This window comes from Anneissia japonica, unplaced genomic scaffold, assembly GCF_011630105.1.
Source record: "Anneissia japonica isolate Jap-2015-1 unplaced genomic scaffold, ASM1163010v1 scaffold585_len4108843_cov191, whole genome shotgun sequence".
NCBI classification, from domain to species: Eukaryota; Metazoa; Echinodermata; class Crinoidea; order Comatulida; family Comatulidae; genus Anneissia; species Anneissia japonica.
The window spans coordinates 2,990,931-3,056,639 of record NW_022716829.1 but is presented as its reverse complement, the minus strand read 5'-3'; the positions used below and the strand labels follow the sequence as shown (position 1 = coordinate 3,056,639).

Sequence of the window (65,709 nt, the reverse complement as noted above, 5' to 3'; positions counted from 1 at the left end):
CGCCCACTGAAAAATATTGCTTCTTAGATTCCCGAATACACGTTAACCGTGACAGATATGTTAAAGTATATCTCTTGAACGCAGTATTTTATGTGTTTTGATGAACGTCAATAAAGGGAAGTTGAGAAAGCATTAACCCATTTTCTTGAGCATAAGCATGGCCTATTTTTTTTTAGCTTCGAAGTTTTCGAATGGGGCCACTGAGGGAAAAACTTTTTGTGTGGGGGGGGGGGGCGTGCGCCCATTCTATTTTTCCGCACGCCTCTGCCCAACCATGGTACGGTGGGGCTGGGGTTTTATCTTACCCTATGTGAAAGTTGTTCCCTGGCCCCTTCTATTTCGAATACACCGCTATAAAAGAAAATGGAAGTACACAATAATGTCGGCCCGCCGCTGGTCTCAAAAATTGGAACTCTCCCCCCCCCCCCCCACCACCACCTCACTACCCACCAGCTTAAAAAGGTTGAATACTCGGGTAATACATTATAGGCCTATTTAAGTACTTTGCGGATCCCACTCGGCAAATTTCTGGAGCCATTATCACCGCGCGTTGTTGGGCAGTGCACAGGCGCGTGCCGTCCACGCGACCTTGTTCCAAAATTATTAATACGCATGTGCAATACCGTTACATACTTTAAGCCAATCAGAAGGCGTTATTCGAAAATTTAACATCCCACAAAAAAAGTCGGTGATATCCGCGTGACGGCACGCTAGAAGTTACGCAGGAAGCGCAGACAGTACTGAGAAGGGTCGAAGAACCGCGAGAAAAATAAAATACCGTCGGATTTGTTGGTGGGTGATCCACCGTTTTGTTTTTTTTTTTGGATTTCCTTTATAATGGAAAACAATAAATCCGGTGAAGATACAGGCTCTCCTGTAAATGAACAAGTGCAGATCACATCTTCTAATGTGAATTTGGTAGCTCTTAATGGAAATTCGACGAAGCCCAATCTACTACCAGCAAATCATCACGATGATTCTTCTGGCATTACCAACGTCAACGCCGCGTCCGAGGGAGAGGTTGGTTCAAAAGCACACAGCAATGATGTCACGAATAGGCCTAGAGATTCTAAAGTAGATCCGATATGTGTTAGGCCTAGTCAAAGTGAAGTCTCAACGGAGTTAGATGGGGCAAACGACACTAAAGAACAATTGGTTCAACAAGAGGGATACATTGCAATGTCTGAAAATGGAGAGCACTGTCTATTTATTCCAGCGGAACAAGTTGAGGAGGAAATTACAGACACAGCAGCTGATGGAACAGTTTTGTTGCAGCAAAATGATGGTAGGCAACTTCTCATTATGAAGCAAGAGGATGAAAATAACATTGATGTTGATAATGTAACAGATGAACAACAGATGAATCGTCAATTTACAAATCAGCAACATCAAAAACATGAACTTGAAGAAATGCCAACATTATCATCGATCCAAAGACAAAATGAGACACCAGTCCTTCATGAAGGAAACCCAATGCTGATGATGAACTTTCACAATGCACCACAGTCAGTTATTCCTGAGCAAACCTCCCAAATAGGCCTACCTTTCCATCACCAATATAATTATAATTATAGACAAAGTCCTGTAATACAGAAATGTTCACCAAGAGCCAATCCACAAATGAGTACAATATCTCAACCATACCCTACCCAGGTCAGAGCCACATATGTTCCTCCAAGTATGATGTATGCACCTCGAGACCATTACAACATTGGGTCATCAATGCCAAATTGTACCAACTTGCCACCAGTTTCTTCGTTGAGACCAGTTATTGAAAATCAGACATTGAATCCTATGAACAATCTTCAGCAGGCACCCAGCACTGGTGGTGGTATTGCTGGTAGTGGAGATTCCTCAGTAATGAATTGTTCACCTTCAAAAGATATGCTAAACTCAGGGTTCAACTACAGCCATCAGTATCTGATGAAAGCACCTTTGATGAAGTCAATTTCACCTCTAAAGCCAGGTTAGGCAAATTTATTTTACATTGCGTCAGTACTGAAAGTACTACTACGGTATATAATGGTTATAGTACTACTAGTAGTAGCACTGTATACTTTTCACTCAGTGATATCTAGTATTAAAAATTACTATTAAAATATGGTAAAGTATATTTATACAAAAATAAATGGAATACCCATGTTATGACTTATCGATTGGCTTAGACTGTTTAGCATAATTATTTTAACAATAAATATCTTCTTCCACCATAGATATGATGATTCAACTAGACAGACAGAGGCCTAACACAAAAAACCAAGTCATGAGACCGTTGTACCGTATGGATGGGCGGCCATCACAGGGCCTTGTACAGCAAGTTTTAGAAGTATTTAAGATGTCTAGTAAGACAGAAATGCAGCCATATGAAGTCTACTATGAATTAGAGTAATAAAAACTTTGTATTTTAGCTTATAAAATCTATTAAGCATTATAAGTTACATAATTTCATCTGGTTTCTAATATATGTAAATGGAATAATTCTTTTAAGTAAACCAAGAAAATATGTATTGTTTGATGAAAATACATAGACAACATGCAACATTACATATTTTGTGGTTTAATCAAAGAATTGTTCCATTACTACTATATAATTATGACATTCTTTTTCTGTACCAGAAGGCAATGCTTATAGTGCTAACCGTTAGCACCTTCATGAGAACGCCCGATCGGATACCGATAACGGTTAGCAAGCGCTATCGGTTAGCAAGTTGAGCGCGTTTTTATCATCAACTAATCACACGTACGCGTTTACAATTTCCAGTTTCTTATTGGCCAGTGATTCGATCATCATATTTGTGGTATCCAAATCAGGATTTTCACGTATGGACGCACGGCAGCTAACGGTTAGCAGGATCCGGATCCTGCTAACCATTAGCAGCCGTGTGAGAACATAGCCTTAGTCTTTAAGCAAGAAGGTACGAAAAACATTACCATTGATTCAAAAATTGCCTTAGGTCTGCAAGTCTCCAAGTGCTAATGGTTCCTTCGGATCACTATTTTCCCCAACTGTTACCATCAAAACTTTACACTAATTTCTGATTAATCTATGTTTAACTTTTCTTTAGTTAATATTTAAGAGTATTATTGCAAATACTGTAGATAATTCTGTTTAAATTTGTTCTCTCACAGACAACTATACCCACTGTATACAACCTATAGTGGCCAGAAGAAAAAAAGTTGGATGGTAAGAAATATATGGAGTGGAGTATTAGTAGTAATAGTAGGAATTCTTTGGTGGGGTTAGAAAATTTGGGGATTGAAATTGTTTATGCTCCTTCCCCCACACTGCACCCCTACTTCCTCATCACAAATCCTGGATAAGGCCCTGTGGACAACTTAGACAAGAAAGTCAATTGAGTAATGTGTGTTTGAAATTTTTTAGTTATCATCCAAATTAGTTCTGCAATGTGGCTTATAAAAATGTAAACAGAACATTGAGTTTTTATTGGAGTAAGAATTTTGTTCATAATGTATATAAACTTTGGTTATACAATTGGCATTCATTTTAATTGTGTTAATCCTGTATTATTATTATTAATTATTATTAATGAGTGGTAATGTTTGGGATGCACAGTAAAAATTTAAAACATTTTCCAGTATGCACTAAATGTATTTAGGCAAAAAGATAACACTAAACAATAATGTTACTGATAAGAAAGTATAATACATATTTCAAATATTTAAATACATGCCATAATGTTGGGATTCCATATTTCAACATTATTTATGCCATCATCAGGGATTCCTAATGATGAGATAGAGAAAAAAATATTATGAGATAATTAATGTTGAAATATTGAATCCCAACACGACGGCATGTACAGTATGTATTATTTTCTTATCCAAGATAATCAGTGGACCTTCTAGTAATGTTACTGATTACAGAAATTTCCTTCTATTATAGAGTTCAGTTAGACATGCACTTACGCATCCAGCTTTCAAGTCACGAAGAGCCGATGATCGAAATGCAGGAGAAAGTCACCGTAAAGGATGTTTCTGGTCCATTAATGAAGAATATGATCCATATGCTCCAATGCCAAAAAGGCGGCGTAAAATGCAACGTACCTTGAAAACAAATTACAACCAGCCATTGCAGTACATGATGATGCCAATGGTGATGCCAAATGAGCAAATGATGGCACCACAGACCACAAGTGCTTTTAATCCAGTGATGTCAGGTAATGTGATGCCAGCTTATATTATGTCACCAAACAAGGGCGGCCCGCCACACATGTTTATGAGTGGGAATAACAGTGGTCAGTCTACAGCCTTGAATATGCAGCCACAGCCTATGATGGTTACCCCATTTTCTAATGTCAGCAGTAACATGGTAAACTTTGGACAACTTGGTAACAACTATCCAAATCAGATTGCACATTCACCTAACATGTACATGGAGCAGATGAAAGATGCGGAAAATCCATTGAAGACCCATCATATCCCAGCATCAAGTACGCAGGTTACTCAACAACAGATTTATCCATTCATTCATCATGACAACAATCAGAAAATGACGCCATTAAAACCTGAACAACCAGAGGTGATAGCGCAGCCAACAGATATGAACCCAACAGGTGTCAACCCAGTAGGTGTGAATCTAGCAGGTGTCAATCCCAAAGGTGTCCATCTAACAGGTGTTAACCCAACAGGTATCAATGTAACAGGTGTTAACCCAGTAGGTGTCAACTCAACGGGTATCAACCTGACAGGTGTAAATCAAAGCTGTGAAGAAGTTCATGTTGGCAATGAGAATCGGTTGAGACAAGGTACCAAATGTAACCCCACGTCACAAAATCCACCTGATGATATTACAGAACCACCAGGTAAAAATATTAATTCCATCAACCAACAAACCACCTTCCATCCACCTAAGTCACAAATTGAGGATCACAAGGATGCCACTTACCACCAAGAGCCTTCAAGCAACACAAAACTGGAGCAGACTAAAGCTGATGAAAACCAACAGAGCAGCTTGCCAGTGTTAACAAGAATGATTCATGTAAGGATAGATGCGATTATCTCTGTGCACTCTCATTGAACTGTGTCTGTAAAGATCTTCCACCAAAATACTACCAAAAATCCTTTGAAACCTCAACAAGTTGTGCTGTTCAGAATTTGGTTCTGTGATTTACTGATATATTACCGAAATGTCAAGAAATCCCATAGTTCTGCACTGGGGAATTGCACACATCTACACCGGGAATGGCCATTAAAATACAAATTTTGGAAACTGGGAGTATTTATACCCTTTTCACACTTAATTTCCAACAACTAGATTAGCAGTTCCCGATTATTTCTTCAAAAACCCCTTTTTTAGTGTCCTATAATATATATTTGTTGGCTACAGCATGATGTTTATTACCCTAACAGATTTTTTAAAATGTTTTATAAGAATTCATTACTAACAATCAACTTGCTTGTTTTCTGCAGACATAGCAAAAGACCCAGAAGCCCATCAACAACTATGTCATATGGTGCTAAATTCTGTGACTGGTGATGAACAATCCGACTGCAAAGCTTTCCCGGAGGCAAGTGAATATATGGGAGATGCATCTACTCCGAATGATGAGAATAGTAAATCAGACTGCAACTACCAACTGAGCAATCAGCAGTGGCAAGGCAATTCTACACATTCAAGTGATATCGCTGCTATGTAGGTTTAGTTGTCCAGATTTTCGAATTTTCTTTGGCAAAATACTGTTTGTATGCCCATATATAGCATGGATCCTATATATGGTCATATGATGTCATCATGACCATATTTAGGCATGTGTCATGTTTTTGTCCAATAAAATTTGAAAGTCTGGACAGGGTTTAAGATTAAAAATTTGTACATACAGAAAATTTGCATTTTCATACAAATGATTTATGCTTTGTTGATTAAAAATACCTTTAATTACTAAAATCCATTCATTAAAAATTAAATAAAACTTTTAAAAAATTTAAAAAAAAAACAACAAATTGATTAAAAAAATATGAAACAGCCATTTTTTATGAGTAGGCTTGTGTGTTTAAAACTTAAAATGTTTGAAATGTTACAACTGTTTACAGATGTTAGAATAATTTGTGGCCAAAGATGTATATGCCCAAACAATATTCTTTTTGTATATAATACATTTTAAAAGATGTTTTAAAGTTATCAGTTATTACACTAGTACAATTTTTTATACTAAAATGTTTTATTTTTAATGATACGACAGAAATAATATGATTGATATTTATTCTTGAAACTTTTTCGATTTGATAACATTAAATAATTGGTTTACCTATTTTATACTAAAATATTATTTTTTAAGTATAAAGAATAATTTACAGGTACCTCTATTTTACTGATAATCAACTAATGATGCTAAAAATACCATACTTCAATAACTAAGCACAAAAGATTAATTCAAATTTTCAACATTCTTGTTTTAATACTGGAAGTCTCTGGAGAACATTTGCTATACATGGGTTCACACACTGCTCATTATTACTACAACATATTGGGAACATAAGTCAAAACTTAAAAACAAACAATATTAGTAGCTTTTTTTTTATGAACATCAATGTCTGTTAGCTAGATTTATATGCAATGGATAAAAAACTAAATACTAATTTTTATAAGCAGGTACTGTTACCCGACCAAATGATCTTACAGAAATATTTGATAATTTCATTGTAATGGTGTTTATTTTATGAAAACATAGTTGATATGTACATAGGAACATCACATCTGAAGTGATATAAATCGATTGAATGAACATTATCTATAATTAAATCATTTATGAAATATTTTTTATGTTTAAACTACTTTTCTTGTCTTGGCAAAATACAATATCAAACTGATACCAAATTAATGCATTCAAACAGCAAGAAAAATTAGAAAATTGAATGTTAAGAAACAGATGAGGTACTATTATTAGAACCCCATTATATTTTGTGTTCTTAAGAAACAACGCCAATTTATATAGTGTTGAGAAATTGAGTTGACATCTGTGAAAAAGTATCCAAAATTCCTGTCACAACATTTTGGCACATAGGATTTTAGATACTTCAGAATGAAGTAATGATGTGATGTAACGATGATGATGAAGATTCTGATGATGACGAAGATTACAGTGATAATGATGATTACAAAATGATGATGATTACCATAAACAAATATCTGAACATTGTTAATCGCATAATTAATTAATACTGATGAGGAGGATGATTTAAAAATGCAATTGCCTTACATAATCTTTTTACAGGCTTATAAATCCTTATTCATTAAATATATGATACATAACACAGAAAATTATTAAATGAGTTATTTCTGAATTTTATGTGAGGCCCACAAAATACTTCCTATACCTAAAATATAACTAAGTTCGCTTGTTATGTTATTAATGGCATGTAGTCAATTTGACACAAATTTTACGATTAACAGCTAGCTAACTACAGTATTTTTTTATTTATATAAACGCTGACCCAACAAATAACTGTAATCTGAATACAACAATGGAATATAAATTTGGACGTTACACCACAAGACTGAACAATGCATAAATATAAAATTAATGGATAAATATGATACAATGTAGTCAAAAATGTGTGCTTAGTCACAGTTCCAAATATAAACAGTTAAATAACTTCAAAACACTGATTGTCTAGCTAAACAATCATGGTGGATATCTACCTACAATGGCATGTACATATATATTTCATTAAACTGGTTTCACTTACAAATAATTACAGTACTTTACTAAGCCCTCAAAATGTATGAAATCCTCAGCCTATTAAACAAAGTGGGTTCAACAAACATTAGTTTATTTCACATATTAATTCTTCTATAAGTTTTCTCAAATTCATATCTAGCATATGGCTTGTATTTTTTTTGTATTGGTACTACATTTCCACTTTCACATTAAAACAAAATTTAACATATGAATAAAGAGGAATAAACTTTAAAATATTAAAAATTTCAAGCCTTGAAATATTTCTAAATTTTACAATTCCAAATGTCGAAGTATTTAAAACCTTTGAACATTTCTAACCTTTAAATATTTTAAATCTTTACAGACTCTCAAACATTTAAAATCACATGACATACTTGCAACTATTATTAAAATTTTACTTTGCATCATAATGTTAAAATTTGGTTTTTTAAATGCTTTTTATTATTACCAATTATATTTACATTTGCCCTATATATCGTGTATGCACTAAGCGTGGGTTACGTGACAATAAATCCTTTGCAGCAGGAAATAATTTAGCAAAGAAAAAAAAAATGAAACACAAAACTAATACAATAAAAATATAATGTACTGAAAAATTATTAAAATACTGTACAGCTATATTTACAAGTTTTTCATATACTTTGTAATGGCTCTGCTTTTAAATTAATTTATGCAAGATAACAATATGAACTAGTGCAGTCACTCCATAGAGTGTATACCTCTGCCCTGTGCCTGGATACCACCAGCAATAAGAAGGTATGATGGGCAAAACTGCAACATACCCTCAAGAAAATACTGGAATCAAATTTTATGATCCATTCATAAGTTTTTGTGTAATCTTGCTAACACACGGACAGAGAGCAGTCAATACATAACCTCCCGTGGTGGAGGTAATAATAATTAAAACATGATTTTGAGAGAAATATTTGGGTTTTTTTTAATTTATAAAAAATGATAACTTAAGAAATCACATCTTTGTTATTTGCATCAAAAAAATATTGTTTTGCACCTCACAATAAATACTCACATTAAGTAAGCGCAGAGGATTCTGCTTAGGACCAAATCCTGATTTCTCAATTTCTTTTTTGTTAGTCATCTTTGATTTAATTGGACTGTCCAAGTAAATTATTTTATAAGGTTTTGAAAATTTTTCAAACATTAATAAAAACATACAATCATTACAGATAGTATTTCATAATGGTAAATGTTATCTATATAGCAAGTTGTATATGATAAATATTTGTAATAACAAAATAATAATTAAAATATGAGGCTGTCCCTTCAAAATTAAATAGATAAAGATTATTATTTATTTATATTTGTTTATTTGTACTTCTCATACAAAAATCTTTTAAGTTTTATTAAAATTTGCCATCAATACAATTAAAAAACATATCCTGTACTGTATGCCTACTTTTATATTGTAATATACTTGATTGTTACATCTTATCGTCTCATTTTTACACAGCATGATATAGCAAAGCTGTAATAAATATTGCAGCCCAGTTTTTAAGCATTTTTCCACTTAATGATTCTTTAAAGCATTATTTCATAGAGAATGCCATACATTTCTCCATGAAAAACCAATCCATGGAGAATCAGCATCCTGACAGTTTTATGCATATGCCATATATGTAAAATTCAGCTATATAACATTTGCTCATCTATGAAGAAATGCCATTTCATTAGGCCTATTGTTGCTTTCTGCCTGTTCATTTGCATAGTAAAGTTTCACTTGTTCTTAAAGCAATAAACACACAGATAAACATGGTAGGAAAATGGCTTCAATTTTCTTACTTCTTTTAGAAATTATTTGTTTATATACAGAATATATCACAATTAAAATTAGGAGTAATTGTCAGCCTCATTATCTTATCATTGACATCAACTTGTGGCAATATCTTGCTGATACATTCTTTTATACATTCATCATTATATATTATTGTAATATGTACTGCCATAAATAGTCTTTGGCAAATTTAAATATGCTTTGCAAACAACAATCCTCTCCCAATTATATACTCCTCATACAGTGTATATATTCCTTGCATTACCGCATCTTACCCTTATACCTATCTACACATTTTATTTGCTGAAGTTCCCCTCTTTTGCCTTCAGTATATTGCGCTACTAGATAAGATATATATCGCTTTAATTGTTTTGCAGTTCCTCGCTGCTCCTGCAACTCGGTTGCAGAGAAGCTGTACCAACGGCAGCCGAAATATCCCTTTAAAGTTAATGGTACATACACTGCTGTTCCAGTGCATAACACAATTTCCATCACGCAAATTCAGAGTGCTTCACAAATCATTTTATCATTTCCTTTGCAAACCGAAAAACAGCACCATCTAAATCAATAATAATTCTTGCTGACTTTAAATATGACTCCTTGAGTTTGCCAGGTCCTTCCATCTTTCACCAAAGTGACAACAGCACATAGGTCCATTAGGCTCACAGAGAAATCAGTATTCTGGCATTGTCTTTCAAATTCCAAACTTTACAAACTTAAAGCCAAAGGTATTTACAAGGAGGTACTTAAAAGATGATGGTAAAGAATAGCTTACAATAAAAATAGAATCTGTGATCACTCTTCGTATGTACAGATGGGTATAAATTCTGAAAAATAAATAATCAGATATTTTACGATCAATTTGGATACTAACCACAGCAAATATTAAAATAGGAAAATGAAGGAGATAGGCAGAAAGAGAGGGAGAAGAAGGGAGGAACAAAGCTAGGAATGCAAATAGGAAGAGGGGCAGAAAAAATGGAAAATTGAGAAAGTTGAACAAAAAAGAATAAAATAATTATTGAAGGAGGCAGTGAAGGCAGAAGGAAAGAAGGAAGGGCAAGGATGAGGAAAATAAGGGAGAAGAAAGGCATGGAAGAAGAGGATGAAGAAATGACTGGTGGAAAAGAGGGAAGGTAAGAGGGAGGAACATGAAAAATCTGTTGGTTTGTCGTATACTGTACCTGTATTCACTATCTTCTTCCCGGGAAACATCCTTTAATCGGTAAGCCATCAAGACCCTAGATAAAAGGTAATAATTAATGGCATTAACTAAGTAGCCAACCAATCAAAATGCAGTTTTAATTGATCACTCATTGTGTAAGCCTACATTCTCAAGCCTATCTAGCAATAATTTGCATAGTTATAGCTGTGATAAGGCATTCTTACCACAGGACAAGGAGCATCTAAGCCTGGAACGCCAGCATTTCCTTTCGCTCCTTTCATGCCCTTCTTACCCCTTCGACCTTTATCTCCCTGTGAATAAGGAAAGAAAATGTTTATTGTGAAACTTGTTAGTGTTTTGAGATAGCTACTGAATTTAATGTTCCTTTTAATTAACAACAATGACAACATTAAATTAGAAGTAATGAATGGTCTGAAAACAGATAACAAAGGTTTCAGGAAAGCTGGCATAAAACTTAAAATTAGTTAATTTTAATAAACGAAAAATATAGTACATAACAGCAGTAAATGTTCCAATAAATGGGAAAAAGTATGCATGTATGTAGAATACAAATATAATAAAGAAATTTTAAATTTGGCTGTAAAGTTCTTTATATTTGCATTACTTACTTTTTGGCCATCCATACCAGGAGTGCCCTGAAAAAAACAAAGAGAAAATAATGTTCCATGAAGGTTTTTACACACCCACACACCTATCAGCATGCAAGCACATTTGCAGTACATTCCTATTCCTATTAAACATGCAAACATTCCACCCAGATGCATACTCGCATGGATAAACTTTGCACAGACATCAATATCTTCAAACACACTTGAATGCACAAAATGTGTGAATTTGAATGTTTCTGAATATTGTGTTTATTTCTTCTAGGCTTTAATTTTCATCAATTATTATTATTTTTCTTTTCAAAGTCTCTCCAACTTGCCCAGTGTTGTTTAAGTCACATTTCTCTTTAAAAAAAAGGATTAGTTTTAAACTTCCTTGGTGTTAGTATGTAAAACTGAAACTATATTGAGAACTGTATTATAATAACAGGCTTAAAGTGATTCAGGCTTTCACATTTTTAGTACTTCTGTTTTTTTTATCAATTTAATTTGTATTTTTATGTATTACTACAGTTTATTTTGGCTTTGTGTAAAATAAACATGAGCACACTCACATGCCCACATCTCCCATCAACATACACCACTCATTTTTAAATTCATGCATAATTTTTTAAGAACTATTCTAAATTATAATAACCTCAATTATAATAACCTGCATTTATAGACTAATTAGATATTTATAGAATACAGAACCAGAAAGAATACATGCTTAAGAGACATTTTAATGTGCTAAATTGTTAGATTTTATCAAGAAGCGCTAAGATTCTTTCCATAAATTAAGTCTAAATCACATGCACTATGTTGGATAAATCAGAATTATGGGATTGATTAAGCATTATGGGTAGACATGCAAATGAGTTTGAGTAGCAGTGGTATTCAGCTGCTTACCGGTTTGCCTACATAACCGTTTGACCCCTGTTAAAACAAAATAAATTCTTACTAAATGACTGAAACTTATGAGAACATAATGCTTGCACTTAAGCCTTTATTATTCTTTTACAAATCCATTAATTACAATTATCACTATTGGCCAGGTATGGTGTGCCTCAAATTGTATTTAAATTATATAGGTTTTGCCATGTTTATAGGTTTTGCCATGTTTATGTTGTATTACGCATCTTTCGTTGTTGTTAAGAGCATTGATGCTTTTGCAGAATGCACTACATAAGAGTGGCATTAATATTTTTATTACAACCGTAGGACACTCTACATACAATATACATTCTTGTATTTTTAAAGTGTGAATTTGACAATATTCATCAACTTTTAACCAAAAATCAGATAATTACCACTACGAAAGTTTAAACAAATCTCTTATGTTTTTCACAACCATGTGGTTCCGTGTGGTGTTTAGTAGGATCATTTATATCAAATGTTTATTATTTTAAAATTATATATTTAAGGACGGTAGCCCATTCAGCAAAGCTGGATGTAAGTATGTAATGTAATGTATGCAAATGTAGCCTACCTTTGCTCCTTTGACACCATTAACACCAGGCTGTCCAGCAGGACCTGATGGACCAGGTGGTCCCATCAATCCCTATCAATTTAAACATATTAATATTATTGATCAACCATCAATTAATTAATTACAATTTAGTTTTTCACTACCTAACGCTTCAAAGCAATAAAATATTTTTTTTAAAGATTAAAACTTGTGCATAATAACTCTTCAATGTTTCTTCCACACTCATAGTTAGTTCCATGATGATTTGTTTTTTATTTTTTATTTTTTGCTGTAACTTTGAGCTTCAGGGGCTCTCTTAAATAAATATAATAATGTGATGCTCATTATTAGGATTATGGAGTTGAGATGTTTTTGGTCATGAGAAAAATGGTTGTGCTGACATAGGATTTGAACCCAGGACCCTGGAATTTGGAAGGCAAGCACCTTCACAACCAAGTTACACCTTCTATTATAAAACATAAAACTTATGATTTGCACAGAAGCTGTAGCATTTGCAAGGGCAAAATCCAATCCACTTCCTAAGCTTCATAACAAGACTTGCGCCCGTATTCTACAAAGAAACTTAAGTTGAACTTCAAACTAGAACTTCATTTAGTCTTAGTTGCAACTTCAACTTGTATTCACAAACAACGTAGTCGAGGTTTGGTACAGCCACGAGATCGCTCTTTGCCATCGGGAATCAGTAAATATTGCGCCCTCTCTGGCACTATTAAGTGGTCTTTTTCCTGTCGTCTTTTAGAAAACAGTGTGATTTTGGTAAATGGTGCTTCTAGTCCATAAGAATTTTCAGTAAAATAGGTAGCGCAAGTGTCTGATGTCTTGAAGTGGCTGCGGCAGCCCCATTTGGTTGGTATGCAAGAGAGCTCCACAGGATGTGTGTCCTGTTCAAGGCAGTGTAACCAAGGAGGTATATACCTCCTTGGTGCAACTAATTCTGGGCACTCATTGCGTCGTACGAGTCGTATGACTGTCGCACAACGAATCTAACTCCGCTCCCTGTGAATAATAGACAATGCAACGCCATCTGCTAATTGTCAGTAGCAGTCTGAATGGATCGTCATTAAAAACGATCCATTGCGCGCACATCATCTCGTTGAGTTCTTCATAGAATCGCATCGGCCGACAACCGTTGTGCGGAGCAAGTGCCCGGCTTATATGTTCACTATTGGCAAATCTTGGCCCACGTGACTTTAAATTAATAAATAAATATCCTTACCGTCTTTCCTGGTGCCCCATCTTTGCCCTGAAATCCCTGTAAGCCAGTGTTCCCTATCAATCCCTGTAAGAGAATTACAACTTGTAAACTTATCTCAACATTAAATTTTATTTCTAATCAGACTGTTTTCTATTCAAATGGAAGGATATTACAAAATTAAATAGTTTGATTCCTACAGGAGATCATATTTGTCTTGCTCCATTTTAGTATCATTTTTATTCATATAAAATTATTAACCTATTAAAATCATTACATTCACCAACATTTATAAAATATAGTACAATATGATATAATCCCTCCTTTTAAGAGATACTCCTTCCATTGGAAAAATAAAATTTTCCAGATTTTTTTTTTCAATGCAGACTCTCATAACCAAACTCAATATATTGAATGTTTACCTTATCTCCTTTTGGACCAATACTGCCCCTTTCACCCTTTTCTCCAATTCCCTAAAGAAAATAATAAAGGATAATGTTTATATATATGTTTCCATATGTTTAACTATATTATATTTATCTAATTATTGTGACAAACTATTTACAAACAAAATATGACAACTATTTACCCTCCAAGAATTCTGAATAGCCATTGTAACTACAAGAATTTCAAATGATTCAGTATTATAATTATTCATATTTATTTTAATTATTAATATATTTTAATTATTAACATATATTTTTTAGTTTTATGACTTGCAATATACTGAAATTGAGGAGCTCATAAACTAAAAAAAATTAATTCAATATTTGAATTGATTCATTTATTTATTTACTTAAGCAAGTCATCAGCTGTCAATTTCAATTATTTTCTTTGACATTTAGCAGATATATTAGCATTGTTTTATATCATTTTCATTAAACTCTTAAATTGGCTGTAATCAATTTAAAGGATTTTCGTAGTAAGAACTTTGTAAATTAGCAAAACCTGGCTCATTTCAATATCTGACTCAATAGATCCTTGAAAACTAATTTTATCTTTTTATCATTCAATGTTTTAAATGAATACTTTAGGTATAGTACAGTATCATTAATATAAAAATAAATTAAATTTGAATGGTGTAAGCTATGCATCTTACCTGAGGACCGACAGGGCCAGGGTTACCTTGATCTCCTTTGGGACCTGGTGGACCCTGTAAAAGATGAATCATATTATGTTAGTCTTGCACTCATTGTGAAGTTAATCAATATACATTTTTTTTTTCATATCAAAGGATCGATATCTTGTGAATGTTGACAATTTTTTTGCCTTATGTTTTCTAGATGCAAAGCACTTAAGTTTTCCTTTTTTTTCCACTTAAGTTTCAGCTTAACTGCAATTTTGAGTCCTTTTCAAAATCCATTTCTTAGTTGCTGTCTGATTAATTGTACTTATTTTCTATTGTGCTGTCTTTTGTCTCTGTTTTTACATGCGTGTGCAAAGGAGCCTTAGCTTCATGGACGCAAGTCCCTTTTTCCTTTGTACACTCTCAAACTTGAGAGAAACTTAGCAATTGGGTTATTGTTAATTGTAAAAATTGTTCTTAGAAATACCAGGATTTGAACCCAGGACACTAGGATTGGCAAGGTGGGCATTTTAATCACCAATCTACAGATTCATCAACATACCCTCTATAGCAGTAAAAATATAAAAAATAACAAGACACTTTCTTCTATGTTTATGGAATGCAGTTGCTTTACTTTCCCTTATGGTTCAATAAATGTAAGTATATAAGCTGGAAAAATGTGAAATGCAACTAGAATCAAAAGTTGAAAGATCTCATGATGTTAACTTACGGGTGTTCCAGGCGGACCTCTTGGACCAGGAATCTGTTTAAAAAAAACACAAAATTAAATGCATAACAATTTATAAATTATAATTCTGAAATACAATTTTTTTTTATTATTTTATCTTCTAGTCTTCAATACATAAGAAATATGGAGCGACTATACCGTGGAGTGCAGACATTACATCCTATGTGGTGCTCATTGTAGCATGCTAGTGAGCAAAATGCAAGGAACTTACAAAATACACATACAATATCTTTTTATTGACTAACAATCAACATTTCATTCTTTATTCATTTTTTTATTTAAACAATCCTTGCAACTATATATTTTTAGAAAATATAAATGTAGATAAATTTAATTTGGTTTTATTATGCATTTTTAGTTGTTTTTTTATTGTATTTATATATTTTTTTTGTTTCTTTTGGATGAGTTTGTCACTTCTGCTACCGTAATATCGAAAGAAATGAATGTTCGGCGGTACCTAAGAATGTTATGATGTAAGAGTAACCTCTAATAAATAAAATTAATAAATCAATATAAGTTTGGATGAACCATTTTTTATTACTCAATTTTATTACAGTTGTTGCAATTTCAATAGTGATTCGCATCTGAATTATATTTTTATTTTTAAATAAATAAATAATTAATAACAATAATAATAATTTTTTAATAATGTTTCTCAGTGTAAAATCATTACCGCCACCATGGAGGTTATGTATTCAACGCTGCTTGTCTCTTTGTGTTTGTTAGCAGGATTATGTAAATACTAATAAAATAAATTAAATTTAAAGACCATTTATTAGAATTTTATCATGTTGAATAAAATTATTTTTATTGTTTTGCCAAGTGTTCTGTGTGAGGACCACCAATGGAAATAAGTTTAAACTTTTTGGTTTTACCCTCGGAATTCTGTTTTATCATGTTTTTTTTATTGTATTGCTGTATATTTGTATGAGTGTACATATAAAATCAATCAATCAATCAATCAATAACAAATGGATCACAATTTAGTTGAGCACAACGTATTGGTTAAACTGGGTTTTGTCTTAGGCAGTGAAAAGTATTAAAAATATATCTATTTTGGCACCAGTGGCGTTCCATATTACTTATTTGCATGGCATTCCATACTATACTTTTTCTGGGATCTAATTCGCATCCAAACTCAACAACATAACATGAATCTCAACATAAACCGATGCTGGGGTCGCTCTCTGAAATTAACTAATACTAGGAAAAATCAATAAATTAGAGACTAGTGGTAAGTCTATATATTGGTCTAAGGAAAAGGTGATTCAGTTATGCAGCTATATTTTATATTTATATTATACAGGATATAATCATTATCCAAGCATATTAAAAATATTTGCTTATTATCAATATCACTAATACTTCTTATTTTAGTTTTATAATTCAGCAGATTTGAATGGATGGACGGAGGGATGAATGACTTGACTGAACAAAGTGCATGACAGTTTATAATGAAAATCATGAGAAAGAAAATATTTAACAAAGTGCACATTTCCAGCAAGTCACATTGCAAATGCAAAAAAAAATGTTAACTGTAACAATTGAAGTGTGAATCATCATATTACTTTTAATACATTTAATGAACAAATAAGTATTACATTAACAGTGAAATAAATTAATTTTATGGATTAGCTTTGAGCATTCATTTTCTGGTAAAGTTTCTGGCTTTACTCTTAAGCACCTTAAGCATTTTTTAAAGTAGATATGTGCACTATATAAATTATATTTACTATTAATTATAAGAGAACTTATAAGTTGTACATTTTACTATTTTACTACTAAAATTTGATTTGTTTACTCAATCAAATCATCAAAACACACTGTTGATGCCCAATTATGATTAAACATTCTGTTAACTTTTTTAATCTGTTTAAGACATAGAAGCTCTTCATAATAATGATCCTAAAATAGAATTACCATATTAATATTATTAAATATTACATATTTTACCTTAGATAAATGAAAGGAATAGCTAGACTTTCATTTATGTATTGCAATATAAACAACAAATAATGATGGTATAAGCATGATGAATAATTCATAAGTGCAAATGGAAGCGAAAAAAATGATCACATTATTTACTTTATATATGTATGTTTTTACATATATGCATTTTGATTTGAAATTCTTTCAAACATTTAATGTATAACCCTTAACCTGTTGTCATTCAATAATTACAAAATGTTTACATTGTCAGTAGTATGCATGCATGCTGTCAACGAAGTGATTTTGATGATCAGATGAAAATGATTTTGATAGATCTGCATCATCACTGAACAATTATTGAAGAAAATTAGAGTGAAATGTATTCACACATATCCATGAAAACTACTTACTTCCTTTCCACTAGACGTCACAATTTCTCCCTAGAAGAATTTGAACACAACAAGCATAGTAGTGAAACAAATATCTGTTGCATGCACAAATCTAAACAAATTCTATCTTTCAAATTCTCAATGGAATGAAATTTATGAATTAAACAAACATTTAAACAGTGTACTGAAAAATACAGTATATGATGAAACTTTTATTGGTAGAATACATAACACATTGGACAAAAGAATAAATACAAGTGATGAACTATATGATGCAATCTATATTTCAAATCCAAAAATTCTATTTTATATATTATAATGCAGAAAAGATCAAAATATGAGTGAGATTTATTTATTGATAGAAGAAAGTTCTGTTTGTGTAGCAGTAATAAACTCTTGTGGACAACGTAAATTTGTAAATTTAAATTACTGAATTTTGCTAAAATTTATTATATTTCCTTCAGTGATTCACAGCAAATCAGTGAGTTAACAACAAGTTATGAATGGCCCAAAATTGATAGATATCACCAAATATTGACAAGGCCTGTAAAGAGCTATATATCCCAGTACGGAATACCATATACTTGATAATCCAAGACTTTTATATACCTTGTTTCGCGAATCTGCAATGTTGTACAACACATCAACATATTTTTTTTTATAAAACAGTATTTTAATTTTCTCCCTCACCTAGAAGACGGAAGAATAGGTCAATTCATAGTTTGAAGTGCGCGTGACAGTATCCAAAATCAACTGACATAAACCTATGTTGTGTGTATGTTTATGTCGACTGATCTTGATAAGGGCATACGCAGTTTAAACTACAAATTTCCTTATTCTTCTGCTAAATCTCCACCATCCTCTAAAGATATATTGAACAGTTCACTGAAAAAGGTATGGCAAAGTCAATCCTATAAGTATTTCTTGTCCCCAAATTGTGCCTATAGCATGCATGTGCAGAACATTCTTCAGTGTGATTTTAATTGAAGTCGAGCAAATGCAGTGCACTCATTGTCACTGTATTCTACATCATGCTTAAGAGAATGTCTCACTGCAGAGCCTTCTCTAGAGGGAGCCCTTTTCTCCCCTCTCACTGTCTAAGGTGATTATCTTGCATGTGTGGATAAACTAATAATAAGTAGAATACAAAAAAAGAATATTATATATGGCTTACCGTGAGACCTTTTGGTCCAATGTCACCTTTTTCACCCTACAGAAAAGAGAGATTTGTATTAAAGGTTCAAAGGAATACTGTATAAGACCAATCACAATAAAACATTCATTTAAAGATAACAATGAATTACTCATTTACAGGTTCAAATAAATCTTGAGTTCGGGCTTGAGCTACCAGAAGACACAAACCAGAAGCATATTCCACATTACCGTCATGGTTCTCAGCATTCGTGAGCAAGCAAAAATATCCTGCAAACCCATCTCCCAAAATATTCAGTATGTTTTTTAGTATTGTAAATATTTAGTATATTATAAAACATGGTCTCCATGAAGTCAACTGGCAATTGACAGGGCTGGAAAAAGTGTACAACCGCACGACCAGCGTTCGGAGGCAACATGTTCAAGAGGCATTTTGGTTTTAAAAATTCCAAAAATTAAAATGTTATGGGTTATATATTGTACAGATATCATTTGTGCTAGAAGCATTTTATCAAGACAACTTTCATGGTCAGAGGCACAAACATTTTTTTTTCCTACACAACACAATAAGAAGAGTTTAGAAAACTCATTAAATTAAATCTTCCTAAACTCAAGTCGCTTTTTTCTAGCAAATTCAGATTTTTTTTTGTAGATTTGGAGATGTTCTTACCGGCTTTCCTGAAGGTCCTTGGATGCCTTGTGCTCCTGGAAGACCTGGTAATCCCTATTGGAAATACATTCAATATATATAAAATAATCAATTAAAAGTAAATTTCAATAATGACAATGAGAAATACAAATATGATGGAAAGGTAAACATTTTAAAATTCTTTAAAAATGGTTTCTGCTGATGATATCATAAATAGATGATTCTGGGATAAACATGCATTGATCAAAATCACTTACCGAATCCCCTTTTATGCCTTTAAATCCTATTCCTGGGAGTCCAACTTCACCTGGCTTTCCTGGGCTGCCAGGTAATCCTGGTTCACCTTTATCACCTGCATCTCCCTACATAAATCAAATAATTTAACATTTATTGAGAAATGGAGGCTGTGGTTTGCTGGTTCGTAGGCTTGCCTTATTATCTAAGAATTTCTGGTTCCAATCCTTAAAACATCAGGATTTGTTTTCATGAGCACAAAAAAGCACCAGTGGGTGGGGCCGACAGTCCAGCCCCCCCCCCCATTTTATTCGTTAAGCGCTGCTTTTGAATATGCGCCACGGCTCTTAATCGAGAGTATAATTATATTACGCTGTGTTGTGTGTAGAAACACTTTGAGAAACAGGGTTTTAAATGACACAATGTTAAAATGAACAAATAATACAATGAAGACAAGCATTTCTTTATAAACGTTTATTTATGATGATAAGACATGATAGACTAAGGGAATAGGTGAAATAGGTAACATGGGAACGGGCATGGAAAACGCCTCCCAATTTGTTTTAATAAGCACCCCTCTCGAATAAGCGCCGTTCTAAATAAGCGCCACACTAAAGCCTCCAAAAATTGTATAAGCGCTGCGGCGCTTATTCAAGCATTTACGGTAATCATTACATCAGAACATTCAACTCACTCTGTATTATCTACCGCCCCCATAGTTCATCAGCACACTCAGCAACATTTAAAAAGTGCTGAGAAATGGACATTCAAATCCCTATAGCCACAGCCAAAAGAGTTAAACTATGCTACACGAGTTCAATCACCTAGTAAAAACGTCTCAGTTTAATCACCTAGTAAAAACATGTCTCAGCTCTCCTAAAGCTATCTATATTTTGGTCACATTGTCAAGCTTTATGTGGCAAACATATAGTTTGCCTTTATATGCACATGATGATGTCATATCATTTCCATATATGGGCATGATGTCATATAACATCTATATACTGTATGGGCATGTCATATGTATATGGTTCTTAGGCAAGGCCCCCGAAGGTACTTCCACATACCCGTCTTCCTCTTCGGCCCATTTGACCTGGTCCACCTGAATGACCTGGTGATCCCCTTCCACCCTAAGGCAGTTAAAAATGAAACATTAGCAATTGCCAGAGACAGCCCCAAGTTCATTTAATAATCTTTCAGATTATTATAACTTTAAAGAAAAATAAAAATTTAAAAGATACCATTAATCCATAATATTTTGTCATTGTACAACAAATTATACAAGGTCAAAATATAATTCTTCTGAGAAATAATTTACAAATTACAAGTCCAATTATGGGAATAAGTCAATTAATAATTTACTAAGGTCTGACTCTGGCAAAAATGAAAATAAGAAAATGAAATATGAAAAATCTGAACATGTTGAGGTTTTTCATGCTGAGGTGCAAGCTGATTCTAATATTTTATGATGACATTTTGAGTATGTACAGTGTGTGTGCTACATGCAAAAAAAAAATTATTCATCAATAAAATTATTATATATAAATGAAAAATAATAGAAAAACAAAATTTAGATTAATTCTAAGAAATGGATATACTAATTATAGCTTTGCTGTCAGTGTATGCATATATTGTACATGCATTTGCACAAGGATTGATCAGTGTAAAATACATGAGTGGTGCTATAGTATAGTGGTTAAGATGCTTGCTTTCTAGTCCCAGGGTTGTGTGTTCAAATCCTTTTACTCCCACAATAGAACTCCACTCCCTAAGTCTAATAATATGACTAGAGTAGGACTATCATTCCTATCCTGTAAGTGGCATTTTTATAAAGAGCCATGATGTATTTTAACCCTGCATCACAGTCATCTATGAAGCCTATTAAATATACCTAATGCCTAGGTGCAATCGCACCACATCCCCACAAACTTCACCAAAATTATGCTTAGTGTTATACTCAATAAACTATTGTGGTACTGTCTTATAAAACATTGTGTGCTATAATATCATTCTATTATAATATACTATATTATATATAGTATATATAATATAAGTGCACATCTATGGTACTATGCAGAACTACAAGACCATGCTATAAAAAATTGGCATACATTAATACTAAATGGACAATATGGCATGGTCGAGACCCAAAGGCCATTGTCATCATCATCATCATCATCATATCATCAACAATAGTAGGTGGATTTGGAGATGACAAATTAATGTGGTCATCAAATATAGAAGCAGCAACAACTAAAAAAAACTAAAAATACATTGTTGTGCATCATACACAGGAAGATGAGCAGCTCCTCAACCTAACTACAATACGAAAGAGAGCTTCAAGTCAAGCATTTCACTATCATTTACAAAGTATTTAATTATTGGAAATACACCAAACCAATAATAATACTGATTAATTAAATGATAATGTAGGCTAGCATATCTTCTCCCATACTGTACTACATCTGTTACCATGTGTACTGCTATGCAAACCCAGCTCTATTAGAGGAGGAAGGCATTTCGTTGCTGGTGATGTGCAAAACAGCCAAGTGCACAACAGGCTTATTGCTTAAGCAAATTTCACAGGCAATACATTTCACTTCTAAGCATCATTGCATCATATAATTTATATATAAATTATGATTGAAAAATATTCCTTTTTGTAATTAAATAAATTCATGACATATAGCAAATAAAGTTATTTTGTTTAATATTAAATATCAAATACATTAATCCATGTTTTTTTTTTATTCATATGCAAGAAACATTATCTTAAAACAAAAATATTATTATTACTGGTAATTAAAATAAATAAAAGAACTGTACATTATATAATACAAATTTTGTTACCATATTAATAAGGAGATACATTTGTTATATAAGAGTTGGACATTATCTACTTCACTTACCTTTTGTCCTTCTCGCCCAGGTTCTCCAGGTACTCCAGGTGGTCCTGGTAAGCCCTTCAAAAAAAAATAATTCCATAATTTATATACCATAATCTATATGTTGCCCTCTAGTGGTTTACTGACTACAATTCCCAAGTGTTAATTTTCTTGAGATATAATGACAAGCATTACAGACTGGTAAAACTAACTAATGGAGGCCATGGTTAATTAGCGTGTGATGTAATTTGTTGCATAACAAGTGCTTACATACAAGGCCTGCAAAATGATAGCTATGACTTATGTAATCATTAACATTAATTAATCAAGTGCAAATTAGTGCACACTCACCTGATGTGAACTAATTAGTTCAGTGATTTGCTGATGAGAGGTGGAGGTTTAATGACAGTGATGTGGAAAAATAAATGGAAGCAAAAATGTTAGGTGAAGCATTTGATAAGTTTTAATACTAAATGTTATACAACTAGAAACTATTGTGCACATTATTTATCTTTAAAAAATCTATTCATGACTGATGTAAATGAAAGTATTTTAAATGAATAGCACAAAACCAATTTTTTTTTTTTTTTTTTTTTTATTCATTTAGGCACACAACACATGCACCAATGATTGTCAATAGCGAATATCGCTGTCCTATTTGTAGGTGACAATCTCTTGCACAAAACAAACACACAATTCTTTAAACAAACTAAATTTCAATATGTGGTTTAGAGAGTGAAGTTGTTTTGGCCATGAGAAAAAAAAACACCACAGACAGAAATTGAACCCAGGACCCTCGGATAGAAAGGCAAGCATCTTAAACACCAAACTATTTAACTCCACTCATATTAAGTGTGTCTCTTAATCTGTTCATGCAATCTGCCACATATCAAATAAATAAAAACGTACTGTAGGTAATCACATGCAAATTCAGTTTATTTACATTACATGTGCAAATTAGTGTAAATTATTGTCGCTTCTAATTTGTAAAAGACATACAATTATGTTTCATCAGATGATCAACAATTTGTTTATATATTTAGGTTAGTTGATCACGTTTTCAAAACTAAATTTTGTTGAATAAATAAAAAAAAAAACAAGCTATAAATGTGCAAGATGTCAAGGCTTACCTGATCTCCAGGAGGTCCTTGCTCACCCTGTAGGTTGAGACAACAAACAAATTAATTCATGGAAAAAAGACTATCATTAGAAAAAATGATGTTGAAGAGTATAGTATCAGAATTATAAACAGGTTGTATTCTTCGGTAATGAATTGTATTTCGAAAAAAAATTAAATGATAATACCATATAGAATTTTTGGCATTAATATAATTCATGATTGACTGATTAAATGTTTGATTGATTTGATTGAATAGTTGAATGCTTGAATGAAGATTGAATGACAGATTAAATGATGATTGACTGATTAAGGAACTGATTGTTTGATTGATAGAAATTTGCAAGAGAACCACATTAGTATGTTTTGTTTTAAGCCATCACAACAAAACAGATTATACAGCATGATTCTAGTATAGATACAAAATACATGGTTTATGCGGAAATATAATAAATAATTGCAAAATCAACTTGCACAAACAAATTCAAGTGCAATAATGTAAGCTTCAAGCTACTAGCAACTCAACAATTAATATTTTAAACTTCTGAATACAAAGTTTGAAAATAACATTTTGTTTAAAACCTTAACATGAAATTGAATAAAACCAACAATTTAATAATAAAGTTCTTTCCATCTAAAATATTATCATATTAAAAATCTATTTAAATCAGTGAAGAATAAAATTATTTTCATACTTCATTTTTAGATTTTAACAGTGTATCTTAAAAGTCCCATATCAAATATCATATTAAACACTGTGTTGAGTTCTTAGTGCTGCAAAATCATGCATGTGCAGGTGGTATGGTGATTATAATATGCAATATCATCAATCACTAAACCCTATGCCTACCTTCGGTCCAATCTCTCCAGGTCTTCCCACCTCCCCTGGTGAACCCACTTCCCCTTGTAATCCTGGCTCTCCTTGTAAACCAGGTTCCCCAGGCTGACCTTGCATTCCAGGTGGCCCCTGTGGGCCTACATCACCAGGAGATCCTTGCACTCCAGGTGTACCAATTAGTCCAGGTAAGCCTGGTTCCCCTGTTGCGCCTTGCGATCCTGTTTCTCCAGGTGGACCAGGTAATCCATCCTCTCCAGGTGGACCCAAATGCCCACGTGGACCCATTGGCCCAGGTGGACCTCCAGGCGGTGCTTGTTCTCCAGGTGGACCAACTTGCCCTTGTTCCCCTGGAGGTCCATGTTCCCCTGGTGGTCCTTGTGCCCCGGGTGAACCTGGATCACCAGGTAAGCCCTGAATACCAGGTAGGCCTTCACCTGGTGGTCCCATCTCTCCTTTCTCACCTGGTGGTCCCAACTCTCCTTTCTCACCTGGTGGTCCCATCTCTCCTTTCTCACCTGGTGTGCCTTGAACACCTGGTAGCCCTTCTCCTGGTGGTCCTTGTAGGCCTGGTTCGCCATTCATGCCAGGTTGGCCATCACTTCCTGAGAGGCCAGGGCTACCTATTGGACCAGGTTCCCCTTTTGGACCAGGTGCACCAGGAATACCATTTGGGCCAGTATTCCCAGGTGGGCCAGTGGGACCATCGGTTCCTGGCAGCCCTATACCTGGTAGACCCTGTAGGAAACGGTGCAATAAAGAGATAACACACATGCAGCAAATGAAGATGCTTATAGTTGCAAATGAAGCAAGCTAATGTGGCATCATGCTAATAACAACATACAACTACAGGTCTCCCTCCAATTAAAGATGGTCCTTAGCAGCTGTGGTCCTTATAAGAATTATAAAGACTTGTGAATTTGGGACCACTGAAAATGTCTTAAATTGGAGGTGGTCTTTAATCGGAGGAATCTTTAATTAGAAGGAGACCTAACATAAATTTCCAAAATCATAGAAATTGCAAAAACTTTAATTTATTTATTCATTTAAACTATATATGATAAGGTCTAAATATTTGCCATAAGTATAAATTTCATATTTTTTGATTGAAAGATAAAAAAAGGTCTTTAAAGAGCGTGAAGTATCTTAAGCAAGTGAATGTGCACAATATTTATCAAGGCATGATCGATAGATTCAAGCAAAATCACAGCATTAATATAAAAATCTTTCATTCATTTAAACATTGTAAGTGCATATATTAAGCAGCATTAGTAACGACAAAAACACATCTGGTTACAAGATAACAAATGGAAGGGCATAATGATAAATTTCAACACTTTGTCAACTTTCTTCTTCCACACACGAAAAACTATGATCATATGTCACGACCTTTCCAAATTTACAACGGAAGGATGTTTAATTAAATATATTTAATGAATCATTAATAATACAATCTGCATGGGAAATTTAATGGATGTATTGAGTAATCAACAAGCAGCATTTGGAGGACAATTAGTTCCAAAATTTTTTTTACAGCAGTAATCACCCTACATGTACTTGACACAAGGCACATGGCAGCACCATATATCCCTTGTTTTAGCCAGTTGATTCAAAAATTGAAAGGTTGTAACAGCAGATCTATAAATATGCTCTTTTGACAAAGATACACGTCAATAGCACTCCCTTGGCAAGGACGAAAGACTCCCTACAATCATGTTCATTACAACACCAGATATTTTAGTGTCATTAATTAATGCTACTTCTAAAACATCAAAGCATATCACTAATAATATAGTACCGTGTACATGCAATGATACTTCCAATATGGCTATAATAAAACAATAATCAAATATGCTTTCAAAATCATTACTCACTTCTTTTCCTTGTGGCCCTACTGGGCCTGGCTTCCCATTAATACCATTAGCTCCCTGTTAAATTGAATTACAAAAAAAAAAATGAACAATTAATAACTAATAATAAATTTTGTCTCAAACCACTTCTGAAATAAATGCATGGTATCAACACTTACCCTTGGTCCAGGGGCACCATCTGTTCCATTATGTCCTGGTTTTCCAGGGAAACCTGGTTTACCAATACCCATCTCTCCCTTTTGTCCAGGTGTGCCAGGCTCACCAGGTGTGCCGGGCTCGCCAGGTGTGCCGGGCTCGCCAGGTTCTCCCTTCAGTTGCTCCAGTGAATTGATCGAAAGAGAGCCAGGAGGACCCTGCATAGTAAACAGTAACATAAGTTAAATATTTACTACATAATTAGATGTTGCCTTTTATTTCATTTACTTTTATGAAATTGCAGTAACAACAGGGCCTTGTGATACACTGCTCCTCTATCACAAAAACAAATTATTTCTTTATTGCCATAAAAACATATATTACAATGGAGATGTTAAACTTTTATATAATTATTATTCCTTTTCTTTAAAACAAAATGATGTACAGTAGTTACCATAGGACCTTGTATTCCCTTGTCTCCTTTATCACCCTAAGCAAAAAAACAATATTAAAAAACAAAATGTAATGATAAACACAACTCTAAAATTAAAAGTGTTTTAAGTACAACAAAATCACATTATTTCATTTCATTTATTATTCCAGGCAATATACAAAACACCTGAGGATCACCTAAAAGTAAACTTAATTACTATCGAAAGGCTCTCCCAACAATAAAATTCACATAAAAAAATATATATATACGTAGTTAAAACTTACATATTAATTTAAAATAACCAGACAAATTTAATATAATTAAAATTTTTTACTGTTTTCTTTGGTCTCGGTGTTAATTGCCAATTTATATCGTTTAGAGACCAACCACGAGACCACCCCAAATTTTCAAGTCCCAAAGGTGGTCTGGAATTGGAGGGCGAACTGTATATTCATTCCTTCATACAGAAAAAAAATCTCAAATATTCTTTTAATAATGTTTTAGATTAGCAGATCAACTGACCGTTGGCCCTTTGGCACCAGGTTCTCCTTTAGCACCATCCTTCCCCTGAAAAATAAAAAATAACAATAACAATAATAATAATAATATAGATTTATTTTACCAATAAGACACAAAGTTACTTGTTAAATTGTTCATCAGACAGTATATATATAGTTAGTTAGTTATAGTTTTACTTCTCTTCACACATTAAACAACAATAAACAACCAGAATCTGAAGATTTTAAATGATGTCTGGCAGTAATGTCATATAACATCAATGTTTTGTTTCTGTATATCTGTACAGTATCCTTTAATTAATACAATCACTAGTTTGGTTGTCGCATAGGTGTATCAGGTTCATATCCAACTTTTTTTCTTTTTTTTTTTGCAAGTAACAAGATAATAGAGTTTTTATTTCATAAGAAACCAATTTGAAGTATCTCATGTTGTCATATTCTTTCATTAAGTTTTCTAATCTCTGATAATAGTTTGGAAACTTTGTTTCTTATACATCACCCCTTAAGAGCTTATTAAGATCAACATCATGACAAGTTAGTCCATTAGGGAAATAAGTTTACTAATAAGAAACGTCCTTTACAGCAAGCACAGAAGATAACTTTTGATAAGATTTAATATTAAAATTGACAACCAGTCTATTGAGGCTTCACACCACTTCACATCATTTATCTCTGCTGGGAGATTCTACCCACAATTCAAAATATTTTAATATGACATATCTGTGATTTGCCCATATATGGGTATGACACAATATCATCTTGCCCATATATGGATGTGATATGGCATTATCAGGCCCATAAATGGATGTGATATGACATCATGATGCCCATACATGGGCAATTTGTATAAATTTGGTGAATTAGACTATTGTCTGACAGATTTAAATTTAGATCAGATATATCTGAAACAAACCTACAATGGAGACCTATCTTGAGTGCCAATCAAACTTTTAACTGACCATTCAGAGCAGGGCAAAGAAAACAAGCATGTCCCACATACATACGTTTTTGTACGTTGACACTAATTTTGTGACAGAGCTTAGTGGAAAGTTCAATTAGAGTCTGATCAAATGTCTGCTGAATCTAAAGCCCTGTCCAGACTATCAATTTTTATTTAATAAATAATAAATATGGTCATGCCATCACACCATGACCATATATAGGCATTACATGGCTATATATGGGCATACAACAGCATAGTTACCAACCATCTCGCATCGTGCGGGAAGGTCCCGCATTTTAAAGTTATTTTGGATGAAACAAGCATGGATAACGAATTACCACAAATTCATAAGAAAATGTATTTAATATTAGAAGAAATTGGTGTTATTAATATATAAAAACAGTCATGCAGTAGCTTGAGTCATTAGAGCTTTTGTTATCGCGTTCGAGAATCAATTTACAGAGAAAATTTCTCTTTCCCCACCAAAACAACCCAGCCAACCATGCACTTAGTAGAATCTAGTAGTCACGTGCGATCTTGTGCATTCCACTATCACAAGAAACCGTTTATAGGACTGGAACCCGGGCTTCCAGGGTCCGGCACTGACCCCAGGGGCCCTGGCGTGCACCCCCCCCCATTCCCACTCAACTGGTGTAGTCACGCATTTCATATCTCTCAGGTTAGTAACTATGCAACAGTGTGGACAGATCTTAACAAACACACATCTGATATCTGTTAGTGTATGCCCACTGCACATGGTAATTCAGGGACGGATTTAAGGGGGGGGGCACCTGTGACGCATTCCCCACCCCACCTTTTATCACAATTTTTTTTTTTTTTGAGATAATCGCGCAATGGATAGCTACAAAGAAAGGAGTAAAAGTAGGCATATCGCTTCTAAATAATAGATGCCTTTTTTTGTTGTAAGATGCCCTTCCTATTTTGGGAGGGGGACCCCTCCCAAACCCACCCCCCTCTAAAGCCCACCCCCTCGGTGCTTCATACCTCGGCTGGTTCCATCTTTACTTTGCGCCCCCTTCCCCTTTTGCTAAATCCTGTATCCGCCCCTGTAATTGGAGATCTTATAATATAAAGACATTTAAGTAGATCTATGGTCTATGAACATATGAAAACAAAAATTAAAAGAAATAATAAACATACTGGATTTCCAGTGACTCCAGTAGATCCAGGAAATCCTGCAGGACCCTAGAAAAGAACAGCAACATTAGCCAATCAGATATTGAAAAGGAAAACATAATTAGCCAATCAGCATTGACAATTGAAATGAATAGCATTACTAGCCAATCAGCAGCTCAACTTTATCAATGCAAGGCCAGAGAATTAGCAAGTACTACATTATGCTCAATTTCATCATACATGTGACATGTAGAGTTGTTTTTTTCATTTACTAAAGAAAGTCTCCTTAAAATATATTCTAAGTCAGCTTATGCTCAACGTGTTTCAATTTTTATTTCTGTCTAGTAATTTAATGATCATGATTTGTAAGAGGGACAGTTTAGATAAGCACACAACTTTATTTATGGTCCCTACTAATTGATATTTATAGACATTGTTGTTTGTGGCAATTTCAGTTTGAATTGAATAAAATTAACTATGTGTTGTCTTTCAAAAAGAAAACATGTTTTAATCAATTATTTATTGCTTGAAACAAAATAGATCATCAACATACCGGTTCGCCAATTGCACCCTGAAAATAAAAATAGAATAAGTAAAAATAATGAGAATTACAAATATTATTCTGCATACTGTATTATAAAAAGCAAATGAGGAATGAATTATTATGAAATTTATTGTTAAGACATTGGGTTGGAAATTTATCTTGCATTACAACAGCACATTGAACACAAATGATACAATCATTGACGTAAAAGCATCAGAGAATCAGCACAACTTTCATACACCACATTATTCAAGGTATAGGTAGGTAGACCATAGTTATAGTGGAGCTAAACCTACAATAGAGGGTAGGTTTATACCATGACATGACAGCATTTACAAACATTTCATGATCCCAAATTTATCATTGTGTGACATCAAATGTTTAACTTATATTAATCTTTATAAGATTCATTTTACTAGAACTGTAGGAATGAAAAGAAACAGAAAATATGAAAAGAAATTAACAGTAAATACAAAAGTAAAGATGATGGATAAAAGTAAATTGAAGATAAGAGCATTCATCGGAAGTGTATATTGAATGTCTGGAGGATGCACAAACCGGAAAACCAGGAAAGCCTCTGGATCCTTTAGGACCCTGGAAAAATAAGAAAAATTTCAATAATTAATCATAGAATATAAATAAATAATATAATATTATACAGTTAAAATTGAAGCTGTGTTAAAAGCAAAAAACAATAAATTAATTAATTGAATTGCTATACATTGAGTGAATAATTAACTTCTATGAGAAAATATTTTATTAGTCAATATCATTCTTATATACTTTGTAATAAACTTATGGATTTTATTTTAGTTTATTTTTTCTTCTCTGTTGTTGTTAAGCGCCTCGAGGTTGTGACAACGTGAGGCGCTATATAAATCAGAATTATTATTATTATTAGTAGTAGTATAAAGTGTATAAACCTGCATATTTCACAACATTCAGTATATTTTTAAGTAAATCAAAACACAACACTCAGAATTAATATTTAAAATATATTCAAAAAGATTCATTAGATTAAATTAGATTTGTAACAATAGCAATTAAATACATATATATATATATATATATATATTTTTTTTTGGACAGTAGCAGCTACTTACAATACTACCAGGCTCTCCAGGCGGGCCTGGAAGTCCTATGCATTGAACGGTCCTATTGCACTGTGCTTTCTATAAAAAAAAACATAATAAACAAAATTGTATACCTATTACAATAACTTTCTTAATCATTTAACCAAATAATTAATCAAAAATCTATAAATATTTGTTGGTACAGAGACTAAAAAATTGCAAAGTACAAATCAAATTGCATTTAATGATGTTTGTATGCAATGTGGGAAGAATGCCATCAGTTCCCTTTCTATGAACATTCTATCAACTTAACTTCCTGCAAGATTAATCCATCTGGAATAACCTTTTGACATTGTATTGGACTGGGACAGGAAAAACATTTGAACCATTTAGTAATTCTGTCTGGCTACCTTTGGCATGTAAGTACATCTCTGTAATTTGTAAAGAAATAACGAATAACAATTGGTAAGTAATGACTTTAGGGAAATAGGGAACGCATACCACTTTGTTAAATTTCTATTTTTATTTTCTTTTACATCTAATAGCAAGTGCTCATACCAATCGGTCTTTCCAAAGTTTCAAAGTCTCACCAATCATTATGTGTTACTCAATAGGTGGGAGGGGGTGAGAAGAGATAGGCCAGGAATACATGCATATCCCACAAACTAACAGGTTGGAATAACTCTCCATATCAATTTTTATTATGAGTTAGGGAGTGATGTCCCTTTTAGTCACAAGGAAAAAATCCTGTAAATGTGAGATTCAAATATGAAACCCTGGAATTTAAATTATGAATATTAATCACATAGCTACTGCTTTGATCCAAGCTAACGTTGCTGCCCAATATAGGCCACACTCTTGCTAGCATCCTTTGTAATGGTATGGATTACTGGTTACTTGCCTTCATAACACATTGTCCTAAGTTCAAATCCCAAAAGACACAAAGAACATAACCGCACTCCCAAGCCTCATAATGAGGCTATGAAACATTGAAGATACACTGCCATGAAAATACAGATCAATAATTTTTGTTTTAACTAATTTTTGATTTTGGAATGTGGAATGATTTGGAACCACATCAAATTTAAGGATTTATTTCTAGTGGGTTTGTTCTGGTAATGAATCGGGCAGTGAACCAGAACACATCTCCCTCCTTACGTTTTCTGAAGAGGTATGTTCTTTAACATGTACGAGGACCATAATTGAAAATTGTAACAGCAGCTTAAACATCTCATTCCAAAGACAGTGCACTATTGTAACTTGCACTTCAGCCCTTCAGTTGAAACACAAGGAGAGCACTGATGGAATTAAACAAGGGGCCAAAGTTCCTCGATTGGTGGAAATTTTTTTCTTGTTATAATTTCCAGTTGAAAGATAATAACTAATTGAAATACACTATACTATTTTTTCTGAATTAGTCCCATTAAGAATGAAGAAGACTAACATATCCTCATCACCCTGAAACAGCTTACAAACTTACTGGTGGGATGGATGGTAATATTTACTAACCAAAATTACAACCAAATCTACTAAACCCATCTTTCAATGATACTATATATGTGGCAAAGACAAGCCAAACCAGTCACTCATCGCAAAAATTGATTGAGTTATTAATACAGTGTTAGAGAGTAAAATGACAGCTATAAAATGGTAAAAAAATCATTCAAATCGGACATTTCCTTATGAAGTTACAAGCGTTTAACCACACAGCTGTTTAAAGAACAATATATGAGAAATCAGCCTTTAAAGTTTATGATTTCAGGCATTTCTCATGCAGAAACTATCTTTAAATCCTTAAAAAGTGTTGTTTTAACATTGAAAATGGGGAAAATAACAGCATAGAATGATGTGTAGATATATAAAGGTTAGTTTAGTGCAATAAAATAGATTTTTTAGAATTTGACATTCCAGCATGTTTTGGCCATTTTCTCTGAAACACGATTTGCCACGAGTGACTGGTTTGGCTTGTCTTTGCCACATATGTGAAGCATATAAGTGCCATAACAACAGTGACACAAGCTAATTAATTTAACATCACAAACTACTGTACATGTTGCCATGGTACTGTCCAATACAAAAGAAAATACACAGGGAAATCATATGAAAAACTTTATGATCCCAAAATCTGATCTCTTCCAGAAATCCCAGAAGAAACTGGGACCCATTTTCTTGGCATAAAAAATGTTTTTACACATATTTGCCATTTCCTCTCTTTCTACCCTTTCTCCCTCAATATCTGCCTCCTAACTGTCTGGTTCTTTCTCAAACATGATCTACTTCCTCCACCACTTTGAGCCTTAGCCGCTCAGACTCTCTGGCCCATTAATTATTTTTAATCCAATTAAATTGTTTTCTATGTATGTTCATATAATTTAATATTTATTTATCTATTAACACGAACTCCAAATTTGGTACTTAAAATAATAGCATTCATAAATCTTTCACACCTGATCGTTTATGGCATTTGTAAGCTGTTATTTCTGTTATGTATTCTACAGGAAAACAAGATTTGGCAGAAAATATAATTTCTAAAGTGATAAATTGGATTCCATGGTCATAAGCTGGCTGGTGTGCTATCACGAATATTTATCCTTTCCAACTTAGTTACATGAACATTAAAAACTTGACGATATGAAGAACCTGCATGGAAGCGATAGGATCTTCATATCATAATATTCTAACATATTTTTAGAGCAGTCTTGACAGCAAATGTCATTAGTGTCATTATGACTCAAAGTATAATAGGAAGGCAACAGGTTTTATTTTAGGATATTTTCTTCCGCAGTAGCAGATCTCCGTAGGGAAATCAAAGCACTTTATACAGAAGTCATGGAAAAGCACTCAAGGTTCTATGGATTTTTGAATATCATTTAGTCTACAGATTTTTTTAAATCATTTAGTGATATCTCACTTATTTTTACAAAAACTGACACTAACTTGATCCTTATGAAATTATAATTGGTATATAGAAAAAATGGTTTTCATGCTCATTTCCATTTCATTTCGATTTAACAGTGAATCATCCACACTATTGTCTGCTTAAAAGGACTTAACAACCCAATGATAATTAAACACCATAGATACAGCATTTAAAAAACTCCACCCTTCCCCTCCTTATAAATGCAGTGGCTACTGTGTGCTAAATCTGAGGGTAATGGACATTTAGTTGCACTATATTAATCACAATTTTATTTTTGGCCACAGACTCAAAATCATAAATTAAGCATAAATTAAACAATCCAACACCATAAAACATCAAAAATACTAAAGCAAATAGGAGATTCTCTCAATTCTACCACCAGGGCCCTTTGCTCCTCCTCCCCTGCAGTCTCCAGGGTAGTAGGACCCAAAGAAGCCTAAGCCAGGTGCCTTAGGCCTCTTCCTTACACCACTGTACAAATGCCACATAATCTGTTTTACATGCTTGAAAAAGGTTATTCAATGAGATGAAGATTGCACGGTTCTTACACAGGGATTTTCAAATTACCAGTGTAATAGGTTGTATGTAAAATCAGTGATCAATCAAATATCCAGGGGGAATGGTAATTAAATTAATTAAGAAAGGATTAGGAAACCTCCAATAACCACAGGGACAGTTAATGCACGAAGTGTGCAGAGATCAAGCGTTTCAAATATTAACTATTTTAGTCACATAGAAATGTGCTTTAGGTGAGGGACATTGATTTGGTAGGCTTCATGAGTAATAGGCCCCGTCCTTCATCAGTCTTGAATCTTCACGATCTCAGTCCTCAAAAAATCCTTATATGATGTGCTTCTTGGCTATTTATTCTTAACCGGATATCGCAATGATGATTAGTTGATCACGTTCAGGTCTTTAATTTTATTTTATCTAACATTAATCATGACAGTTTTTAATATAATGCTTCCATATATTAACATAATTAATTACTTACAAGTGAAGTGTTAACCAACTTTCTAGGGAATGGTTAAGCTACACCAACATGAATACTTTGGCACAAAACCAAAAAGCAGCATAGAAATAGTAGTAGCAGCCCACCTGTAGAATACCACTAGTTATAACAAGTGAGAAAGGGATTTTATGGTTTGGCTGAATCTTCTGCTAAATACTTTATACAATAACCAACAACTCTAATATTTGCAATTTTATTCCTACCAAAAGAATGTCTACCTAAACAATAAAAAGATATTAAATCTTCAACATATATACAAATATGGTACTGTAGGTAATAGCTCAGCATTTAACATAGTTACACGTGTTGCGCGAGTCCACTAAAACCTACCCTCAATTGTGTGTAATACAGCTATGCAGAATACTTCATCATCACCAAATAAAGAGCTTTAATGTTGAGCTTAATTAAAGTTCAGCAAAAATCAACCCACTGAGCATAAAAACCACAATTCACAATCAGTCAAATATTGAACTTCATGATGAATGATCCTGTCTCCTTTCCCTGCTAGGACTATTCTATTTATAGCAACAATGTCTGTGGTAACCATGGCAACTAGCCAGAGTCAGCAAGGGGTACATCAAGTTACATTTCAAACATGTCCATCATTTCCACAGAAATTATGAAGTTTCAGATTTTTTTTTCAAAATATGAGTTTAGCTGTTGACAACATACTATGAATCATGCCTATTATTTTACAGATGTTTGGAAGAAGTTAGGAGTTTATAGTTACCATGATACGAATGTACAGTAATAATAATTTCAAAATTGTTATTTTGTGCTAAGGATTGTAAAATAAATAAAATTGACAAAAATTTGTAACAGTTTCTTTCTGAAACTAACACTTGAGGTGGTACTAACCAGAATAACTGGCCTGTCTGTATCTTTAACTAACAAGCGTTTCAATAATCACTTTTTCCTTAACATTGCGTGCAGGAAAATTAATACGGATCCAGGCCAAATCAATTGTTTCCAATTAGTGTTTATGGGGAATAATTAGTGTTACTGTCAACAGAACCATATCCCTAAATGTACCAAGGGAATCAATCATTCCCGATTCTTCACTTGAAAGTTCCTGCGTGGTGTCTCCAGGGATGCAACTGCCTCCTGGTGGCAGCAAGTCACCCTCTGATTCACATATTGGCAAAGTTCTTGGGCAGACAGAAAGTTGCACGACAAGAAAAACTTGTCAGTTGCGAGAAACAATGCAAATTATAAGTGAAACATTGAGCCGACATCCTGACCTCCAAGCATGTTGAAAAGTCTTCTGGACACGTCCGTGTCAAATTGTTAGAAACTATGTAGCATTGCGAGCTAACACTAATTATATATGATATTACATCAAAGAACTGTGAAGCTTTTGTGAAATACATTGCATTAAAAAGAAAAAATACCACTAACGTAATCAAGAGTTTATTTATTCCAAGTACTTTAAATTTATTATTAATATGATTAAAGATTCACAAAATAAATTTTGGCTTCATTCATTATCTTGAGCTCTTCTATGAAAGGGGTTATGTGTATAGACCCAACTATATAAATTGTTTAAACCAGAACCCTCCCCCTTTTGATACAGGGGAGGGGGTAAAATTCAGATGATGAAATCTGTCATATTCAATGAAAGATATACTGTACATGATGCATGTCTAAATACCATCTTGGGAATTAGTTGAAGTAAACCATGATCATTGATAGGAGACACGGACTGATACAGGGGGACTTGATCTCTGACAAAACAGAAATATTTTACACCAGCTGGGTGCAACTCAGCATGACTTAAGTCATATTTAATTTATAAACTAAGTTAACGATATAAAGTTAATGTATTTTAAATTTCAGACATGAACTTGATATTTTTTGTTATTTTGTTTCTTATCTGGCTTTTAATTTTTGAGGTATTTTTCAAATTTTTTTGGCATACAACATATTTTAACTTACGTCAGAGATTAAACAACATCTGTCTCTTATACACATCTAGATGTGTATAAGAGACAGTATATATACTGCCACCAATACGTAATTGTAGGGAGGTAAGTTTTTTTAATGACTTGCTGAATTTCAAGTAAACATGTATTTCAATAGGTTATTAGTTTCAAATAAAATAAAAATTAATAAGAAAAATTTTTCTTGCAAATAAACATTGCAAATGCCATTCTTATAGTCCGATGTATTTTGATGTCAAGGCTGATTTCCATTACATTGCTACACTGTCACTACATTATTTTCCATGCAATCGTTGCATTATGTAGCTGTCCCTGATGCAATTGGGAATGCTCCCAATTTGATCGACCAAAGCTGTTGGCGATAGCTTGTATTGATTTTATGGAAACCAATCTTTAATTATAACAATTTCCAATTCAGTTTTTAAGTTCTATTGTTTTGAAGCATGAAGATACCAGAGGCTATATTTTTTACAAAATTTTATAATTTACTGTATGAAAAATATACTTATTAATAAATGAATCATAATAATGTTAAGATAGTTGATCACAAAATGCTAGCGTACATTCCACTGGTCATTGTACTAGCCTACATTTATGTTTCAACAGTTAGTGAGTGTTGCATTCAAAAGGCAAACATCTGCCTGACTCTTCATAATCCGAGGTTCAATCCCCATTAGGGATTACGTTTTCCCCATGATTAAACATTAGTTCTCTGTAAAATGTCTTGTACAAATGTAGGTACATGATACACAGTAATTTACTTTTCATACAAATTGCTAGTCACTGGTTTAACTTACTCACTACCGTATGTCACATTTAATATAAAGGGCACAAGAGTTTGCTTTAAAATTGCAACCACAAATAAAAATTGATCGAAATTTTTTTATTTGATATCTAAAAATACAGTTGAGTCAAAAACTATTGGCTCTATGGATGCATGTATTACCCAGGGTGCAAAAAAGGTTTACAATAAAATAATTTTATAATTAATACAATTATCTGTGACACCCAGCTTCTGTGGTTTGTGTAGCAAGTGACAAGAAATGTTAACTTGAATCGTAGGTTTAAGCAAAAAATTTTACCAGGGTCCACCAAAATCCATGAACTAAAATTTAGTAAACATGGGTTTCTGTGGTTCAGAGATACCCACTTTTTGAGCAAACACTTTATAAACCAACCCATCATCACTTACATCAATTATCAAATATAAAGGCCTCCAGATTACAGTCAATAAGTTGAGAAATAAGTTGAGAAACTTTGAATAATAGTGAGATGTAGATGAGATGAGGAGCAATCTGGGACCCTAATAATTTATCTACGGCATGAATACTGTTCTGTTTAGATTTGCCACAATAACAGCCCATCATCACAATAGCACATTGTAGTTTAGCAAGCACGCTACCTATACAGTATCAACTGAAATGAGGTGTACACATGTGTTAGTTTATTTCTGAATAGTCAAAACAACAATGTCTGCGATGACAGATTTTCAATTTCACTTCACATTCCAGAAGAATAAACTTGATGACATACGAACATTATGAATATAATTACGCATGCTCACATGAATCACTCGTCGTTGGTTAAAGTAAAACTCCTGTCAATTGCAGCCTAAATCAATCAAATTCTACATTAATCGGATGTCTCATTAATAGTAAGAATGTTCAGCTTTTCTATTTTCCTTTCTCACAATATTTGTTTAAGTTCTTGACAGATCTAAAAATGTACTTTGATTTGTACCATTGTACTATGTGCACAATTATTGATACATTTCCTGGTCTGGAGTAAAGACCAGAGTGTTCTTAATTAATACAGACTGACACGGTAAAGGTCTACTGACTTCAACGGACAATGTGAAACCAACGGCTACACATGTGTATGGTTACATACATCCAGTGCCTTGCCCCCTGTCATTATTTCTAAATTGTAAGCGAGGTTTCTCATATTTAGGTCACCCTTTACTATAGTAGGTTTGAGGATAATTAGGCTTAAATTCAAGACAGACCAGTAGCAGTATTGAGTGAGCATGTCAATAAATCTTAACTGATCAAGCTGGAATACAAGGCACACATAAACCAGGGTCCAATAATTATTAGATATGCTTTGTAACAGTTAGAGGAAAATTTGTAAAGTATGTTTGCAATATAATGTGTTAAAATATAATGACAGCTTACATCCTGCCAAGATGCAATTGCTATGACTTAACTAAAGACCCAGCAGAATACCCATCTGAGCCTCTGTAACCATGTAGGCATAATAAATGTCCCCACTCTAATATTCTGCTATTTTAATTTATCAATAAGTATTTTTCTAAACTTTATCTGATTAAATTAAAATTGATTAAATGATTAAGCAATGGCACTAAGTATAACTTGGTGATAAAGGCACTTGCCTTCGGATCCCAGGGTCCTAGATTCAAATCCAGCATTTGTTCTCATGTTTAACTCCGCTATTATGAGACTAAAGCCAGCACTCGTGTCGCCCGATGCAATTCTATCGACAATACGCCACGAAGCGCGTGTAACGGATTGTTTGAAATGACAATTCATTTAACCGGCTCCGGACAGTTTAATACTATACAATCATCACACTATAGATAAAATAAATTAATTTAAAATTAACAGTTAAAATAATTTAAATTTTGCTTTGCTTCACTTATTATTTTTGTTGCAAGTGAATCATATTTAAATCTACATCTTCTTCATGCTAGAAATACTTATAAAAAAAATAAGTTTTGACATAGTATTACATGTGGTAGAGTGTGTGTGTGTCTAAGAGTGATAAGATTTAAACACCCAATATAAAAGGTACACGTTCCAAACTTACAGAGAGGTTTGACGAGTTGTCACAAATGCATATGTGGTGATTTAAGAGTCGCGGTAATACTCCCAATGAAAAAAGGATGCAACAAACTTTAAATGACTACATTAGTAGAATTATCCGTACTTTTCAAAATAATTCTGTCTTCAGAAATATGTTGTGTGAATATATGAATTGTATACATTTTTCAAATACTAAATAAACCTAAATAAACCTAGATGTTTAGGAAATCTAAATTGCTTAATACCCATAGTAGGCTGTACATGGAATGAACACCTGAATGTACTTCCTAGGTTCCACCTCATGAGACACGATCAACATGTGCAGTCACCACTTGCACAGAACTTGACTGCGAGACACGTTTAGTAAGATAGTATAATACATAATTCAAGTATCGAAATGCACGCCATCGAGTCGGGATTCAGACATGTTTAGCATGTGCAGTCACCGAGCTGAGCACACTACTGAGTTTGGCTCTTTTCCAGCTTTTTTCCCCTGCAGTGCTGGCTTTTAATTTTTGAGGTATTTTTCAAATTTTTTTGGCATACAACATATTTTAACTTACGTCAGAGATTAAACAACATTGGTCAAGCCATCATCTGAATTTTTTTTAAATTTTTACAAGAAAATGGAAAACTTGAGCATCAAGAGGGGTAAATAAATAAATAAATAACCTCAAACACAGTTCAGATTCATAACCACCATAACCACTAGATCAATTTCATCTTTTTCTCATCTGCAATCAGAGCAGTCAACGGTGCATGTGCACGCTAGTAATTTTTACTAAACCCCGAAACCTTGAAAAAATTGTGTTGGAAGGTAGTTTTCTACCATAGTATTTTAGTTTTTGGTTGAGTACAGTTAAGCCTAATATTCAATTCATAATGGCCCCAAATACATGACTCAAAATACCAGGATGGTGTCCGGCGGGGGATAGTTTTTACCTTGTATAATAGTGTCATTCATTACAATCGCAATCTCAATTTTCAAGCCCCAAAACCTTGATTCAGAAATACCAGGATGGTGTCTGGTGGGAAATAGTTTCATGATATTGTTACATTGTTACCTAGTTATTGTTTTTTATTTATATATGAGCGGACCCTTGCAATATTTCTATGTAAAATGAATTTTACAAATGACAATAATTTTTACTGAATACTGAATAATTATACAAAAGTAAAAGTAGGATGTGAAAAAAATAATTTAATTCTTACCTGTGAAATTCTAATTTCTTCAACAATTCTAATCTGCAATAGAAAAAAAAAAACAATTTAGTCAATTTAAAAGCCAAGAAAAATACACTATTGTAAAAAGCTGACTCAAGTGCACTTATAGTGAATATATAAACTCAACCACTGAAAGGAAACTATTTAACACCCACTCGGAATAACCATATACTGTAATCAACAGGTGAGTATGTGACAAATTTAGTTTGATAGCTTAAATTTGTGTACTCAACAACTTTGATGAAAAAATTTGAGGGTTTTTTGACCTTCTGGTTTGACAAAGTCCTCTTTCTTGTTTCAATTTGTTTTCTTTATTTCATTGATCAAAGAATAACAAACATATATATTAACATGAACTTGATTGGGGTGGGCCAGATTAAATAAATAAGCTTTTAGAATTCAGCTTCCCCCGCATTTTTTTAATCCTACACAGAGGAGTCATACCTTTATGTCATAAAATCTCACTAGAAGGGTCTCAGAGTGATAATCATATTTACTTTAAAGGAAATGTTAATCAATTTAAGTAAAGGAACTCTACTTTTGTAGAATCCAAACACAGTAATTCTATTGAATATGGTTAAACAATTTTATGTTTATTTTTATATCAATTACTTTGTATTTCTTATTTATCAATAAAATCTGAATGATGAATGATTTTATTATTAGATGATGTGATGAGAGAATGATGTCACTATCTATTCACACCAGCAGGGGTATAGCACTGCAATCTGGCTGAAACAGGTCTATAGGGGCCTAACTTACATTTCAAAGCTACTTATCTAGGACAAATCGAGTCACTATAATTTAATTCTATGTACAAAAAAAGTGACATTAACTGAAATTGAGAATTCTGATTTGTACTACAAATCCTATAAAATTAGTTTATATAAATAAATGTTAAATATATTACACAAGTAATAACAAACAGCAAAAGTTAAAATTAGTTTACAATTAAATATGAAATTAATTACAATAGTGTTCACTATAATTTTAAACTCTTATTCCTCTAAGTAATTTTTTATTTTTATAAAAGTTTATATTGGTAAATTTACATAAAAGAAATAAAAATATTTAGTTTACTTGAGTCTAATTATCTGAGGTTTGAAAAAGCACTCATCCATATCAATACTTTTATCAGTTTTAATTTAATTTGTAAATTTGGATTCAATTTGGGTTAATCTGCTCTGTTCCACATCTAAAACAACGCAATGCCTTAAATGATGTCACTGTTTGAAGTACGTACAAGACCAGCTTAAGGCAATTGATAAGCTAAGCAAATAAAATAATTTCTTTAATCTTCATATACGTAACTTTGATGCGACGCAATCTTGATCAAAGATACGCATATGTGTTCTAAATTATGACAAAATCCTTGTGACTCATCTTTAGTACGGCCAAATCAAAAACAATTAGAGTTTAAGTGAAATCTGACTTTCATCACACATAATTTATTTCAGACTTGGAAAAAAAGAATTTATCAACCCATTGCAGAAGCTGCTGTGGTTTAGGTTCTCTAAACTCATATTGTCACTTCCTATTCTTTGTTTAATACAGAGTTTACTGTAGACGGTTGATTGGATGCGTGACTGACTGAGTAGAGCAGATGTAGAGGATGAAGAAGGAGTGGTATAAGTACTTTATCTAATTCAATCAATAAGAATTCATTCACTCAAAATATTGATTTTCATTTTCAATACGAATGCTAAATAAATAACTAATGATTTATTAAATGTAGATCTATTAAACTTATATTAATAGTGGTCTATATAGCACTCTGAAAAATAGGGCACTAATTTATATTATTGTTATTATTATTATTATTATTATCATATTTAACACAAAAGGACAAATACAAATAATAAACATGCTATAGGATCATTTAAATTATATGCTATCAAAATTATTAATAATTAATTATTTTTAATATAATTTTGATATATTTTTTACATGTTCTGGTACACAGTTTCTTCCCAAGATGATAAATCTGTTTTCATATGCATTATTAAATTCAAAGTGCACATAACTATTTCTTAGGTATACAAATTTTCAGACAATAGCAAGTGGCACAACTGAAAATGAAAGTAAGTAAAGGAATACAAAAACTTTTCCAGGAATAACTAATTGGGATTTACCAAATATTTCAATACATTGTTAGCACTTCCAGACCACTAGGAATTCCTTTTGAAATTGTTAAAGTAATTCATATACTATTAGTTCTAAAACAAAACTTATTTTCAAGTAAATAATTACTAAATTAGCACAAAAATAATGTTATATTGTGTGCTTTTGTATATAGGTAGCACTTTTTTAGAGCAATGTAAAGTGATACTACAAACATCTACTTCACTGAACAAGTTGTTATATCATTTTTTATCTAATACATGAGACATTAAAGGTTTAAAATGCTAAAATATGAATACTAATTCTTGATCTGATTGACACTGACGCTACAAAATTATTGCATTAATATCTAGTGGTAAAATGATAAACTGACAAGTTACAATTTCATCACCATCGTCATCATCTCAACTACAATTTTGAGATTGTTATGTGAATCATCGACCAAGACACAGATCTGCCATAAGGAATAAAACATTTAGTTCATACTCAATATTTACTCAATTACCCAGTTGAAGAGATAAAAAAAAAAACTGATTATCAAAATCAAGAATCGGAGATGAATTTAGACTGAACATTTCATCGACCACACCTAGAATATACATACAAGTGATGATATAACAAGCGGTATAGGGCTATTTATCAGTCAGAATACGGATAACCTAATTTACGGAGAAACAGGTTGAAACCAGCCAATGTCTTGAAAACAGAAGAGAAAGTAGTATATACTGTTTGGCATTCTTTTTATATTTTGATGAACAAGCAAGGACAAAAATTGGGTTTTTATGGACTCTAGGGACATGAGGTAAACTTACTATATTTGACCCATATCCTGAGACGATTCAGTTAAGGGGAAGAGAGAGGGGCACACAGCCACCCAGGGGAATTCAGGATCTGGGTAAATTCCTTTGGTAAGATATTATTCATCAGTGACCTCATCTTCAGAGGCTAATCTTTTAAAATAACCTTTCCAGAAAAAAAGATCAAGTACCTGAGTTATAGACAAGTGTTTCGTTTCCACTAGCTAATAGAAAATATTGATATTTTTAATTTCGCTTTATTGCTACTCTTGTAGGAAATATCATTGGGAGGTGATATGGCACTGCACGAGGGAAAATCATATTTGTCGCGATAATAAAATTGTATGACTCTTATTGCACACACTGCAAAACTTAAAACGAAAATACACAATAATACAATGCTGGTTATAATTTCTGAAATTGATAAACCATTGAGAAAATGAATGACCTAGAAATACGACAAGAAGCTGATGTTACAAGCGCTCTGTTGACCAAAATACCGGTGGATAATTTGATATGAAACAAATGTAGAAGAGTCTAGAGGATTAGGTACAATATACTTAACGGATATGTCGGAAGAAAATCAGATGACGTCGAAGAATTGAACCGCGCCCGATGGGGTTTCCAAAGAGCCGGCAGTAAGCCCAGGACTGACTTTATAGACGGATTACTCATCCAGACCAACATGAAGAGCTGTTAACAGAATTTATATTAATACCTTTCTAAAAGTCCAGTAAATATCAGAAACATTATTTAGGTCAGATAATTTTGTTTAACTGCCTGAGTTCGAAAAATATATTATGAACACTTTTTACTTTCAAGACAAGTTTCCCATTACCTGATAAATGATAAACATTAATTGTTACAACAAAATATTAATAAATAATTATAGGTTTTCGGTACACCACGTTGCATGTGCTACAAATCTCAACTGATGGTAATTTGGTTCTGAGAAGAACCAAAGGTAAGGTAAAGGTCAAAGCGAAATGGAGTGCCCGTCTCTTTCTTTAGCGTTAGGTCCAGACTGTGAAAGGCTGTTGGGGGGTGGGGGGTTGCCACTCCTCCTGCACTGCAGTCTGTTTTACCTTCCCAGCATATGCTGGTACCCATTTACACACCTGGGTGGAGGGAGACAAATGTATATAAAGCGTCTTGACTAAGGACACAAGCGACTTGCCACTTGTCTAAGAAGAACTGTTTTGGATTGTTAAAATATTCAAAAATATATCACATTACAAAATATATGTAATATGATTTTTAATGTGTTAATCTAGAACAATGAAAAACAGAACAAAAAATAATTTAGTAACTGGCAATTAGTGATTTTTTTTTTCGATTTAATGAGGAATGTTGTACATTGTATTGTATTTTATATGTGAAGACAAATAAATTTTAATCATTATGCAAAATAACATCATTATTGTTAGTGTGTTATTAGTGTTAAAAACACAAAACATGCACAAGAATGTTAGAGGAAAATTGCAATCAGACTTAAGCAGATGACTTGGCTTTTGTTTACCAAAGGCCTAATTAATAACAAATTAACTAAATAATTGATGAGGAAACACAATATATTGTCATAGTAAACGAAAATAAATTCAATGTTCATTCTTTATACAATTCATAATGTCAGTATGTTGAGGTTTCCACATGAGAAAATTGGGAAACAGTTTGTTTATTTATGTAAGTATTTATGAAATAGACTCACTTTTGATTGGATTGGAATACAACACAAAATTATATGTATTTTATACAAAACAAAATTTTTATTCACAGTTAAAAATGATGATAATAAATAAAATGTGTTCCATACACAAATATAGATTAATTGTTTTGCTGATGGAGGTATTTCTTCATACCAAACAATTTTTAGAGGTATACGTATCTGTTTGCAATTTAACTCTTGTATGAATTTTGGAAACATGCATGATATGAAAACAAACAAACGCAATCATGGTTACGTACATATAATGAAAAGAATGAGTAGTTGTTAGAAGAAACAAAAAAAAGATGGATAAACTAACCTGAGAGAAGAATCCAAAATTGAAAGCAGTTGAAGAATCACAGAAAATGAGAGAAAAGGGATAGAAACACTGACCACACTCAACATAACAATATGAATACAATGATCATTATACGATGGTCATTTACAATGGTTACTCGCAGTACAATGCTCACTTACAATGGTCATTTACAATGGTTTTTTTTTTTTAAATGGTAACTTATAATGATGGTCAGTTACAATATTACATGGCTATCATCAATGGTCACTTGGAATGATCATAAATGTAATGATCATAATAATGATCACATAATGATCATTCACAATGAACATTGTAAATGTTTATTCATTGTGAATGATCATTATGTGATCATTCACAATGAACAAACATTGTAATTACTATGTGATCATTCACAATGAACAAACATTGTAAATGTTTGTTCATTGTGAATGATCACATAATGATCATTCACAATGAACAAACATTTACAATGATCACCTGCAGTGGTCATTTACAGTGGTCATCTACATTCAATTGGTCATTGAAATACAATGTAATTATTCACTTTGCATTTTTGTAAAATCTGTAAAATCCAACGATAATTTAAATAAAAGAGAACCTTTTCAATTGACAGTTTAATTTTGTGATGCTTCAAAATGCACAATTTAATTGCTGATGTTTTGAGGTCTTCTAGACAATTTGGCAGAGATATTATTAATCAAGAAAATTACAAAAGCTATGATAATACCATACTCAATACAGTATATGTTACATAACTACACATTTTATAGTTTATAAAGAAAGTATTGGTGTAGACAAGGAAACTAACCCTTAATGTAACATGTGTAGAAATGTTTTGAAATAGCTTGTTTACTCGCAAGTATAGACAAGGACAAGGAATACTTATAAAACGTGTACAAATATTGTAAATAGGTTGTTTACTCGTCCGTTGAAAATTGTTAAAAATAAAAAATTTTTAAAAATAATATCACAGGCAAAGTTTTATGTCAGCAAAATTTGTTTAATGGCCATGAAGAGTAGTAATTTCATTAAAAGTTGACAAGAAGCAAAGTTGTTGCAGTCAATATATGTAATAATAATAATAAAAAATTGTAAATTTGCCAATGCTAATTATCAAAGGTATAATACCCATAAATATGTTTTAATATTCACTTTAAAAATGTCAGTGCTTTTGTACTTTTAACAAAGGCTCATTTCACAGGCAAAAAAAGTGCATTGACCTATAAGCTTTGATTAGGAATCTTAAGATGAAATATTTATCTGCAAAAATGAAAGATAAGATGGAATATAATAGTAATAATAATAATATTAATAGTATTAATAATAACATAGAGAGTAAAAATTTCAAAATATAATTATGATTGCAAGAAAAATAATAGGGCCTTTAAATTGTAAGTAAAATAAAAAAAATATATACATCTATAGATGAAAAAATGGCGGCAAGTTTAACAGTAACAAGAAGGATTAAACAAATTCTTTAACTGTGGCCATTTAATTTCAGGTGAAGACAATTTTCAACTAATAAATATGGATATGAAATCCGATTCCAATTCAACATTCACAAAGAATTTGGCAAATAAGCACCTTCCTTTTTCACAAGGATCAAATTCTTTGAAACTTCTATAGAATTATTTAGAATATTATATTTTGCAGTTGTTTATATTAGCCAAAAAACAATTTAGTACTAAATTTGGGAATGTGCATTCATGAAGTTATATCAAAAACACAGTGCAATGTAAATCCAATTTGTCGGGTCAAGGTGTCAAGACTGTCCGCAACGATCATTTCTTGCGTGAATTTCCGGTTTTGCCTTCAATTGTAAGGGCCGTATGAACTTAATCAACTCCAGTGAAATTAATCGGTATGTTTCACCCCATGAGGTCGGCAGGCCCTCTTTGTGCTTACGTGTACGCTCTAGGATTATCAAAACACCACAATAACCTCCAATATATCTATGAAATTAATCATAATTTGTTTTGTTTTAAGCCAAATTTAAACACCTATTCCAACTGGTGTGGAAGACATGGTTTTCGTGGTAAGAGAAAAAAACTTGTCTAGTTTACTCATCATTACACTACAAATACTCCTGCTTAATATATTGACAAGGACAAGGACATGAAATGGAAAGTGCCAAGAAATTCAAAAACATATTTATCAATATCAAAACATTAATTTTATAGTAATATGTAAGTTTACAGATTGAAGCTACAGCCGGAAACTTTGAGGGTAAAGTAAAATTAATCTAATTAAATTTGATTCTCATCAATATACTTTTACAAAAATTGTTGCCTGAAAAATGATACGCATCTAAACTGCAATATAATTATTATGAAAACAATTTTTTTAAAAGTTATAGGATCTAGCCATGTAATAGCAAAAATTAAATTAATGAATTAAAAATAACACAGACAATACAGATTAATAATTATTAATAGTGACCTCATTATTACTGTTGTTTCCTTTCATAAGATCCGGTGATAAAGTTCATTTGCATCACCAGATTAACTATTCTTTATCTTATAAATTCCAAGACTTACCGACAATCCCTCTGGAGGACCACTTAAAGAATCAACTTCTTAAAATATCAAAATCCAATAAAGTGGAGTACTTTAGAATTTGGCAGAGCCAATTACATATTCATGAGGATGCAAATTATGTATGTCCTATTTTCCCATAAGAACCTTTAAACACTAGCGTATGACAAGTGAAACTTACAAATTATGGAAGAATAATTCAATTATTAAAAGATTTAAATCAAAAAGTATAAAGAAAGAGTGCAAGGATTCTCTGATGCATTTACATAACTCAATAAATTAAACGGAAAATTAAAAGGTGCAAATATACAAATCAAAATGTTCTGTACCGGAACACCACCGTTTCCTTTCAATCCTGCAAAGACAAAAAAAAAAAAAGGTATGAGAATTTCTGCATATGGTATTTGAGTCATTTTCAATGCTTTCATTAGCTTACATTTTTCGCAACTGTTAAAATTGATTTATTTCCTTATTTCATTTTTCTTAATAATTTATACACAAGCACAACCAATTATCACTTACTAAATACCATTTAAATTGATAGTACTTTTCATTTAAGAGTTATATTTTGTATGCATACTGCAACTACCAGGATTGTATACTATTTACCTGCTTGGCCGGTGGCTCCCTTTTTACCTCGTCTTCCTTTCACGCCTGGGGGACCTACATCACCTTTTTTACCAGGGTCACCTTTGGGGCCTGAAAGTAGAAATCAAATTTTAAGTCTAATATTTTCAAGTCATGTTTATATCTGATGATGAAATTATAAATTAATATTTTCTCATTCTAATACTATAACAAAGTTGTTTGGACTTATATTGATAAATGTTTGACTTTGTGCAGAACGTGTCTTATTTACATGCTTCATATTAGTACGCTGATCATTGGATTAAACATGTATGAAACAACTACTCAGATCCCTAGGGCAAATTCCATAATGTTGCAGCAAGTGATAAGCACATTAATAACATTCACACCTACCACATACCCACATTACATACTCCGGGTACACAGAAAAAACACGGAAAAAAGTGCATTGCCCACGAACGAGAGGTCAAGCGTATAAAGACTTGATTGCACAATCTTACAGTACAACTAAAAGCCAAAGCTTTACCGCTGCGAATACTTCCGTATTGTCTGAAATTTGATATGGTATGTAATGTATGCTGTAATGGTGTACATCTATTCATTACATAATAACATACATTGATACAGTAGGAATGAGATTGATATCTCCGTCTCATTAGAGACGTCTTGTACTTTATATTATTGGGCAAATATTATGGCTGATTTGCACATTCTTCAATGTTGGATCTCACCTCACCTCTCTATAGGGTATGTTCACACATATAGAGTATGCTTACGCCATCATAAGCTAATCCACGGATTAAAATTCCAAAGTGTTCACACAAACGGCATTCGCTATATTAATACTGGCGTTAAACTACTGTAGTAGTAATACAGGCCTATGGGGGAATAGTTTTCAGTTTTAATGTGGCGTTAGCTAATCTGGGGTCTGCAGGTAGCATTAATAACGCCACGGAGGTGGCGTTAGTAACGCCACTGACTAGTTCGCACACAAAGGCGTACACTACGCTAGGCTTAGGCCAGCCTTATGCTGTGTGTGTGAACATACCCTTATCCTCTTCGTGCGATGAAGAACAAATTAAGGCCATCTTCAATGTTGGATACTCATTAATATTAGATGAATCATGTACTTTATGTTACGGGACAATGATGAAGAATCAAATAGATTGGCCATTCGCATATTCTTGAATGTCTGATTAGTCATTCATGTACAATACATCTTGCATTTTATGTTATACAGTAGGACAAACATGATGAATGATGTTTCAATGTCTGATGCTCATATTAATATGAGACACATCTTGTGCTTTAAAAAAAATGATTGATTAATCTATTTTCTGTTCATATATTTCTCTGTTATTATTGGTTGTTCTAACTATACTATAAGGAATTCTGCTACACCATGCCTTAACAAACTCATACAACAAACTTGTGCATTTCATAAATACCAAGAACAAAGAAAGTATATCATTAAGGTTTCTTGTTTAATCTTCGGGCTACACTTCAAAGTCTAGGCCTACATATGACTAGTATACACTATTAAAATTAATACAGCAATTCAAAACCACTAGAATTTTCATCTCTGAAATCCTTGTCAAATTAATTGTATATGAATAGTCCAGGGTGGTTAATTAAATCAAGATTGACTCCGAGTGTAAACTGAAGTAAGTCAGGTCAGAAGAACGTAATTATTTGTGATTGGCCTCTACTTGATGAAAGAACACTATGCAAGCTTTCAACTTTTTAATAACTTAGGGGTGTTTTTGCTTTAAAATAATGTGATATAGTGCATATTAAAACCCTTATGTATTAAAAAAAAGTATAAAACATCCATAATAGTACAGTATGTATATAAACTCCGTGGTTTAATTAAGAATCTGTAAATTAGTATGTACTGATAAACTCTGCAATATTGGTGCAGTTTTGTCACTAATATATTTTATCGCTTCAAGATTTTTGCATTATATAATATATAAAAATGCCATATTACATTTCTCCTTTGAGAATGTATAGTTCATATAATCTGACTTATCTGAACATGAAACTTCACAGAAAGAAACCTAGACAACATGTTGACATCTATGGGCCTCTGAATATTAAGTCTCATAATTGAAATCAGTGTATATTACCATCACTGCAGCTTATTCAATGTTTCTAAGGAAATTAATACAGAAATGAACGCAATAACTATACTATTGTACATTTCAATTAAACATTCCAATCGATATTTCTGCTACAGCATAGACATAAAGCTAACAATGTATCAGCTGTCAGAACTTTAATTTGACAAGCATATAAATAGATTTACAAATGTCACGAATTAATAGACCTTAATAATTCTACAACAAGAACTATCAACATGACCTTTAAAGAATTGCTTAATCTTGAAAAGTAATTTCTCCACAACTTAGTAATATTAACAATAAAGTTTTATAATTTCTTTTAGTGCGTAATTCTTTTAAATATTTCAAAATCTACATACAGAAAAGTACAGTAGTAATAAAGTCAAATAAACTTGAATACTTGAAAATGCGCATTACATGCCCCTTTCATTCCACATCGCTTATTAACCATGTATGTTTACTTAACATCATGTTTTGCTTAAAGATCATGTTAGCATTCCTACATCATGTCTTCATGACACAACAAACACGAAACGTAAAAGATACTGACATTGAGATGAGAATCATTTATCTCAGTCACGAAAAAATAATCATGTTAAATTAAATTTCATGGCAAGTCCTATGTTTGAACCTGGAGAAAACGAAAGATAAATAGTACAATATTGGTCATGCTTCTTTGAGCAACAGAGTGCACATTCAAGGCAACATCCGAAAAACTTAATTGCTATCAATCCATTACACTGTAGGTAACAGGACATTCTTCACTCAGTGTTGCTTTTGATGCGCCAAAGAGAGACGACATGGAATAACAGGAATACAAAAACATGGATTACCCATTCAATTCCCACGATAGCTTGAAAAAAAATAATTCCCCACTTTTGACCATTTATTGGCCAAGAAAATATCTGTGTCTGCCTTGTGTTTATTTGTGCATCTTTCAGCAATGCAATCACTACCCCATCAATGTCTGCACTATTCATAACAAACACTAGTAGACGAGTAGTGCAGGAAGCCAGAATAAACCAACAGTTTGTTTGGTTTTTAAGTGCACATCTGTTTGGTTCATAGGTCGATCCACAGCCATGACCTTTTGCGGAAAATATATAGAAGTGGTTTTTTACATTCTTGTAAATTTTAAATCTAGAAATAAAATAGGAAATTCCAAAAACTTCAAAAAGAATACAAATATAAATATAAGCCTATTTATGTAGGCTATTTAATATCTATTTATATATTGTTCGTTTGTAAAAATATGTTGTTTGTAAATATTCACTTTTGTATATTTGGCGGCAATTGCCTTCCATATTTATCGCTTTCCTCCTGTTCTCTTACTCGCTAGTTTCATCACTTAGCATTAAGCCCCTAATACTAGAATCCCTAGAAGGAGTCACAACAGGATCCTCTCTTTTGATCAGTCTACTTTTCCGACAAGATAACGAAAGCAGAGAGGTAGATAGCGACGAGGTCCAATTACCAAATATGAGTAAACCTTCTTATGCTTGTGATGAAGAATTTAACGCTTGAGTAAACTTGTCATCTACGCTTTGTTGACAAACCAGGGAATGACCAGAGAATCAGCGATTATAATTTATAGTCGCCAAAAAGCATGGCAACTAGAGAGAGTGTCAGTTATCAACTACACGCTAGCGTCAAACCGCTACAACAAATATGCCCTATATCATTTCCCTGCTACGAAAACATGTTCAGTTTGAACTCAAATTACGTTTCTGTACGAAACTGTAAGAAAATGAGACATAAAGAAAATGATAGTTAACAAGTTGCATAAACTATTTGTCCTGGTTATAAAATGGAGATACGTGCCGAAAATATAAAATATAAGCTTTAAAACTTACCAAAAACCCATGAAAATTACAAATGACGGTGTACGAACAAACGCATATAGCTCCACTTCAAACAGTCGTAACTTTTTAACGAAAAGGCAAATTTTTATGCGGTTTTTTTGTAAATTATTCTTCGTAAAACTCTCTTGAGATGCAAATTTATTGAACAGCGAAATTGAATAAAAAAAACTCTGCGCATGCTCTACTGGTCGTTTGTCATGAAATTATTTTCTCTACAAAGACAAAATTTTAACAACTGAGGGTGCAAGATCATCGGAAAAGTACCCTATTGACAAAGACAGGCAGCTAGTCACGGTTCTCTTTGAAGATTCAGTACACCGCGCTTCGCTCATTGGCTGTAGATAAGTAGATAAATGTGTTGTGACTCCTTCTAAATAAAAACTCCCTGCTGAAACTATTAAACATCCCCTTCCTATCTTCTAATCTGTCCACTTTTAGCCTTGCACAATGTATTGTGTTTCTTTTCTGCTCCCAGCACCTTACATGTACATGAAGATTACTTGCAAAACTACAGTACACATGGGTTTTTTATGCATTTTCTCACCATAACCCCTTTATCTGCATGTTTTTATCAAAACACTTAAATTCCTGCTTTGATTTTTATTGAGACATTCATCCGTATATCTATCAACGTTGCAATTCACTTGGTCTTGACCAGAACCATGTGTCGCAATTAGATAAAGCATTTAAGGAGACCAGCCCAATTAAACATTTATTGTGAAATGTAATATAAGAAAGGAGTTAGCGTTAAGTGATTTAATAGCTTTTGTTATTAATACCACCAGCCCATTTGAGGATATTTTTTTACATTTGATGGGAAATCGAAGGAAAAGGATGTTGAGAAACCTTGGTTGGCTGGAGATAGTAGCCTCCTATGAAGGCTACTGTATGTTAATAAAAGTTGAATGGAGGGATGTAATTGATTAAGTGACCAAGCATTCTACTTGACCTTGTGCGAGAAATACCATCCCTTGCTGATGTTTAGAATTCAAAGAAATTCAATCAAAATACAAACTCTATTACTTGGATTGCATTGTGTTGTGATCATGGACTTTGGAATAATACCTATTATTATATAAAGTAAGACGAAAATTATATATAATAAAAAATAAATAAAACAATAAACATTTGAAACAAATTTTTGCAACTAGTTTATTTTCTCACTGGTTTCCTGACCAATACACTAGTACTCATGGGAATCAACAATAGGCATTTTTCAGTCATCATGCTTAAATATTTGCATTTGCGCTAAATAATATTAAGATCTCATAAGCCTATTTATGTACATGTAAGTTGCTAGGAGCAAAAAATAAACACAATACATTGTGCAAGGCTAAAAGTGGACAGATTAGAAGATAAGAAGGGTATGTTTCATATTTTCAGGGATTCTAGTATTAGGGACTTAACGCTAAGTGATGAAACAAACGGGTAAGAGAACAGGAGGAAAGCAATACATATGAAAGGCAATCGCCGCCAAAAATAAAAAAGTGAACATTCACAAACAACGTTTTTTTACAAACGAACAATAAATAAATAGATATTAAATAGCCTACATAAATAGGCTTAATATTCAAATGCAAATATTTAAGCATGATTACTGAAAAACGCCTACTGTTGATTGCAATTCCATGGCCACAAAGGAGTGTTTATGTTGCAGCCCATGTCAGGTATCCATCCTACCTGCGAATTCTGTATTTTTGGTGGCGATTGCCTTCCATAGATAAATCTAGGGCTGTTGAAACGAAGGGATGGCATCTCAATACATGGCAATCAATGATAGTGTGAGTAATGGGGCTAGTGTTGCCAAGGACAGTACAGTAACTGATATAAGGATGTGGCTTTCTAAGCTGATAAAAGAGAGATGATTGAGGAGTGAAATTTGATGGCCATTTTGATATGATCAGAAAGATTCAATAGACTTTCACACTTTGATCAAAATTTAACTATATATTATTAAAAAATTACAAGGCCAAAAAATTACCTGTTTTAAGAAGAATAAGGAAACAGCAAACTAATTTTTTTAACTTGGACACAATAAGAACACTGTTTACTTTACTAGTCCTATGATACATCAATCACCTAAAGACATAGTATAATACACCTACATCTTATGAAAATTGTAGAGACATGTAAATTTACATTTGTTGTCTTTACGTTTACAAAAACACAAAATCATAGTAAAACCAGTTGAGGATACTCTGAGTATGTGCGTTTCGACATGTGGTTACTAATTGCATAATGCATATTAATTAACCCCAGGTGGACTTTGGTAATTCTTCTTTGACCACTCAATGACCCCCTACAATGCATTTGTAAGAACATATGTAAAATTATTTCTTTAGTAACAAGAGTATAATTTCACAAGTTCATTGTACTTTGTAACTCCTGTTGCTTACCAGGATGAACGCAACTGTGAAACTTTGAAACGTAGGACAATCGGTAAGATGGAATATTTACAGTTGCATACGTCATACGATACAGTGTACATCAATTTACTAAGTAAAGATAGCGTTGTGAATTCTTATCTACTGAGGACCATGGATCGCATTACAATATAAGATATAACAAAGATGCTGCGAAGCCAACCAACAGCAAATTCACTACAGTCACGCTCAGAGAATTACCTCGTTAGCAAATGGTCAAAGGTCACATCAGGGGATCAGTTAGGATGGGATGATGTGAAGATGATGATGTAGATGGAAATCAAAGTTTCAACCAATCAGCAGCCAAAAATAAGTCAGAGAGATCACCACAAATGGCAGCCATATCTCTAGGGTGGCTGTACTATATATTTGCATATTGGTCTCCATAGAGTATGAATGTATGCATTTATTTTGTGACCTGGTTTCATGAGAATTTGTTTACATTACTACCAAATTAAAACGGTGCCAAACCAAGATCGATTTGTCCTTAACCGCACCATAAATATTTCTGTTGAATCAGAACACTTATCTCATTTCATCTGATGGGAACATTTTTAGTAATAACAAATTATCATGTCCTCTTGATACATCAAGATAAAGCAAAAACTTTCAACAAATCAGTTTCACTTTGAGATTTCGTGGGTGATTACTGAAACTGTAAAAGTATTAACGAAATTCTATTACTACAATAGAACCATAATAATTCAAGATAATTACATAACAAATATATAATCATTTGGGATTTTCAAATATTAAAATCAATAAAAACTTGCTAAAACATAATTTGCACTTAAACCGACAACTTACATTTAATTTTAGATAAAAGAACACTACACTTGTTGTTTTAATACTAATATCATTGGGGAAATTATGCTGTCAAGTGTAACCGCAGGTAAATATATTCAGGACTGGTTAATGTTATTACAAAGGTACACTGTTTATTATAGTAGGCTACATTTGGGACTTTCATTCCGATGATAGAACATCTGGAAGCAGGATTTAACAGATTCACAATATAACATCTACTTGCGATCTACCCTCACATTTGAGAATTAAGAAAACGGGGCATAGTGCCGTATATCAAATTCTCTGCAGGGTTGAAAATATGAAATCAAATTAGAAGTGATACTTGTTGACAATTGATTTTGGGATCAGGATGAAATGATTTATACTAATCATATAATAATTTAGAAAATAACGTTATGTAAAATATGTAATCGGGTATGTCAAAAGGCTTCCTGTCGAGAATGTGTAGCAGAACGTCAAACACGCACATCAGACAAACACAGGAAGGGCAACAGGTGGTATGTATGATTGTATACAGGTAAATAGCATGAAGTAACGTAAGACGATTGTGAACATTTAGATCTTAACATGAATTGATAACACTCTGGAGGCTATGTAATGTACAATTTACAACAGCTGCGCATAGTAATGCAAAGATGCCTAACAAGATTGAAATTCAACATAGCATGAAATCTTAACATTACAAGAAGCTCCGCAAATATCACCAAAACAAAAGAAGTAGTATTCATTTAGTTTAGTGTCCTTGCCAACACTGACTAAGCATAAAATTTTAAGGTACCAGACTAATGTGAACATGTAACATTGACAGTATTGTTTAGATGGCGCCGACGGGTGGACCAGGAAGTGTCGGGGAGGCCTGACCCATCCATCGTGGAGCCACGGCAAAATCTGTCGGGGACATATGGAACATGTTTACGATGAGGTGGGTATAGACTCTGGCCCATCAGATGGGAAACGACGGATCAACTGTCTGGGAAAATCTGGCATCACACCTGGTACTGTTCTACAGCAAGATATGCTTGTGTTGCAAATTTAACTCATGGTAAAACTATTCTTTCAAATGAACCTTCACTTTATATTTTTTATATAATTATATAATTTAATATATTAATTATAATAAATGTAATTCATAACTGACAAACACAAATTAGGTACTCCTTATATACTTATGTAAATTAATTCAAAAGTAATTAAGAAGTGTTATATAATAACTTAATAAGCAATTATAATAGATGCATATCATACAAGAGATGCATACAAATTACGAACACCTATTCCATATTATCATCAAGTAACCTGCCAATTGGCAGGTTTATGGCAACCACTCCCGCCCTCTCCCAATCTAAATCCGCTGTCTTTAACCGTTCGTATGTGTTTCCCTTCTTTATGTTATCCAAGAAAGCACATCTCTTCCTTCCTCTAGTTGGTTTTCCCACATATCGACATACTAAGACAATTTTTAGAAGGCAATCCTGTCTAATTGAAGTCCAATCCATTTGTGTTGTTGCTTATTATAACTATTCTTTATTGCATTTTATCATAGCTAAACTTGTTTATCTTTCATCATGTTTACTTTCATCAAACACGATTTCGTCCTAAGCACTCATATCTTATTCATTTATTCTGTTTCATACAATTCATTTATGAATTTTAGTCACTATTTTCATGATTATTATCATTAACAACAATATAATTTTATATAAGGATAAGTTTTTTAATGAATTTAGACTCCACCATGATAATGTACCAAGCAAAGGAAGCAGAGCTAGCCAAATAACTCTGCCGTGATTTGGAAAAAGGCATTAATTCCACTTTTTGAGATTTTGAGATTTTTGGTTCTAGGGCATCCTATGAATGTAATCTATCATGTGAATTGATCATATACCCTAAAAAATGTCCAGAAATATGAAATAAATATGATATTTACGCATAATATCTCTAGTACAAAAGGACAAATGCATTTTGCTCAATATCTCAAAACTAGGATTTTGGAGATAATGAATTTTTCCAAATCACAGCAGAATTGTTCAACCAGTTTTTGGAAAGCATGCATCGAAAAAGTAGGAAAAAATGCTGCCTTAGATTTTTTTTAAATATAAATCTCAACACATTTTAAAGACATTTTCTAGTGTTTATACTTAATAATTATTTACAGTTGCGAAACCGGTGCGATTTCAGTAGGCAAACACCCTGCAAAGAGGGAGAAAGGACCAGCTGTCCTCTCTAATTTGAAATTTAGAACCAAATAATGTTTACACTATGTTAAGTGTCAGAGCCCAACCACTAGTAGTAATTAACAGGTAATAAAAGAACGAAGCCCAGTGTAACTGTTGCATGCGGTGATGCTATTAATGGTTGGTTGGCAGGCAACCCAATCAGGAACCAAACGTTCTCTGAAATGCCCAGGGATAGAACGTGTAGCAATCAAAAACATTTTCTCATCCATGAATCATTTACTTATACAAAGACCTCCAAGGGGGACGGTTGTTGTAAACTTGATAATCATTTTCAATACTCCTTGTGTGGCATCGGGTAGCGCTAATTTCTAAATAATGGTTCCGACCGCACATATTAAGGTTATAGAAAAGACCACTTTGCTCTTATATATTTTTTTTAATACCCACAATTTCTTGGTAGCATAATTGCTTGCTGTGACCCTGTATGCAAACATTTATAACATGGCTACAAATTATGAATAAACTTAAATAAATACTGCACAGTAGAAGTACATATTATTTACTACATTATGTAGCCTACTGAATGTTATAATTAACACTTCTGCGAATTCTCAATTTGATTTATGTAGAGCTAATGTTTGGCGGCCCTTATATGCTTGCTTCCATCTGAAGGTCCAGTGGAAATGGTGATTTTGATATCTACGAACTAACGGTACATCATATGTACTGTAATAACAAAGAGCAACATAGAGTGTATGGTCACTAACACTCTTACAGGACATGGAACTTTATAATAAGAACTTTACCGTATTTGAATAAGTTAAAAAGTAATAACACCCCTTTTTAAGTGCATTCCATGCAAAACTTTACTGTGCTTACAACTACAGAAAAAAGAAAAAGGATATACACAAAAAAATAAATCAATTTACATGGATATACTAAACTAAATTTTATTATCATTAATAGTAATAGTTGGACTTGTATAGCGCATCACGCATTTGGTGATTGAGCTCTTTGAGTTTGATATTGATTATTATTGATAATGGTCGACTTAAAGAGCGCATATCATAGAGACCTCTATGCGTTAAACATAAATAAGAATACAAATATAATGATACTTAACTAATCCTACTCCTTAAACTAAGCATGGTTTGGCCGTAGGCTCCGAGGAGTTCATCCGCACTTTGTCTATTGAAGATAAACATTGGCATTTGCACACAGATTGTTGAATTGGGAAAGAGTTGCATTGGAGCTTGTGATATTAGTTTAAATGGTCACCTAAAGTTCTGAGGCAATATTACATTTACCCTATAATTCGCCATTACTCATTACATGTAAATAAGAGGTAAAAACTCTGCTGGATGGATTTTTAAGGTGAAACACAACATTGTAAATGTAAGCTAATAAATCCAAATGGCCGCCATTCAAGCGCCAATGCACCTCAATTAAATGTTATTTATGTGTCATGTGTGTAACATATTGTCAACAATTATAGGCCACATGCTGTCCAATCACATCAATATTTATATCAAACTGGAAACATGCTCATGTCAACTATATTTTTTTTTAATTCTTATTTATAGATTTTTCTTTATTTAGTTCACTTCCTGTTCTCATTTCATGTAGGTCTACTATAATTGTGGGAAAATAATTGTATTTACAAATCACCTCATCAGAGTCAGAATATTTATTGTCATTAACAATTTAACAACTGACTATACTGAATCAGAGAAATTAATGAATGCGTATTTAAACGAAAAAACTGTTACAAGGTAAACAAATAATTTTCTTCTTCAACTTTGCCTATACTTTTATTTATTCATGTATAAATTGAACAATCGGTACAATTAGAGTAAGTGATGATGACAAGATCTAAAACATAATTGACATCAAGTAGCATCATCTACACAAGCCAATTCGTTCAGCTCTTGCCTAAAGACGTGGGCGGAATTTGTGTTCTGCAGAAAACGCAGGACACTCATGACCAAACAAATGATAAATAGCATAAGAATAAAGAAATAACTTGAAGATCTAACACATCACTACTAATTACTCTGTTTCATTTTAGTATATTATAATAATTGTTAAATTAATATGTATTATCATAGACCCTATATAAGCAAATCCATCATATACAACTTCCATTATCCATTGCTATCCTATGGCTAATAAATATGAGAAATATAAGATGATGTTCATATAGCTTACTGCAAATGATATGTGTATTACAGTATGGCGACCCCTTAGTTTTAACCCCCTATTGCATTTTTGGACCCCATAGCAAGGTAAGCCACAACTAGACACTATGTCTTTAACAGGTCTTAAAAGTTACATTGCTATGCTATCTATGACGTGACCACCTGCTCTGTATAGTTCAACATTGCATCTATTTTTGTTTAATATTCACGCTAATAATGCCAGGAATCTAGTAGCTTGCTTACTTAATTCTAAACTAATAAGCAACTCTAAAGTGGAAGTATGTCAGGGGACATGACTACAAGCTCCATCAACGCTTGGAGATAAAGACAAGGGGTTTAAAATTCAGCAAACTCTGTAAGGAGTTTGGTATTTTAACCAATAATGAAGGTAAGCCATGTTGAATGACATGCAACCAATTCATTTATCACATTAATGGACCTATAGAAGCTGTAGCCATTATACATACTAACAAAATTGAAGAATTATAACCAAACATGCCTATAATATGTACTGCAACTCACTAAGGAAAATAAACAATCTATTTTATACTGAAATGAATACTTAATTCCATTGACGTCTGTTAGTGAGAAAAGTTTACCTATTTACATTATTAAGTAGAGAACACATTCTTATTGGATGGGCTTTACCATACTTTGATAGATGTCCCTTTATAGAAGAGAACCTTTGTGATATTCAATATGCTAAAAATCATTTTAAAATGAAACATGCATATCACAAATTGAGAACAGAAGAACTTGCATTGCAATTATGAGTAACCTGACCTGATCTAACCTATGTTTTTCGAATATAAGTAGTGACCTATGTTTAACAAATTACAAAAAAGTTTTAAAAATAATTTTTTTAAACTATAAACACCTACAAAATCGAACAACTTTTCATTATATTTGTATTATACTTGATTTACATTGGTTATACTCCCTTCCCTCTCTAATTTTCAAACACTTTCCAACACCAAAACATAATTAAATATTTTCATCTGGTTTGCCTGACATAGTCATGTTGATAACACTGACAAAATATTGCAGTAAGTTTGGTTATCGATTAAAACAGTTCTACTTTCAGTAAAGGTGTTCGACTAGACTGTACAAAAAGTTCACAGTATTCTTCACGACTATATTAAGCCTCCTAATTTCCTTTTGTTAATCCATTAATGAAATTATCTAAACTCAATGGTTGACCAATTCATAAGAATTAATAGGATATTATTCGCGGTGTAATTGACCAATTAAATTCTCATAGAAAAGGCTGCTGAGTTTTGCCAACTTTTAACCTGTGACCGACTCGGGGCCTATTGAGATAATGATCTCTAATTAAGACCGGCCGGTCATGAACGGGTCAAAATACTCGCTTGGTCACCTATTCCAGCTATGTATAGCAGATAATGAGACAGCATATCGAGCAATCTTAAAAATGTTGTGGTTGTGGTTATTACCATCAACACTTTGAAAAGATTCCACCCACACACAACAGACAACTGACAAAATAAGAATAAGAATATTTTAAGTCCCTTTCAGAGAGACATAAATTATAGAGGCAAACATACCAGTATTGTTAGTAGTATCGACCCATTCACACTAAGCTTGTATTATGGTATATTGCAGAAGATAACACCACCTTTCCTAAAAGAAAGGTTAGATGCTGCTAGAAAATTCCATAGCACTCATTCCTATTTTATCACAGACCTATATAAATTGTTTAAAGCCCACAAACACAATGTGCGACTGACTGACTAGAGAAGCAGGCTATTTCCTCTCATATGAGCTGGCTGGGAGCATCTAAAGTACACTATCCTACTGAAATACTGAGGGTCAGAGGTATTCTGGAGTAGTCCCATAATAAATTGTACCTTAAGACAAAAAACTTTTGCCGGTTTTTAATTCCCATATTATAAGCGGAAATACAGCTCCTATTTGAGAGTATTAAAAGTATAAAGTTACAACAACACGTTACTGATCAAAGGATTTTGCCACATTAACACCTTCCTGCAAGAAATGTGGGTCGCATAAAATCATTTTATGATACTTGAATTTTACTACAAACATTTTGTTTTGCACTTCGCAGTGACCTCAGTCAATAGCATCCGCCTCGTCCGACTCCCAGTTCACAAAGACAATAACTGCGATCAGAAGTTTTGGAATGAATTAAAGGTGATTGCGGAGAATCTCTAAGGAGTTAACGACAAGAAGTCGTTGGCTCTGCACAGACAATCATACTTAGTCAATTTCCTAAGCTGGGGCCCAGTTTTCACATCAAGTTACAGCCTACATACTACAGGGAAGAGGGAACAGCGTAGATACGTTGACAAAGGGTACAGGTGTTACATACTCTATTGGGACAAGATTACAAAGGAGATTTAAATTCACAACTGGGTGCAGATTTTGTCATTTCTTAAAATATTTACCCTTCTCCAGTAGCTTGTAAAATGACAGGTGAAACGTTTTCTGCGTAATGTTTACATAGATACTAACAGAAATACTCATACTACCGGGCAAGCAAAAACAGAGCTACAAATTTGATTCACAGTAATACTGTGCAACAAGATGGTGGTATTACCATTTTATTCTTTAATAGTTTTTATTAATTACTATTATACAACATTTCATATTTCATCACTTCAATTTATGGTTTCGAATTTGAAGCTTTACATATATTTATTACCTAGTCTCCAAACTTTTGCATTTAAAAATATCTCTAAACTTTTTTTTTTCCACCAAGACCTAATTTTTTACATCAGGTTCGAATTAGGAACAAACCTAAACTGAACTCTCAAAGGATTTCTAATAAAAGTCATATACTTATTGAACAAGTGTCAGACCATTTAGCCCCACCCATAATGTTGTGAAGCAGTTGGTAGGTTGATTTCAGCAAGTACTTCCGCCGAGATTACCAACCACTGAATCACGTCCAAATCAATTATTCCACCGCCCCTTAGTGATAATCTACAGTTATTCCACATGTATTTTCCACCTGAACTCTTAAAGAAATAAAAGTTAGACAAGCATTTTTTTAACCTCTTAATTGTTTCTTTACCACTTACTTCTCTATATAAGCATACTTTTTTTTCTTTTTTTTTAAATATCTCTGTTGTTTTTTTGGTATGCTTAGACCAGAATAATCTTTCAATTAAAAGTCTTTCATTTTTATTTGTGTGTGTAAACAAAATGCTAATATTTTTCACAGTGAGAATAAAAGAATTATTATAATTAGTCGCACACTAAAAGAGATAGAAAAAAGCGCAATGAAACAAGTCCAATCTCTGGTAGCAAACAGTAGTTATACTGAGTATTACATTCAATTTATCTGTCTATATATTAATATAAGTCCTTTGTTATCGCAGATGGTTTAAATTCTGATATGATGTATTTTTCTCTGGCACGCATTCAACTAAAAAAAATAGAAGGAAAAAATATATCTACCAAATATTAAAAATGACTACTCACCAGAGAACATTACTTGTCAAACCTTGTCAGATCTTAATATAGAGAACTTCCTATATTCCAAAAATGTATTCACCAAATTCCAGATTATAACAATAGTAAATATAGCTTTTCATACTTACTTATTAAATTATAATGTTGATACCACAAATTCAAATCTCAGGTAGGATTTTAAGATTAGGAATTTTCTTGATCTACCTGATACCGACTTTTGCTGGATGGGTTCAGAAAAAATTAAAGGTTCCTAGGGGAAGAAACTTTTATTGAGACGACAAAAGGTAATATTTAAAGAGATTTATTAGCTAGAGTCTCAACTAACTCGGAAAACAGATGTATGTATACACAGACTTCCACTGAAAAGTTTGTAGGTTGCCCTAAATATATTTTACAAATTAATTCAGAAACACACAACAAATTTTAAAACTTAATTTAAAAACATACTTTTATTAAAAACACTTTTTGATGGTTTAGTACACCTTTGATCACGTTCTTAAATTGGTGCAATATCAATTTTTAATATTTATTTTATATATTTATAAGCAATTAAAAAATAATAACTACACAATTATAAATTCCCATGGCATAGATTTCACTATTTTGCAAACACAGTGACTTAATAGGTCGTAGGTAATGGGCCAAAAAAAAACATTTAAAAGCATGAATCACCAACATCGGGAACAATCTTTCCAGAAAGGTCACTTTAGGAATACTGAATGTAGGACATAGGGTTCCTATTTATCATGGAACTGGTATTTCTTTCATTATTTATAATTCATTTTCTTTTCTACCTTTTCTTTGTACTATACGTAATTCAATTCAATTTTTTATATTTAAGCTTCTTCATCCTATTTGCATCTTCTTGCAAAAACGGCCTTGTGAAAAACACCAATATGGTGATACAAGTTTTTTCCCATTTTAAAATAAAGATATTATCATTATTATATAATTTTTTAAGGGTTTTCAAAATTTCAAAATAGGGCTTTTCAAAAGAAACACTGTCAGCATCGTACAACAGAACCCGAAGTAAGGTCTGTGTTAGTTAAACGCTAGCCCCATCGGTCTGAGTTGCAGACAGTCACT

At 32.8% G+C, this 65,709-nt stretch overlaps 1 protein-coding gene across 1 annotated transcript; it reads right to left on the bottom strand.

Moving 5' to 3' along the window:
- Window positions 1-6,390: 6,390 nt before the first annotated feature.
- Window positions 6,391-50,668, bottom strand: LOC117109870 (collagen alpha-5(IV) chain-like). Its single transcript, XM_033252317.1, has 29 exons — window positions 50,629-50,668; window positions 49,602-49,691; window positions 49,322-49,347; window positions 41,505-41,537; window positions 31,629-31,697; window positions 31,084-31,119; window positions 30,535-30,552; window positions 30,006-30,050; window positions 27,906-27,950; window positions 27,405-27,440; window positions 26,974-27,168; window positions 26,819-26,872; window positions 24,960-25,682; window positions 24,123-24,149; window positions 23,017-23,070; window positions 20,131-20,235; window positions 19,895-19,948; window positions 19,247-19,282; window positions 18,094-18,123; window positions 15,737-15,769; window positions 15,040-15,093; window positions 14,363-14,413; window positions 13,965-14,027; window positions 12,749-12,820; window positions 12,169-12,195; window positions 11,284-11,310; window positions 10,879-10,965; window positions 10,674-10,730; window positions 6,391-10,316 (listed from the first exon to the last, which is right to left on the bottom strand). The coding sequence occupies exons 1-28, from the start codon at window positions 50,666-50,668 to the stop codon at window positions 10,683-10,685; spliced, it is 2,178 nt and encodes a 725-aa protein (XP_033108208.1). The 3' UTR covers window positions 6,391-10,316; window positions 10,674-10,682.
- Between the last annotated feature and the right edge of the window lie 15,041 nt (window positions 50,669-65,709).

Bases quoted from the DNA above. Each gene is read 5' to 3' on its own strand.
- LOC117109870 (XM_033252317.1), bottom strand. From the start codon at position 50,668: ATGGCCTTAATTTGTTCTTCATCGCACGAAGAGGATAAGG. The intron at 41,538-49,321 runs GTACAGAACATT...TTTCTATTGCAG, and splicing joins AAGGAAACGGTGGTGTTCCG to ATTAGAATTGTTGAAGAAAT. The intron at 19,949-20,130 runs GTAAGTGATTTT...TATTTCCAATAG, and splicing joins AAGGCATAAAAGGGGATTCG to GGATTACCAGGTCTTCCAGG.